The 72,089-nt window shown below is 43.4% G+C and overlaps 2 protein-coding genes and 2 non-coding genes across 4 annotated transcripts; 1 reads left to right on the top strand and 3 right to left on the bottom strand.

Annotated features, from left to right (window-relative positions):
* Window positions 1-21,204: 21,204 nt before the first annotated feature.
* LOC119950876 (nanos homolog 1-like) lies at window positions 21,205-22,706 on the top strand. The gene has a single exon (XM_038773761.1). It carries the CDS (start codon window positions 21,426-21,428, stop codon window positions 22,155-22,157), a length of 732 nt encoding a protein of 243 aa, XP_038629689.1. The 5' UTR covers window positions 21,205-21,425; the 3' UTR covers window positions 22,158-22,706.
* A 6,078-nt stretch (window positions 22,707-28,784) lies between these two features.
* On the bottom strand, window positions 28,785-71,880 carry eif3s10 (eukaryotic translation initiation factor 3, subunit 10 (theta)). Its single transcript, XM_038821409.1, has 22 exons — window positions 71,714-71,880; window positions 65,668-65,858; window positions 61,424-61,560; window positions 55,129-55,292; window positions 53,606-53,805; window positions 51,993-52,201; window positions 49,511-49,682; window positions 47,518-47,622; window positions 46,575-46,673; window positions 44,394-44,510; window positions 43,057-43,242; window positions 42,058-42,405; window positions 41,102-41,206; window positions 40,207-40,320; window positions 39,901-40,023; window positions 39,520-39,673; window positions 39,244-39,428; window positions 37,416-37,516; window positions 33,788-34,026; window positions 33,280-33,406; window positions 32,093-32,337; window positions 28,785-29,771 (listed from the first exon to the last, which is right to left on the bottom strand). The coding sequence occupies exons 1-22, from the start codon at window positions 71,760-71,762 to the stop codon at window positions 29,575-29,577; spliced, it is 3,567 nt and encodes a 1,188-aa protein (XP_038677337.1). The 5' UTR covers window positions 71,763-71,880; the 3' UTR covers window positions 28,785-29,574.
* LOC119951107 lies at window positions 46,928-47,060 on the bottom strand. The gene has a single exon (XR_005457500.1). It is a non-coding gene; the product is annotated as a small nucleolar RNA SNORA19 (small nucleolar RNA).
* LOC119951108 lies at window positions 48,845-48,980 on the bottom strand. The gene has a single exon (XR_005457501.1). It is a non-coding gene; the product is annotated as a small nucleolar RNA SNORA19 (small nucleolar RNA).
* Window positions 71,881-72,089: the final 209 nt, after the last annotated feature.

Below are 72,089 nucleotides of genomic sequence, written 5' to 3'. Positions count from 1 at the left end.
TAACAGCAGCCATACAGACGGTTAATCCGAGCTCTCTGAGGAATGCAGAATGTCCACAGGTAGGATAAAAGGTGTGGGGGGGGGGGGGGGGGGGGGGGGGGGAAGTAAAAGGTCAGACTCAGAAGTTGTGGTAAATTTGTCCCAGAAAAGATTTCTGTGCTTTAAAATGGCACCATAAACAGGTGCCCTGAAGTACAGTTGCCATTTAACTGGAGACGCATCCTCAAAAGCTTACAGATGTGTTTGTCTTTTGTGAGGAGATCAGATTTTGGATTAAGATGTTCAGGTCGATCCTAAATGCAGAGAAGTAAAAATGTTTATCCCGAGTCTCCTGTCTTTATTTTGCAAGGCTATGAAATGTGTATTCATGACAACATTTCTTGTGTTCAGCAACAGTGATAGGAAACACAACATGGCTCAGGAAACATACTGAATGGGATTTTACCTTCCCACGGGCGGAAATGGCGTCGGGGGCCATAAGAGCCAAACAATGGAGTTTCCGACGGCGAGGTTACCCGTAGCGATTGTCCCCCTAAACCCCCATCCCACCATTGACATAACACAGTTCCGACTTAGACTTGTCAAGAACCTCATTAGGATTCATTTGATTCGCATAAGTGGGAATCCTTAGCCACTCTCAGATACCAGAGGTACTTGAGGGAACAGTGTTGCGACAGGGGTGGCTCCTTAGGAACAAAATTACCCCTCAGGATGTGGTTGATGACGCCTGTGCAGAGGCTACAGAATGCAGCAGAGACCTGACGTAATGTTTTGGTGTCTGGGCCGGTCAGGTGGAACCCTCCAATACAGCCCCCAGAAGGTCTGTCTCATCGTGGTTCTGTACTGTTGCACATTTAGAAATTAGTATCAGCTCTGCCCTGTTCAGAGATACATAAAATATACAACAGTTAGCACGTCTCCAAAAGTAAACAGATCCAGATCAGGCCGGGCCCGCAGCCACCCTCACCTTCGAATTGGCAAAAGACAAAAACATATTCAAGGAGAGGATTGAGCACAACCAGGCCCATGTGAACAACCCAGGGTCTCTCATTGAAGAAGTAAAAAGAGAACAAGAGCCAAGAGTGAGAAACCGAGCCCTCACAAACCCGTTTCCAAGCCCCAAGGACAAAACAAATCATCGAACCACCAACTCTTCCCTCAAAGGGCAACAGGCAACGGTGAAGCATGCTAATGCCCACAGAATACACTCACTAAGCTGATGACGACTGCATCTGGCTCATCCACGCACACCAGATGGATGACGGTCAGATACTCTTAAAGACCATTTGTACCATGAACTGACCATCGGCTCATGACACAACCTCCTGGCATTCATGCCTCCTCTAGAAGGGCAGCTGCGAGCATGATATGAAGACAGTGGCCATTGACACTGATAGCTGTGACCTCTGTAAGCTGACTGCTCGGAAGAGCATTGGAAGAGGTAAGCAGAAAGGAAGAAGATCGGCTGACCAAAAAGAGGGCCTGGTGAATGGGCCCAGCACTATCTTCAACTGCAGCTATAATATGGCAGAAACTGCCATGCCACGGCAGGGCTCCTGAAGGCAGGAGTGCTGCACTCTGAAGGAGCTGCCACTTTTCGGATAAGGCCAAGGTCCCATCAGCTCTCTCAGGTGGACAGAAGAGATCCAGTGGCTTTAGTTAAAAGAAGAAGAAAATGGCAGCTATTTCCAGGGCCATGGCCAATAATTATTCCTCAATTCTCATCCCAAAAACAGATGACCTGGCCATTATTACCCCGCTGTGTGTGGGAGTTTGCTGAGTGAGAATTGGCTGCCACATTTCCTACGTTACAACAGTGACTAAACGTCAATACTTCACTGACTCAGAACCATTTTCGGACATCCAATTGTTCTGAAAAATGATACCCAAATGCCAATCTTTATTTCTTTCCTCACTGCCGGAATGTGCCTCTATCCCTTCAATATCACAAAGTCTCCAATTGTTTTAACTAAACACCACCTCAAATGGATCAGAGTTGAATTAATAAGATGAGTACAGGATGAGGTCAATTTAAGTTTTGTCACTCCTGAGGTGGGACAAATCAGAACCCAACATGAGTTTTTTCTTCAATTACTTTACGGGATGTGGGTGTCGCTGGCCGTGCCAGCATTTATTGCCCATCCCGAGTTGGTGGGGTGTTGCCTTTTTGAACCGCTGCAGTCCTTCAGGTGTAGGTACACCCACAGTGCTGTTCGGGAAGGAGTTCCAGGATTTTGTTTCCCCAGCGACAGTGAAGGAACGGTGATGTAGTCCCAGGTCAGGGTGGTGAGTGACTTGGAGGGGATCCTCCAGGTGGTGGGGTTCCCAGGTATCTGCTGCTCTTGTCCTTCTAGGTGGTAGCGGTCACAGGTGCTGTCTGAGGAACCTTGGTGAGTTACTGCAGTGCATCTTGTAAATGGTACACATAGCTGGCACTGTTCGTCAGTGGTTGAGGGTTTGAATATTTATGGAAGAGGGAGTAATCAAGCGCGCTGCTTTGTCCTGGTGGTGTTGAGCTTCTTGGGTTTTGTTGGAGCTGCACGCATTGAGGCATGCTAGCTGGCTTTATTTTTCTTTAAATCATCGTTTATAGCTACTTATGTGACTAAGCTGTCTTGTGGATGCTGAAGCAGTTCCTGCGCATGTCCCAAATCGCCGGCTTCATCTCGATCTTTTCTGAAAGTTTGTGGAAAGAATCTTGCAAGCACGTAAAATAACTGTAAAAAACCTGCTTACAACAATCCTGGATAGGATCAAATGGGTTAGGAAAGAGTGACATAGTAGTGTGATATGATGAATAGAATGCGTGCACATATTTTATTTTATTGCCTGTGAGTCTCTTCTGGTGTTGTTCAGTTGCTTTGTTGATTTCATCAAATTTTACAGAGCAATGTGGGACTGCTGGAGGATTTTATGACCTCAAAATCCATAATGCTGAGCATATTTAAGTGGAAACTCTAAATCGGTAACTTTGTTTGCTTTAACTATAGAGCCCAATATTCACATCAGCTGACACTCACATGCATGCAGTTCCCAGCATCACAGATTAGTGATTAGTGGAAACTTTGCCTGATTTCTTTTCCCCTTCCTTGGCCCAAGGGCTCGATGACCTATTGTAGCAACCTTACCGTCACCCCAGCTGAGAGATCTGGTAACCCAACGCAGATCACAGGTCATGTCTGAGATTTACTGGTCTGTGTGGCTCAGTAACAAACCAGACCATTTACCTATTAAGCTATTAAGAGAGCCTGCAGTAAGGTTGTGGAGAATGCTTGGCCAGTGAACCGTGAACTTCAGATCCTGCATTTTATTCGACTACAGGTGTTTGATTTACCATTTCAGTCACTTAAAACAAGTTAAAGGAAGGAAAAGGTATTAACCCTTAACCTACTCACTCGGGACAGGATCCCCCTAGGATTCCCCCCCCCCCCCCCCCCCCCCCCACCCCTTCCCCCCAACCCAATGCATATTTTCCAGCAGCTGATGCGGCTCACCAGTGGCCCCCACATTATCTTCCGATCCTGCCGATGCTTACCATGTTTTGCAGGCTCACCCATCCCACTGCCAAGGTGGAGTCGGAAAATCCGACTACCGTCAAATATGTATAATTCAATGATTGCGTTGGAGGGCACCAAAGATGTTTTGTCGATTTATCGATGCCAAATGTTTTCACTTAATATTACAAACTTCCACCCAGTTCTATAAATAGAATGACAGGTTTAACTTCTAAATGCATATAAACTATATGGTACAAAATATACTGAATGCATTTAAGAAAGTTTTGCATTCTTTATGGTAGTGCTGGGACAGAGAAGAAGATGAAAAGATTGATTTTCCACTTATCTGTCGTACTTAAGTGACAGAATGTAATTTAGCATGGATACTGGTCTCAGGAGTGAGTTTCTATCTTGCAATGCAAAGGTCAAGCCGTGGATATGATCCCCCCCCTCTCCCCACCCAACTATACACGATGAGGATGTCTACGAAACCACATCTGTGACGCAGATATTAATCTCCAACAGTTTCCTTTCAATAAACTCTTCAAACAAGAGGTTTATGACACAATTTGTACTGAAATGTAATGCATTTCAGATTAGTTTACTGGTGATTGTCAAGCCTTATATCTGTGACTGTTAGTTGGGCCTGTTCAATGAAATTTGCCTGCAAAGGCAAAAGATAATTTTAATAACTATATGTTGTAAATTTAAAATGTAACCTTTGGACATAAAATTATCTCAGCGGCGTACTGCGTGGGTGACAATTTTCAAAAGGGTCAGAGGTTCCCCAAGGACACTTCCGACCTCTATTTACCCCAGAGTTGCCTTTTCTAGTCGACCATTTTCATCTCTGAGACATTGCAGCCTTGTAAATTGGCAGGGCGTAGGCAAGAAATTTAAATGTGGGTAGTATTGTGTTTATTTTGCAATGCAGCAGAAACATTGTATTAAATTTGGTATCATTTTCTGCATTCTTCCTCTTCGGCCGCTCAATTAAAGCTGTAGCATTCTGCAAAAGGAGATTACATTATTGCAATGCCTGAGGTGCTTCATCCATTCACATTTTATTACATTTCAAGTGTGGCACCTAAAGTGACCACTGGAATTAAACATATTCCATGGAGAAGTGAACTCCGTGGCCAAAAAGAACAAATTCTCCCCCCACCCCCCCTCTCTTTTTTATTTATCTTGACTGATTAGGCTTTAAAATAAATGTAACTTATTTTTTATCGGAAACATTACAAAAATAAGAAAGGATACATCTGAGGTGAAGATTCTGGAACACTATAGGGCAAAGGTATGGCAGGCATTCTGTGCATTCAAACAAGCAACTTCACTTTGAGAATATGGAGCAATTCAAGCTACCATGAAAATAGGCGATTCAGTCGTTTTACAGTGGGCTGCCATGAGCACCTGCATACAAATAAATCCAACCCTTTCAGTTAAAATCTGAGGTTGTTTCTCTGCTTGACTGCCCTATCTTTCTTTCCATGCGCTATATTCAGAATCCTTTCTTGTTCCAATCCACAGGCTTACGTGACAATGGCATAGAACAGGTCTGACCTCCTCTGAAGAAACTTCAAAGGGAGTTGTTGTAGTGGAAATTTAAAAAAAAGACTACAAAGGATTTGGGGGATTTGAAACATTGTCTGTGTGCACCTGATTTACTGACTTCTAATGTATAATGAAATGCATCAATCTTTGTTCGAAAGACGCACTGTACACACATGAGGAGCCAAATACATGGCGTAGAGAAACACATTCAATAATAGAAGTAAATGCCCGTGCACTCTGTAGTGAAACTAATCAAACCAATATAACAACGTTAAGGGATGGGAAATTGAAATTTTAAGTGGTTTTCTCACGGAGAAATATTGCATTTTTAAAAAAGCTGCACAAACGTTGATCTTGGCCATTGTGAAAGGGGAAGCTATACTGGAATTTAAAAATCCATTAGCTCAATATTTGTTTGATGCATGTTTTTTTGAGTTGGAAATATTATTAATGAAAATTCCTTGGATATTCATCTTTGAGATCTGCAAAAAGAAAGAGCAGCGGGGATGTTGCCGGCCAGTGTGTTGCATGTCACACATGTGCAAGGGCAGAGACATTGGAAGAACAATGATTGTCATCCAATGCCTTGCGACCTTTCAAAAAATCAATATGCTGACAATATTGTGACGGCTCGTTCATTGATGAAAGGCAAAGGCAGATGAATAGGAGGCACAGAACACTATCCACAGTTTTTTTACACTTCAGCTCCCTCGTCCACACTGCCCGGGGGTCCTACCCCCAGGTCCCCGCGCAAACTCCCGATTGGCCGGGGTTCGCTCGCTCCCACTCAATTGGTCCCAAGCCGGTCAAATGGTTACTGGAGCTCGCCCCTTTGAAAGGGCCACGCTACCACATCCCTCCCCCTTACATCCCTGAATACATTTCCCTATAACCATGTACAAAAGTCACAATTGTTAACAGGGACAACCGAGGAAAGAGAGTCCATCAAAAAGTGAATCAGTTTGGAGCCCGCCGGGACCTCCCGAAGCTCCGAAGCCCACCCACAGTTCCGCTACTCCTTCGGACGATTGGATGGTCCACATTCAATGCCATCTCAGGCAGGACCACATCCACAATTGCTGAGCTAGCTTTGCCGCCCTCAGGAGACGCAGTTGGTTGAGCAGAAGTGGGGGCCCCTGGCTCCCCTTGGCTGGAACACTATACAGGAGTATTCATGGTGTTCGTCGACTCCATTCTGGGGGTCACTACCCCGTGACTCTGGTCGACGTGCTTCTTAGCGGACTTCCCGTTAACATCGACCGCATAAGACACCGGCCCCGACGTGGCCACAGCCCGTCCTTCTAACCAAGGTGAACCGGCTGCAAAACTATGGAGCAAAACCAGATCTCCCACACAGAATGACCTGTCCTCTCTCTGACCGCTGACTCTTCTGAGAGGCCTGACGTGCCTCCACCCTCCCCGCCAAATACGTAAATAAAGGGTCCAATCGTGTTCTCAGCCAATGACCCATGAGCAACTCAGCTGCTGTGGCTCCTATGTTTGAGTGAGAGGTTGAGTTGTACAACAGCAAAAATTTAGCCAACTTCTGGCGGTTTATCTGACTGCTTTTTCATGGCATTTTTGAAAGTGTGAACAGCCCATTCGCCCAGACTGTTCAACACTGGGTGATTGAGGACTTTCTCGTGTGTCATATGCCATTTGCTCTCACAAAATGCTGGAAATCTTCACCGGTGAAGGGGTGCCATTTCTGAAATGATTGCCATTCATGGGCTACTCAAGGCAAAGACATGGTGCAAAGCCTCGACTGTGGCTGCCAAGGTAGTGTCCCCAAATTCTGGACTGATAAACACTTAGAGTGGGCATTACCAGCACCAAATAATCCACATGGGCACTGGTTCAAGGGCAACCTGGCCAGTCCTGAGGGTGAAGTGTAGCGGAAGGTGGCAAAGATTGCTGCATTCGGCAAGGGTGGCACTGTTGTATGAGCTCATCAATGGCCTTGTCTGTTCCTGGCCACAAGTAACTGTGCGCCAATATCTTCATCTTTGTCTGCCTTGAGTGAGCGCTGTGTAACACTTGAAGGAGGGACCCGCTATCCTGAGGCGGGACGACTGCCCGAGATCCCCAGAGAATCACGCCGTCTTCACGTATCAATTCATCTTGATGAGTGAACTTTGGCCTCAGCTGATCAGATTTCTCGTAATGCCAGCCAGACTGTATCATCTGTTTGACCCTTGAAAGAATGGTGTCTCTTTGACGCCTGCTGCGGAAGTGCTTCATGGACACTGGCAGGATGTCCAGGAGGTTTCGGGCTAGAATGATCTCCTGGGGTACAGGTGGCAGCAGAATGCGCTTGGGTAGAGGCAAGCGACTTAACATATCCGCATTAACAATTTGTGTCCCAAGCTGGTGCTTAAAAACGTAGTTGTAGGCTGCCAACATTGCACCCTAACTGGGCTATGGGAGATATGGACCGATCTTCCCTTAAGCCCAGCAATGGCTTGTGGTCAATCATTATGTTGAACTGTTGACCATACACATACTGGTGGATTTCTGCACATCCAATATAACCGCTAAGCCCTCCTTCTCAATTTGACCATAATTTCATTCTGCTTCAGGGATTGTCCTTCGAGCAAAGGTGATCGGCGTTCCGTAATTTGGGGATAAAACAGCCCCTATACCATAAAAGGACGGGTCACACATCAGCATTCTTGGATTTCCCAGATCAGAATGCACCAAGACTGCAATTCTTGCTTCACTGCTTTGAGGCGGTGGAGCAAATGTTCACTGGATTGGCCGTTGAGGTTGCCTCATAACGAGAGGCTGAGTATATTGGGTTGGTACTCTCTAGAGTTTAGAAGAATGAAAGGTGATTAGATTGCAACAGTCACGATTCTGAAGGGGATTAACAGAATAGACAGAATGGATGGGGAATCTAGGGCAGAGTGGCACAGTTTCAAGGTAAAGAACGATCGTTTAGGGCTGAGATGAGGAGAAATGTGTTCACTCATAGGATTGTGACGCTTTAAAATTCTCAACCCCAGAGAGTTGACGATGCTCCATCATTGAACATATTTAAGGCTGGGATGGACAGATCTTTAGTCTCTTGGAAAGCAGGGAATGAGGGAGCAGGCGGCAAAGGGGCGTTGAAACTGAAGATCAGCCATAATCGCGTTGAAGGGCAAAGCAGGTTTGATTGGGCGTTTGGTCTACTCCTGCTCCTATTTCTTATATTTTAATGCCTTCAACTCCTTTCAAGCATGCAAAGTAATCAAATGGATTATCGACCAAAATACTGCCCCACAATTATGATTGATTCATTGTTGATCAGGGTCAGTTTTCTTCCTCTTATAACAGCTTAGGCATCATGACACGTCCCTCAGGAGAGGCTCCAAGATGGAATCCACAACAGTGAAGCTGTCCGATTATCTGCAACTGCTTCATCAACAATCTTACCTCTGCCTTAAGTGTTATATTACGTGATTGTAATACGTTGTTACTCTTTTGCTTACTTCCAGAATGGTCTGATGGTTGTAGATCAGTAAAACTATCAGTCTTCAAATTAAGCAAATAACATTTATTGTATAACAAATATAAATATCTATGAGTTTGTTCACTCTTCTACAACTATAACTGATGATTAAGTAAATAAGAAGTATAAATAATGTTGAGCTACACGTGACAACTAAGCTATCTCTCTAACACTCTGCTCACTAGTCACTCCTGATACGAAGAGGCGGGAATGTCCTCTAAATGCAGTTTATATACATGGATCTGGTGCTGCCATCTAGTGGTTGTCTAGCACTATACTAGATGTTAACCCTTTACAAACCAGCAGATATACAGATCACTACACTAAGGTTAGGAGTAAGAATGTGCGCTAATAATTTCACAAAGTTTGATTCCATTCACAAATCTCCTAAGGAGGCAGGCCAGGCTATCTACTTGACTATCATCCATGTTTGGGTTGACAGCTGGTAGCAGATAACATTTATAGAATTATGGAATCACTGCAGTGCAGAGGGAGGCCATTCGGCCAATCAGGTTTACACCGATCCTCTGAAAGAGCAGCCATCCTACCCCCGTAACTACACCTAACCTTTGGACACAAAGGGACAATTTAGCATGGCTAATCCACCTTACATGCACATCTTTGGAATTTTCATAGAATTTACAGTGCAGAAGGAGGCCATTCGGCCCATCGAGTCTGCACCGTCTCTTTGAAAGAGCACCCGACCCAAGCCCATACCTCCACCCTATCCCCATAACCCAGTAACACCACCTAACATTAAGGGCAATTTGGACCCTAAGAGCAATTTAGCATGCCCAATCCACCTAACCTGCACATCTTTGGACTGTGGGAGGAAACCGGAGCACCCAGAGGAAACCCACGCAGACACGGGGAGAATGTGCAGACTCCACACAGACAGTGACCCAAGCCAGGATTCGAACCTGGGACCCTGGAGCTGTGAGGCAGTAGTGCTCACCACTATGCTACCGTGCCGGGTAATGGCCATCTCCAGGAAGGAAATTCTTACCACCTCACCTTGAACTTCAGCCTTGTGACAACTGCCAAATGTTGCATTAGAAATATCTTGAGTGTCTTCTTCACATATACAAAGAACAAAGAACAACACAGCACAGGAACAGGCCCTTCGGTCCTCCAAGCCTGTACCGGTCATGATACCAACCATTGCCAAAACCCTAAAGATGGTTTAACCGTTTAACCCTGACATGTTTAAATGTACCAACCGTAACAATACCTGGGGTGCAAGGGGAAAGGCTACACACTTGTTACAAGATGATCCTGACCCCTCAAAGTCTCTCCATTATCTCAAAGCTCAAGTCAAGAGTGTGACAGAATAAATCACCACTCTCGCTAATGGATGTGGTTGGACAAACATGAAAGATGATCAATGTCATTCTGGAAAAGGCAGTTGGTGTGAATGGCTTCCCAGCCACGAAACTCAATTCACACTCCTTCTAATCATCGGCTCAATGCGACGGTCTGTGCATTATCTACAGCTTGCACTGCAATAACTCACCAAATTTATTCCAACAATGCTTCGCAGCACTGTCTCTTCTACCGCAACATTGTCATAGGAATTATCACCTTCACGGTCCCTTCGAGACACGTGCCATCCTGTCTTGGGCGACTGAATAGCGGTATTACAATTATGTCTCCATGGGGATTTTATGTTTTATTTTCTAACCGGATGTCAGTAATGCTGGCAAGATCACATATGCTTCTCGTTATTCCTTCAACTTTGCTGGGTCGAAGTCCTAGATCCATCTATCTAACGTGACCCGCAGAGCCAAACCACCACAACAGCTGCAACGGTTCTAGGAGAAGGCTCACGATCATCTCCTCAGTTCAACTAGGGAATGGAATGGTAGGCCGGAAATGCCACTTATTTCTCGAATATCCCATGATCTTTGCTTCAGTTTTAACCAGTGAACCTAGTTGCCCAGTTCCTGGGTGGGATTTTCCATAAGGGTGCAAGGAAACAGAAGTCAGGACTGTTTCGGAGTCCCAAACCCTTCATTAGAGGGACGCAGTCATTCATTGGGATTTTGTTGGGATTGATACATTAATTTGGATGGAGATTTTTTTTCCTTGTTTTGTTAAGGGCGATGGATGAGCTCCCTGTCTGACCAAGGGCTTCCAGCCTGAGAGGGGCAGCAACATGCAATGGATGGTAGGTAACTGAGGGGGTGCTTCAGCATCGAAATGCCCTTTCACCAACTTTGGGCAATTTTACAAGTAAAAAACATTAAGCTGCTCGGCTTCCACTTTGGGGAGGGGTTTGTGGTGTGGGAATCCCTCTACAGAGTGGCTGAACTCACAGTCCTTCATATGCAAACTTGAAGTTGTTTTGTATCTGAAGAATCGCTTCCTCCAATTGTCTTGGTGTTGAGCCTCTTGTGAGCCTTTGGCTTCAGCATGGAGCAGCAATGTAGGGCAGGATTCTCCGCTCCAGGGAATTCTCCGCTGTTGGGATTCTACATTGTGCCGGCAGCCCAGGGGTTTCCCGACGGTGTGGGGCTGCGCCATAATGGGAAACCCCACTGGCCAGTTGGCGAAACGGAGAATCGCAATGACATGTCGCACCAGAAATCTGGTGCGGCGGGACAGAGACTCCCGCCCTATGTTCTTCCGCCAGAGCTGAATCACTTCTGTTTCATGCTGCCGCTGGGAGCAACGCCCAGGAGCAGTTCAGTATCCCTCGCCATGCAAATTGATGCATGGCAGGGATCGCAAGGGATTCAGTCCCAAATCCCACTGTCAGGCTGTCATTTGAAACAGGTGGCCAAATAGCAAGGCTTGGCGGCTGGCCTTTCCTCCCCATGAAGCTCAAATCCTATCACCCGGATAAGTGGGGGCATCCTCCCCCCCTCCCCACCATCGGAATTGCTGAGTCATCCCCCTGCACAGAAGGGTGGCCCGACCTGACCCCCTAACAAAGATCCCCATCAGACCCTTCCCATCAGAAACCTTCATCGGAGATATCCACCAGAGATCTCCCATAACAGGGAATGCCCCAGATCAGAGAGCACCACCCCAAAGCAGAACCCCCCCCCCCCCCCAGCCTATCAGTCACCCATGTCTGGAGGTTAAAGAGCAGTCCAGACAAAAACAGTGAAAAGAATCACTGGTTTTTCACCCACCTGTGCCTTACACCTGCTGCCTCAGACAGATGTATCAAAAGCAGCAGCTGTAACTTAATAGAAAGCCAAACCACATGAATGGATCTCAAGTACCCTGCTGTGAAACATAGAACATTACAGCGTAGTACAGGCCCTTCGGCCCTCAATGTTGCGCCGACCTGTGAAACCATTCTAAAGCCCATCTACACTATTCCCTTATCGTCCATATGTCTATCCAATGACCATTTGAATGCCCTTAGTGTTGGCGAGTCCACTACTGTTGCAGGCAGGGCATTCCACGCCCTTACTACTCTCTGAGTAAAGAACCTACCTCTGACATCTGTCCTATATCTATCTCCCCTCAATTTAAAGCTATGTCCCCTCATGCTAGACATCACCATCCGAGGAAAAAGGGTCTCACTGTCCATCCTATCTAATCCTCTGATCATCTTGTATGCCTCAATTAAGTCACCTCTTAACCTTCTTCTCTCTAACGAAAACAGCCTCAAGTCCTTCAGCCTTCCCTCATAAGATCTTCTCTCCATACCAGGCAACATTCTGGTAAATCTCCTCTGCACCCTTTCCAATGCTTCCACATCCTTCCTATAATGCGGCGACCAGAATTGCACGCAATACTCCAAATGCGGCCACACCAGAGTTTTGTACAGCTGCAACATGACCTCATGGCTCCGAAACTCAATCCCTCTACCAATAAAAGCTAACACACCTTCTTAATAACCCTCTCAACCTGGGTGGCAACTTTCAGGGATCTATGTACATGGACACCGAGATCTCTCTGCTCATCCACACTACCAAGAATCTTACCATTAGCCCAGTACTCTGTCTTCCTGTTATTCCTTCCTAAATGAATCACCTCAACTAACTGCAATGTTTATGAACATCTAGGAGTTAAGTGTATTTACTCCCTCTTTTTTCCTCATCAGAGAGCACTTAGCTGCTTTTGATGTGGTCATGAGCTGTCAATCGTAGCTAGATGTTTATAAACATTGCAGTTAGCTTCACAACAGGGTACTTGATATCCATTCAAGCATGAAGGGAAATTGAATTAAACAATCCAGATATCTGGCTGCTTGGACGTTGTCAATCACAGGCTACAAAAAGCTCTTTTTCTTTGAAGAAAATAGAAGCCTTATAGATCAACTGGTCGGAGGAGGTTTAAAGCCTTGTGATGTAGTTTTATTAGGTCACTGCTGCTGCTTTCTAGACATCTATTTCTGGCAGGAGGTGTAAGGCATAGGTGAGTGAAAAAAATGTGATTTTCAACTTTCTGCATTGACTGCTTTCAGCTTCCAGGCAGGGTTGACTGATGGAGGGGGGGATTCTCTGTTTTAAGGGGTTCCCTGTTATGGGGGGACTCTGTGGGGGGTTCCCTATTATGGAGAAGTCTCAGATGGGGGTCTCTGGTTGGGGGGGGGGGGGGTTTCCTGGTGGGGGCGCAGCCAGGATGTGCATTGTATGGGGTCTCAGGTGGAAGGGGTTGGTGGTGGCAGCCAGGATGTGCATTGTATGGGGTCTCAGGTGGGAGGGGTTGGTGGGGGGGACCCTATGATAGATTTTTGTAAAATTAATTGGCAGGATATGGGCGTCAGTGGTTAGGCCAGCATTTAATGCACATCGCTCGTTGCCCTTCAGAAGTTGATGGTGAGTTGCCTTCTTGAACCACTGTAGTCTTTGAGGTGTAGGTACGCCCACTGTACAGTTTGGGAGGGAATTCCAGGATTTTGCCCCAGCGACTGAGAAGGAACAGCGATATATTTCCAAGTCAGGGTGTTGAGTGATGAGGTGGTGGTTTTCCCAGGTATCTGCTATGCTTGTCCTTCTAGGCGCTAGTAGTCGTGGGTTTGGAAGGTGCTGCCTAAGAACCTTAGTGAGTTACTGCAGTGCATCTTATAGATGGTTGTCATCGGTGGTGGAAGGTTTGAATGTTTTTGGAAGTGGGAATAATCAAGCGGGCTGCTTTGACCTGGATGGAGTAGAGCTTCCTGAGCGTTATTGGAGCTGCATTCATCCAGACAAGCGGAGAGTATTCCATTACACTCCTCACTTGTGCCTTGTAGATGGTGGACAGGTTTTGGAGGTCAGGGGGTAGGATTCCTAGTCTTTGACTTCCCTGGTCGCCACAGTATTAATATGGCGGGTCCAGTTCAGTATCTGATCAATGGTAACCCCCAGGATGTTGATTGTAGGGGATTCAGTGATGGTGATGCCATTGAATGTCGTGGGGTGGTGATTAGATCCTCTCTTGTCGGAGATGGTCATTGCCTGGCACTTGGGTGGGGCGAATGTAACTTGCCACTTGTCAGCCCCAAGCCTGGATATTGTCCAGGTCTTGCTGCATTTGGACATGGACTGCTTCATTATCTGAGGAGTCGCAAATGGTGCTGAACATTATGCAGTGATCCACAAACATCCCCACTTCTGACCTTATGATGGAAGGGATGTCATTGATGAAGCAGCTGAAGATGGTTGGGCCTAAGACACTACTTTGAGGAACTCCTGGAGTTGAGATGATTTGGGGTTACTTACCTTAAATATTTACCGTCTTGGCCCACCGTCACGTCAGGACCGCACTGGCAAATACTTGTACCAATCCATGTCTGTATGAATCCCGGCCCAGAGGGTTGGAGAATAATAGAGGTGTGGAGAATTCAGTGACCAGCCCGTTGATAGGATGCAACTGGGTCATTTTGACCTATTTGCATCCTCCCGCTGGTGTGGGGTGTGAACCTCGATGCCACCGCCAACAGGGGACCAGAACATTGGGTGCTGGTCCCGTTTTTTTCCCCCAACGCTGGATCTTTCCCCTGACGCTTGATCCTCCGACGCATCGGGAACTCTGCTACAAGCGGTGGAGAATCCAGCTGCCAGACTCTGTGCTTAATTCAAGCTCTGGATCTGTTGCTGTTTCAGCAATTTGGATGCTCTGTACTCACAACCTTCTGGACTCTGGCTGTGTGTGTGCTTACATCGTGAGAGTTACAGATGCAATCGCTTTTCTTCTTGTCCTTTACCCAAGGATTTGCAAGCCTTTCAGGTCTGCACTCTGCTTTTGGAGCTTTCCTCAGTCTTTATTCTCTGCCCGCTGTCATAGGTGCAGAGTTTGGATGGGGTTTGCCTGTTACCCTAAGAATGCTACCATTCACTGTTATCCATAAAACCCATTCTTTATTCACAGACCTATGTACAACTCAGTACTCCACACAAGGTTGTATTTCTGCTTCCCACCAGATTGCAGTCTCTTAGTCACATGACATTACATCATAGTTACATCAGTATCAGGTGCTCCCTATGATTTTTTTCGGGGGGGGTCAATTTAATGCTTTCAAAGACAGTCAAGCCTTCCTACACCACTTATAGCATGTGTGAAAATGAATGGTAAAGCTCCTCCTGCTCTACGTTAATTGTCTGTCCTATTCCCAATTTCAGAAGAGGACAGTCTAATTAAACTAGTGCTGCCATTTCCATTTTCTACACCAACTACCCTTGCGGCCTTAATGAGTCAGCCAATTTTGCAAGTTACGGGCAGCTTTGTACTGTAAAATCCTTGCCCAAAGGCATTCATTACAACCAGAGGAAAAGAGAGTATTTTGAAGTCATCAACCATGGTCCCACAGGGTGAAAAGAGAATTTTCCTACTGGAGAACTACCATAGCTATGGTGAAAATGTTATACTGTTGGTTTTCCATTTCATTTAAATAGGAAAAGAAAAAAGGTCATGATTTATATACATATATGTCGGGGTGGCACAGTGGTTAGCATTGCTGCCTCACGGCGCCGGGGACCCGTGTTCAATCCGGGCCCCGGGTCACTGTCCGCGTGGAGTTTGCATATTCTCCTCGTATCTGCGTGGATCTGACCCCCACAACCCAAAGATGTGCAGGGTAAGTGGATTGGCCACAGTAAATTGCTCCTTAATTGGAAAAAAAATGAATTGGGTACTTTAAATTAAATATATATATATATATATACACATATATGTCCAGCTAAAGTTGGAATCATATAATACATTGACATAAATAACATATATTAGGCAGTACATCCGTTTCTTAAGTTTGAAATTTATTTTAAAATTCATACATATATTCTGTAGAATCATTGTATAGCTTTTGATGTAGGAAGATAGGCTGGCATATCTGAATTGATGTAACAATGCACAGAGAGATTAAGACTCAATGAAGAAAATTACAATTCTTGAAATGTACCTTTATGTTCCTCTCCTTTAATGTATTTCTTTGAAAGAACATTAAAGGCTACCAATGAGCATTGATGCATGCATAGAATTACATAGAATACCCAGCACAGAAACAGTACATGTGGCCCAATTAGCCCATGCTGGTGTTCATTTGTTGGCAGTGACTTAACCCAAATCAGCTAGGTGAAAAGATAAGGGCTGCAGGATGGATAAAAGCAACCCGATGCAGAAACCTTTTTGGCCAGTAAAGCATCTCGCAGAATCTTCCCGAGTTATTTTCATTTCATTTTTTTTTTGAATTTTAGAGTACCCAATTCATTTTTTCCAATTAAGGGGCAATTTTAGCGTGGCCAATCCACCTAGCTTGCACATTTTTGGGTTGTGGGGGCGAAAGCCACGCAAACACGGGGAGAAATGTGCAAACTCCACACGGACAGTGACCCAGAGCCGGGATCGAACCTGGGACCTCGGCGCTGTGAGGCCGCAGAGCTAACCCACTGTGCCACCCTGCTGCTCTCCGAGTTATTTGATGCTATTAACCTTCAAAATCCAGGAGCTTGCTCGTATTTAGGTTTGGGCAGAATAACTAGGGAATGGCCCCACTGTTAGCTTGCTTTAAGCCATCAGTTATTGTGTTGAATTTATTTTGGCCTCGTTGGCATATTTTTCAAGGAGGTTTGATTTCTGCCTGCATCTTTTGACAATTTTGCCTTCTCACTGCATCTTCACACTGGAGCACAGGGGTTATTTTTGTACAGATGGAAGCAGGTGCGACATGGTCAGAAGTTAATTCCAATTTGTTTTCCTGGCACATCAGTTTTCCGTGCACTGTTGGACTTACCTTCATTCGCAGTTAGGAGTTTAATCAACATCCCTGTCCCAAACTACTATTGCTAGATTTGTGTTTCCTGGAAACAGATGGTGATAAAGATTGCATATTTCATTGCCAGTGTGAGAAGAAAAGGCGGTATCTAGAGCTGACATTCACAGTTATACTCAATGGTATTAGAAATCATGCTCCATGTCTTAAAATACCCAAATGCAAATTTGTGTTCCTAACAAAATATAAACTGGCCAAGAAATTTCTCAATATTATTTGTAAATGCAACAATAAAAAGCCAGTGTAAGGTGTGCACAGTAAGAAGTCTTACAACACCAGGTTAAAGTCCAACAGGTTTGTTTCAAACACGAGCTTTCGGAGCACGGCTCCTTCTTCAGGTGAAGCCGTGTAAGGTATGACCGTGGTTATCTAACTGCCTGCTATGTTCCCAATTAATTATTTATCTGGGTAAGTTCATTCACATGATGTCACGATTACCTTCCATTTTACAGAACAAATCAAATTAGAAATCAGAACTGAAATAAAACACTGAAAGGTCACCTATTCAAGCTTTGTCTCAATTGCGATTAAGAAAAAAAGATTAAAGTGGTCTGGAAGTTTAAAATAATCTTTATTGTCACAAGTAGGCTTACATTAACGCTGCAATGAAGTTACTGTGAAAAGCCCCTCGTCACCTCATTCCAGCGCCTGTTCGGGTACACAGAGGGAGAATTCAGAATATCCAATTCACCTAAAAACATATCTTTCGGGGCTTGTGGGAGGAAACTGACCCAGACACAGGGAGAACGTGCAGACTCCGCAGACAGTGACCCAAGTCGGGAATTGAACCTAGGTCCCTGGCGCTGAGAAGCACCAGTACTAATCACTGTGCCACCATGCAGCCCACCTCAAGTACGACGGAGAATCATACAACACAAAGGGAGGCCACTCAGTCCATCGGGCCTGTGCTAGCCCTCTAAAAGAGCTATCTAATTAGACCTGCTCCCCTGCTTTTTCCCCAAAGCCCTGTATTGTTTTTCCCTTTTCAAAATGCCTAACTAGTCCCCCTTCGAAAGTTACTGTTGAATCTGTATCCAGCACCTTTTCAAGCAATATATTTCAGAAAATATAAACTTCTTCCAAGGAAAATGGGCCTCACGGTAGCATGGTGGTTAGCATCAATGCTTCACAGCTCCAGGGTCCCAGGTTCGATTCCCGGCTGGGTCACTGTCTGTGTGGAGTCTGCACGCCCTCCCCGTGTGTGCGTGGGTTTCCTCCGGGTGCTCCGGTTTCCTCCCACAGTCCAAAGATGTGCGGGTTAGGTGGATTGGCCATGCTAAATTGCCCATGCTAAATTGCCCTTAGTGTCCTAAAAAGTAAGGTTAAGGGGTGTTGTTGGGTTACGGGTATAGGGTGGATACGTAGGTTTGAGTAGGGTGATCATTGCTTGGCACAACATCGAGGGCCGAAGGGCCTGTTCTGTGCTGTACTGTTCTAAAAAAGAAATCTCGTTGCATCATTCCCCACCCCAGTTTAAAGCATTACCAGTTTCTCATACAAATTGTCAACCCAGCCAATGAATTATATTTATTCCTGTTTCCCTGCTCCTCCCTTCCCTCTGTCACCAAGAAATTAACTGTTCTGATCAATAGACTGTGGATCCCAGCCCATCTAGCTATTCACAATCACGGAACTACTACAGTGCAAAAGGAGGCCATTTGGCCAACCTTGTCTGTACCAGCTCTCCAAATGAGCATTATGACTCAGTGCTATTTCCCTGCTTTTCCCATTACCCCTGCACATTGCTTCTATTTAAATAATCATCTAATACCCTCTTGGATGCCTCAATTAAACCTGCCTCCACCACACTTCCAGGCAGCGGATTCCAGACCCCCAACCACTCGCTGCATGAATACGTTTTTTCTCAAAATCACTTTTGCTACTTAAATCACCTTAAATCTGTGCCCTCTCATTCACGATCCTTTTCCAAGCAGGGACAGTTTCCCCCTATCTGCTCGGCCTAGCCCTCTTATGATTTTGAACATCTCGATCAAATCTCCTCTCTGAGAGGAACAGTCCCAATCTCTCCAATCTATCCTCATAACTGAAGCTTCTCATCCCTGGAATCATTCTTGTAAACCTCTTCTGCTCTCTCTCCAATAAAGGTGTGGTGTGGCACCCAGAACTGTGTATCTAAAAGTGGCAATAAAAGTGAAGATAGTGGAGTTAATCTGCAGGACATATAACATAAGGAATCAAAACAAAATCATACTGTAATGAGATTTGACCCTACGTATAGCGCAGTAGCAAATGGTTTCTGAAACTGTTGGTAACCTAGGAACTTAGGAACAGGAGTAGGCCATTCAGCCTCGCGAACGTTTCCCGCCATTCAATGAGATCATGGCTGATCTGTGACCTAACTCCATATACCTGCCTTGGACCCATATCCCTTAATCTTTGCTCAACAAAAACCTTTTTATCTCATACCAACTGTTCTAGTTTCAACTGCTGTTTGTGGGAAAGAGAGTTCCAAACCTCTACCACCTTTTGCGTGAAGAAGTGCTTCCTAACATCTCTCCTGAAGCGCTTGGCCTTAATTTTTAGACTCTGCCCCCTAGTTTTAAATTCTCCAACCAGTGGAAACAGTTTCTCTTTATCTACCCTGTCTTTCCCTATTAATTTCTTGAAAACTTTGATCAGATCACCCCTTAACCATCTAAATTTCAGCGAAAACAGGCATAATTTGTGTAATCTCTCCTTGTAACTTAACCCTTGTAGTCCAGGCATAAGTTTTGTAAACCTACGTTGCGCTCTTTCTGTAGTGGTATCATGGTTGTGTTGTAATTCACCGACTGACCACTAGTAATATAAGTGAATGTTAAAGACAGCTGACCTCAGACTGTCTGGAGGAAGCTGGAGAGAGGTTGATTGTGCTTATAATATAATAATAATCTTCATTGTCACTGTGAAAAGCCCCTTGACTCTTACTGTTATTCTCTATGTAGCTTACGCACAGTTAATGTTAATGAATTGTTATAGCTTTAGCTACAAGTGTTCTTGTAATATAAATCAGGCCACCCGACAAGAGCATTACATGGTACCAGGGTTGAATGGTATTAAACACTGAAAAGAAACTATCAGCCTGCCACAGAGATTTGAAGATTTTGCAGACTGCAGAATTAACAGCATGGAAGCGTTGAATGCACCAAAGAGTCAGAAGAAAACCTGATCGACCCAATTTGAGATTTGGGCTATTTTTACATACTATTCTTGCTGTTCTTATGTATGTATATTTGTTAAACCAGTTTATACAATTAATACTGTTAGACTCATAGGCTCATCACGTGTAAATATATTTAAATTAAATGAATGATAATGTATTAAGTTATTCTTTCAAAGGAAAGATGTAGTGATATCATAGTTGTGTTGTAATTCACTGACAGACAACTAGGAGTCTCACTCGTATATAAGTGAATGTCAAAGTGAGCTGACCTCAGACTGGCTGGAGGAGGGCAGCACGGTGGCGCAAGTGGTTAGCACCGTTGCCTCACGGTGCTGAGGTCCAAGTTCAATCACAGCTCTGGGTCACTGTCCACGTGGAGTTTGCACATTCTCCCCGTGTTTGCGTGGGTTTCACCCCCACAAACCAAAAGATGTGCAGGGTAGGTGGATTGGCCACGCTAAATTACCCTTAATTGGAAAAAAAATGAATTGGATACACTAAATTTAAAAAAAGACATGCTGGAGGAAGCTGGAGAAAGGGTGCTTGTGCTTGATCTGTTATTCATCTGTTGTTTTGTCTATAGTTTACCCGCAGTTAATGTTAGTAAATCGTGTATAGCTTTAGCTACAATGTTCTTACAATATAAATCAGGCCATCTAACAAAAACATTACACTGTCCAAAGCAAATATCATAGAATCATAGAATTTACAAAGCAGAAGGAGGCCATTTGGCCCATTAAGTCTGTACCGGCTCTAGTATACAGGATGGCACGGTAGCTAGCACTGCTACCTCCCAGCGTGTGGGACCCGGGTTTGATTATGACCTTGGGTAACTTTCTGTGTTGATTTTGTACATTCTCCCCTTGTCTGCGTGGGTTTCCTCCGGGTGCTCCGGTTTCCTCCCACAGTCCAAAGATGTGCAGGTTAGATGGCTGGACTATGCTAAATTGTCCCGTAGGGTGGAGTTGCAGGAATAGGGTGGGTTTAGGCAAGGTGGTTTTTCGAAGGGTCGGTGTAGACTTGGTGGGCCAAATGGTCTCCTTCTGCACTGTAGGGATTCTATGGTCCTTCCTAAAATGCGGTGCCCAGGCTGCTTACGGTACTCTTAAAACCTGATTTCCCTCTCTCTCCGCTTGTAGTTGTGTTATAACCTTCCAGATTGGGTATGGAAGTTAATCTGCACGTTCTTCCTGGGTATGTAACGTTTGATACACTTACTCCCCAGCCCTCGGCCAGGATTGGAGGATGAGCCGTCCAACCAGCAGCGGCGGGGGGCGGGCCCGGGAGAGGGAGAGAGAGAGAGAGAATGTTACAATTTCCAAAGAGATAAGCTGGAGTGAGAAAGACGAGGGAATGGCGCTGCAGAGACCGGCTGGGCTGGGAATGAGGAGGATTTAAAGGATTGTGACCGGGCGGCCCGGCTTCCCTCGTCTGCATTGATGTGGCCAAGGGGAACCCGGAGGATTTTTTACTCCTGAAACAAGAAGAATTGGGTGCTGTAAATAAGAAATGGAAACTTTCGGGTCACTAGACAGCCAGGTTCAATTGGAGAATCACAGCAGCTCGGTGGATTACCTGCGCCAGAGATACGCCTGTTCTTACGAGAACACTTTCAACTCGTGGAACGACTACTTGGGGTTGAGCACCCTGGTGAGCAAGGCTGTCAGCCAGGGGGGCAAGAGCGCTCTGCACCCGGGCGCCGAGCTCCAGCTGCGTCCCGGGGCGCCCTGCATCGCCCGCTCCCTGCAGCTGGGGCTCTGCTCCCAGCACGACGCCGCGCTGCTGGCCTCCGACCTGGAAGGGAGGTTCGCCCAGTTCAGCCCCTTCTCGGGTTACCCGGCGGCGGGCGGCGAGCAGCAGCGCCCGGAGAGGAAGCCCGGCCACTGGAGCCGGCTGGATGTGATCATGATGGACAACAAGAGCCACCTGCAACTTGCTCACTCTCGGCATTACCAGCAGCAGCTACACCAGCAGCAGCAGCAGCCTCCTCCTGCTCAGCAGCGAGCCACCCGGGGCAAGGCAGAGCTGCAGATCTGCGTCTTCTGCCGGAACAACAACGAGTCGGTCACCCTGTACACCACCCACGTCCTCAAGAGCCCCGATGGCAGGGTGCTGTGCCCAATCTTGAGGCGGTACACGTGCCCTTTGTGCGGTGCCAATGGGGACAACGCGCACACCATCAAATACTGCCCACTCTCCAAACTGAAGAGCAGGAACTGCGTTAGCAAGAGGGTGCGTTAATAAAGACCCCCGCCGCCAACTACCCTGCAATAAGCCAAGGGAGACATTATTGTGAGGCCAATTACCATCACCACACACACTTCACTCCCCCCCCCCCCCCCCCCCCCAACCCTGGATTGTGGACTAATAATAACAATAGGTGGACATTTATTGAGACAATATTTTGAGTCTGGGAGTAAACGTTTTATAGTGACTGAATGTATACACTTTGTCTAAATTTGTTTACAATCTATAAAGTTTTTTCTGGTGGAATATCTAGCCCAGGAATCTACCTCAGTTATATAAATATATAGTTTATGGAATTAAGAGAACGCCATAATCGCTTTTTTTTTGTTGTTTCCAAATCCACTGTGTGCATTTCGTCTTCGGAAAATTTAAGGTAACTTTAACGGTGATAAATTGTAGGAGATGTATTTTGATTTTTTTTAAATAAATGTAATGTTTGCTATTTTTTAAAAAGTGAAATGTAAAACAGATCTAAAGATTTACTAATGAGCAAACTGCGGTTAACAACAGTGCGGGGAGCCAATAAATTTTCACGTTTTAGCAGCTCCTTTTGTGGCTTTTTTTTGTTGTGTTTTTCACAAACCATGGTAGGAAAAGGGCAATTAATGCCACTCTCGGTCCTGCAGCGCCTTCCTGTGGGCAACAGTTGAGATGCAGAGCACACTTTAACCCCTTGTTAACCATAATGGAAAGAAGGCTACCCCTTCTGGAAAGTGGTTTGTGTATACTTGATGTTTCCATAAAGACATTTGTTTTTTAAAAACCAGAGATGGCTAGCTTTGAATTCAATCTTATTCAACTGGAACCTGCTATCCAGTAAAGGTATGTGCATATTGAGGGGTCTGGTTTAGCACAATGGGCTAAATAGCTGGCTTCTAATACAGAACAAGGCAGAAGCGTGGGTTCAATTCCCGTACCAGCCTAGCCAAACAGGCTACTATTGTGGCGACTAGGTGCTTTTCACAGTAACTTCGCCAAAGCCTACTTGTGACAATAAGAGATTATTCGGCAGCTGGGTTTGGCACAGGGCTAAGAGAGCTGGCTTGTAAAGCAGAACAAGACCAGCAGCGTGGGTTCAATTCCAGTTCCAGCCTCCCTGAACAGGTGCCAGAATGTGGCGACTAGGGGCTTTTCACAGTAACTTCATTTGAAGCTTACTTGTGACAATAAGTGTTTTTCATTTCATTTTTTTCATTGCGCCTTGCCCTCCAACTGTACTGGAGATTCAGATATATCCACCTTTTGTGGATTTAAACATTTTATGATTTGAATGACCACTTCCAAGTGAAATGGAGTGCATTTTCTTCAAGGTTCATAATTATAGATTGCTGGAGATTTCCGCCAAGACAGTGTCGAAGGATGTTTTACATCCCACCTTGAACACCACATCTGCAAAACAGCACCTCCAACAGTGCAGCACTCCTTTGGTCATCTGGGACTATGGCAACTTTACCTTACTCCATTGTTGCAGAGCATCAGGATTGATCGTGTGCACTGAAGTTTTGGGCTGGTACTTGAACTGGAACTTTGTGACTCTCAAGAGGCCAGGGTGCTGCCCGTTGAAGCACAGTATGAGTGTTGGGACCAGCGTCAATTCCATGTTATACCATTGAGCTGAATTCAGAAACGTGGAACTGGTCAAATTTGACCAGATCATCAAATTGCAACGGGGTTATGGAAGAGGCAATTCGGATCAAATAAATTGGACAGCATATATGGGGATGTTTAGCACTGGGTTAAATCGCTGGCTTTGAAAACAGACCAAGCAGGCCAGCAGCACGGTTCGATTCCCATAACGGCCTCCCCAAACAGGCGCGGAATGTGGCGACTAGGGGTTTTTCACAGTAACTTCATTTGAAGTCTACTCGTGACAATAAGCGATTTTCATTTCATTTCATCCATTTATTTCTCATGTAAGTGGGCAGTCAGAGAAGCTGAAATACCATGTACTCAAACATAAAATATTGCACAGAGGAAGGAGGAACGGGCGACATGCACTCTCTGTGGCTGAAGTTCGGAGGCTGGGAATACTCACTCCTATGTTTGACCTATGCAAGAAGCCAGACTGTTTGAACTCGGTTTAAAAAGTGACAAATAAATGAACGCCTGCCCGAAAGAATGGAGAAAAATGTTGGAAACATTCAACAAACCATGTGATGTTGCAATGGGAGGGTTTGAGGATATTTTTGTGTAAATTGAGATGAATGGCTTTCCTTATCCATTGCTATCTTGTGAAGAACTGAGATTTTGAAGCAGAGTGAAGAGGAAGAAGCCCGATAATCAGCAACAACTGACGTCGGGGTTGGTGCCACATCTTTCATCTCCAATTCCCAACAAATCAAATCCCATTGCACTACTGAGGTGCAAAACGGAGGGCCTTATTCCGGTGGTTGGTTGTAAACGCTCCTGTGACAATATTAGCAGTGGTACAGGATTTGTCCTGCCAAAGCCAATATTTCTTCCTTATTATTTCCTCCATTGCTGTTGTATGCAGAACAAAAAAAATAAAATAATTAGCTGTCCCCCCCCCCCCCCCCCCCCCCCCTCCTCCCCCCTCCCCTTGGAGTACTGTCACTGCTAATTAATTGCTTTTGGTATGGCCTGAGAAGATGTAGTAAATCATTGTGCCCCTTCTCCATCAAAAGCAGCTACAGCCCTGACTGTGCCTGGGTGACCCTGGGCAAGAAGGTACGTGATCTTTGCAAATCAGGTGGCACAACATGATATATCGTGCTTCAGCGCTAATAAATGCCGTTTTCTTGTTTGCAAATTAAGCTTGTTTGAAGCTATTATGTTAGCAGTGCTGCTCCTCCATCTGTGTGAATTTTTGTAGTTGGAATTGGTAGTTTAATTGCAGAATGTGAAAACTGAGATCAGGGGTGTGATTAAATGTCCCCTGCTTGACTGGATGGGTGCAGCTACAACACTGAAGCCCAGCACCATCCAGGATACAGCAGCCTGCAAGGTTGGCCCCTAAACCCCCTCCATCAGAGTGCATCATGGTTCCAGCGTGTTCGATCTAGAGATAGAACTGCCAGCAAGTCACCAAAGCTTGTTTGCCACCTCCACAACCCCAGGTAACAAGGTAGATGGGAGCACCATAACCTCCAGGATCCCTTCAACCTGCCCACCCAAGTTGAACATTATTGCTGTTGTTTAATCACCGTCAGTTTAATATCCTAGCCAAAACACTGTTGAAGTACTTTCACCATACAGTCTAAGATGGTGGTCCACTATCTTTTCAAGGATAGGTAAGGCTGGACACTAGAACATAGAACAGTACAGCACAGAACAGGCCCTTCGGCCCTCGATGTTGTGCCGAGCCATGATCACCCTACTCAAACCCACGTATCCACCCTATACCCGTAACCCAATAACCCCCCCCTTAACCTTACTTTTTAGGACACTACGGGCAATTTAGCATGGCCAATCCACCTAACCCGCACATCTTTGGATTGTGGGAGGAAACCGGAGCACCCGGAGGAAACCCACGCACACACGGGGAGGACGTACAGACTCCGCACAGACAGTGACCCAGCCAGGAATCAAACCTGGGACCCTGGAGCTGTGAAGCATTTATGCTAACCACCATGCTACCGTGTTGCCACTAAGTGCCAGTGAAACCTATACCCCAAGAATTCGTTAAACATAGTAGGCTAGTCAAGGCGTTATCTCTGCTCGCTCAAATACTATTAATCTCACCAACAAGCAAGTTACTGTGGATGCTGGAATCTGAAACAAAAACAGAAAATGCTGGACAATCTCAGCAGGTCTGACCGAATCTGTGGAGAGAAGGGAGCTAACGTTTCTAGAGTCTGGATGACTCTGTCAAACGTTAGTTCCCTTCTCTCCACAGATACTGTCAGACCTGCTATAATACGTTCATAAAGTTCAGGGGCAGAACTTGTCCTGTCGAGTCTGTTCCACCATTCAATCATGGCTGACCTCACCCTGGCCTTAACTCCTCCATAACTCTTCAACCCATTACCGATTAAAAATCTATCCAACTCTTCAAATTTACTTACTGCCCCAACAACCACTGCACTCTCGGGTAGCGAATTCCACAAATTGACAACCTTTTGGGAGTAGTTTCTCAACTCGGTTTTAAATTTTCTACCTCATCCTAAGGCTATGACCCCTTGTATTAGAATGCCCCAGAGAAAGCATCAGCTCCCCGTCTATTTTATCCATACCGTTTACCATCTTGTATCCCTCAATTTGATCTCCCCTCATTCTTCTAAACTCTATAGAGTATACGACAAACCCATTGACTCTGGAATCAACCTAGTGAACCTTCTCTGAACTGCCTCCAATGCCACTACATCTTTCCTTAAATAAGGGGACCAAAACTGCACAATACTCCAGGTGTGGTCGCGCCAATGCCTTGCATAGTTGCAACACTTCCTTACCATTATACTCTATTCCTTTCAATCCAGCGCCCTGAGTCAGGGGAGGGCTGATCTACGGGCGCAGGGGGGAGGGGGGGGGGGGCCTGGGGGCAGTGTTGGGGGGTGGTCCGGGGCTCGTGTGCCGGCCAAAAGGGGGGGGGCCCACTATTTTGCAGGCTGGGTCTGTGAGCAGCCGCCACCATCCACATGCATGGCCACAGACCCGGCAATTCTCCGGGCCGTATCGGCAGCTAGAGCTGGGTGCTGTACCCTGATAGTCCCAGCCAATCGGTGGCCGGTTTACGCCGAATGTCTGGTTGTAAAACGCCATCATTCCCACGTCAGAGTGGGGACATCAAAATTGGAGAATCCAGCCCCACATCTTTACTATTTCATGGAATGCAACACCACAAGAATTTATTACACTCCTGGCCTTTCCCCTGAAGACTGGCTTTGGGAAGTCAGGAGGGGAGTTACTCTACAGAATTCTCACCCTCTGATCTGCTCTTGTAGTCATATTTATATGGCTGGGCAGTTCAGTTCCTGGAGAATGGAACACCCTCCCCAAAAAACATTGGTAGCACTGGATTCATCTATGTTCATGCCATTGAATACCAAGTGTACATGGTTATGTTTTCTCCTATTGGAGATGACCATTGCCTGCCACTCATAGCACAGACGATACTTGCCACTTATCAGCCCAAGCTTGAATGTTGTCCAGGTCTTGCTGCATATGCACGCGGACTGCTTCAGTGTCCAAGGGGTTGCGAACGGTTGTGCAATCAACAGTGAACACGGCCACTTACGACTTGGGTCAATAGTAAGAAACAGTAGTAAGATGGTTGGGTCAAGGACACAACCCGGAGGAGTTACTGCAGTGAACCAGATGATCGGCCATCCCCAACCACCACTATATTCTGCACCATTGATGGGTTTTGTGTTGGGTTTAGTGTTTCCTCCAAATAATTTTTAACAGGCAGTTTTACTGATCATCAGCAGAGGGCAGAAAGTAATAAACAGTAAGTTTTCTTGCACATGGTCGGTTATTTCTATTTCTTTCAGCAGTTTTCTAGGCCACAACATAAGATATTTTCCCCTCAAAGACAATCCAACAGCTTCGTGATCACTTTTCCCTGGTGTCTGCTTTTTACTTAATTCTCAAACTGACATGATTTAATTTACATTCTCTAGATTATTAACCTAACATTACTGCTCTCCAAGATATTGATGACAGACAAAATCCAAAGTTAAGACAAAAGGTTTGGTTGCTGCTTCAAAAAAAGTAAACATTTTATTTATTACCTTCTGCAAATTCCTCTGCTACATTCAACACCTTTAAGCAGCCTCTGTGCTTGGTTTACCCTTTATATTTAAAACTAGGCCAAATTTCTATACTAATGCTACCATTTACACTTGCTTCACTGCTCCCTCTGCAGGCAGCATAAAAGGATATTGCAATATTGCTTTCCATCACACAGGAATTAATAATTTCTTCTAATCTATGTTCTGTTCTCAGCTTCTGTTGTATGGTCAATCTTATAATTCAAAGGCATTAAAGAAAAATGGGGGTTAATTCTCAAGCATTCCTCAATTAGTGCAACCACCTAAGACAATAAATTACCTGTCAGATTTAGCAAATTAACTGGCTCACACACAAACAGAAACGTATAGCACAATGTAGGCAAGAGTGCCGTGGCCATGCACAGCCCCAGAAACAATTATGCAAAAAAGATAAGCAATAGCCGAGGCACCTTAGTTGCAAGTGCAAATGAAATAGTGAAACTGGTACGAAAAAGGAAGCTACAATTGAAGAGTCTACTTTCTCCTACAGAAGTAACGAGCAGCAGTGCTTTAGTAACTAAATTTGAAGGGCACAGTGAGCATGCCAGTGAGCCGTGAAGAAAATGCTGAAATATCTGATGGAAATAGTTTAATTGCAACACTAAGCAGTTCTCCAGGAATTTAGTTACCTAAATTTGGACATTCTTAACTAGCTTATCCAGCACTCAAGTTTCCAAGCTTTGCTGTTTTGTGGAAGGGAGCAAAACAGACATCTGCAACAGGTAGCAGAGAAACAAACTGGAACAAGTCACTATTGGTTCCCAAATGTATCTCAGCAGTTGGGTATTCGGTGGTATCTCAGAGCCCTATCAGCCATAACATAGGAACAAACCAAATTCACATTCACCTTCAATATTTAAGCTATTTTCCAAATGAACAAAACAGACAGCCAATCATTGAAGTTTTTTTATTTGACCATTTCTTTTCTTTGAACTAGTTTACCAATATAATATGTAACAATCATTACCACAAAGACCGATTTGATGAGGAAAACCTTTATTCTAAAGATGGGAAGAAAATTAGGTCCGAATCAAGTTAATAATCCAAATGAGAAAAGGGTAGCAAACCTGACCAAAAAATACTCTGAACTGCAAAGGTTTAAATAATGAGTATGCGACTTTAAAAATACGCTCACACAATAATCCACAGTGTATTATTTGTGAAGGTAGCAGACATACTGGCAATACATGTACCGGCACCAAATAGTTGGATAATGAAAGCCTTCATCGTGTCTACATCATACAGAAAGGCTTTGTCCGAATTAGCTGATAAGATTTGAAGAGTAGGCTGGTGTACATTTCCATTTCACATCAACTGCTGCACCTAGATGCTAATTGTGTTCCGTTTACTATCAAAGTTGCCGTAACTTAAGAAAACTGGGCAATCTTAAATTCAAGGTAGGCAGCTGTCATCTTTAGACCAACAAGTGAAATGCTGAGAGAGTAAAGGCAAGGCTTTGACATGCAACAGGTGTTTCATTTAGCAGGCTTCTATTATTTTAGCTGCATGATCGACTTGTATTAAATTTGCTGTACTAAAATAGGTACATGCGTACAGTTTAACAAATGTCAATTTTACTGGTTAGTTTCAAAAAAATTTAAGAGTTTGCCATGAAATTACAGTTATTCAGATTCAAAAGAATTCGGCTAGTTGGTCTCGGTAAATTGGGCATGAAGGTAAATTTAGCGGCGAACAGTAGTCCAGCCTTCTTCATCAATTTCATTTTTGATATTACGAGATGCATCTTTATCCTCGTCAGTTCTCCAGGCTGATTTTTCTTGGTCAATGTCAAGTGGTAGACTTTTCAGGGGAGTATCCTGCACATTTGGGTTGCCCTGGCCTTCATCTTGTCGATCCTCGCCACCACGGCGCCACACACCTGCAAACCAATTCAATTATATACCGATGATTTGAAAACAAGACTTAGAAACTAAATTACTGAGTTAAACACCAGTTCTCTCCTCCATGGATTTTAATTGTGTGGTAAGAACATCTTACAATTTGCTTCCATCAATGCCGTGCACTTGCGTGCTGTGAATCTTACTCGCTAATTATTTACCCAAGTCTGAATAATGTTGACCAGATCTTGCGACATGTGGGTACAAGCTATTTCATTATCTGAGTTATGAATGGGATGAACATTGTGCAGTGAACATCTCAACTTTTGACCTTATGAGGGAACATCATTGACGATGCAGTTGAATAGGGTTGGGTTGAGGAGATTGGATTTTCACTGATAAAATGCACCACCATTCTAAGCTGTTTATAACATTTCAAAAGACTAAAAAATATGACGAGCCCTCCTCAAGTTACATTGTTGCACTCATTTCATTTTACACCAAAAAATCATAACATTTTGCAACACAGGTGGTTATTTGGCCCATCATATCTGTACTGGCTCTTACACAACTATTTAGGTGTCCAAACCTGTGCAGTTAACAAACTGAAATTAGGCATTACAGAGGCAAAACACAATCTTGGAAATCTGAAATAAAGACAGAAAACACTGCAAATACTCAGATCGGCAGTAACTGTGGAGGAAGAAACAATTTAACCTTCCAGGTCGATGATCTGTCACCAGAACAGTGTATTCTGTTGTAACGTCAACAACCTAAAACATTCATTCTTCTCTCCACAGATGCAGCTGGGCATTACAGGGTTTCCCCAAGCTATGGGCAAGAACAAGGTCAGTCATGAATGTATTTTACAGACTTGCTAAAATCCAAGTTTGCAGGGATAATTGAGAGCACAAAACTGAGATTGCAACATGGATCATGGTTCGGAATTTGGAAAATTAACAGGGTTAATAGTGAATTTGAGATGTAAACAAAATAACAGACAAGAAAGACCACCAGCAGGCATCTAGCGGAAAAAGATGCTACGATCTGCTCAGTAACAGTGGCAGGCTTCGGACATTGATGTCCGAATGGTCATTTCAGAAACATTGTTTACCAGAGATCATTGGGGCTATACAAATGGCAATTTCAAAAAGGCAAGGAATTGGGGCAGCATGGTGGTGCAGTGGGTTAGCCCTGCTGCCTCATGGCGCTGAGGTCCCAGGTTCGATCCCGGCTCTGGGTCACCTGTCCGCGTGGAGTTTGCACATTCTCCCAGTGTTTGCGTGGGTTTCGTCCCCACAACCCAAAAATGTGCAGGGTGGGTGAATTGACCACACTAAATTGCCCCTTAATTGGAAAAAAAATGAATTGGGTACTCTAAATTTACATTTAAAAAAATAAAAAATAAAAGGCAAGGAATTTAAGAGGTCTGGAAAGCCAAGTGCACAGGGTGGAATATAAGACTGAACGTTATAACTACTAGCATCCTCATTGGGGGTGGAGGCTAGTTCTCCATCCAACAGTCAGACAAGCCAGTTCCATCTTTGATCCGAGCCACGGAGGCCTGTTCCATCCAACGTTTAGAACCACGGCAGATTGCAGATATTCTCCTCTAAAAAACGCAGTTTTGTGCCTTCGCTGAACCAGGAAGCGAAGTTTTCCCAGACTTGGTCACCTACACGGTATTGTGTGGTAACTATTATCCGGATTTGACCTATACAGCTTTAATAAAATTGGATGTTGCTTGGGAAAAGGTGTGTCTCAGCGGGTTAAGGGAATGTGGGTATATTTTTGGGAACAAGAGATAAGTTCAGATAAAACGGCATGTTTACCATACTTAAGTGTCATAGTGTATATTAATCTTTTGTTTAAATTTTAATAAATATTTTTTATTAATTGGTTACATGACGACTGGTCTGGTTCCTCACGGGATTGTACATTGTTCCTCACATCATTCCAAACAAATATACACCATTAAAAAAGTGTCTCAAGTTAACTTTCAGGGTTTTAAGACACACTCGCAGGTAACATCAGCGGGGTTCTTAACAATCAGACATTTTTTTGCCCATCACTGTTGAGTGAGCAAGCATCTCCTTGCATTCTACCTTTCTCATTCTCAATTGTTGTTTGAAAGCCTCAAAACCAAATTTGTCTCACACACCATACTTCAAAAACAATAATGAGAGGTGAAATCACTTTTTATGGCTTTAACATTTACATGGTTATTGTACTGATCGATATTATGATACACATAAGCATTACCAAGAAATTCTAGTGAGAACATTCTCAAACGAATACGAAGTGGTTTCATTCTACTTGAAAAGAACAGCATTATTTGAAGCAAAGGTATCTGCTCTTTTACCATCATCTCGATCACTTCTAACAGGTGCAGGGCGGCGCTCTGGCTCATCTTTACGACCCCTGATGTCTCGACGTTCACGCAAGTCTCTACGATCTCGATCACCATCCCGGTCATCACGCCGTGTAGCTTCTCTCCAGCTACTAGTCTCTTCAGAGCCACCGCCGCCGCCACCACCACCACCACCACCACCACCACCTCCTCCTCCACCACCACCACCACGCCTCCAAGGGCCATCTTCTTTATCTCTGTATAAAGAACAAGTTCATTATTCATGTTCGTGAAATACAAACAGGTACATTTGCTACCCTAGCATCTCAAGTTCTACTTTATCTTTTCCAGTGTCAGGTGTTTGCTTCCCCCTTTTTGCTCAACCCTACAAAATAAGCAACACTGTCTCAGCATCTAGCTAGCACCTTAATCAGCCGTAGCATCTGGGTGAAGAGATTGAGAATTAAACTATCACCACCTGATTGTAAGGTCTTGTACAACAGCACTTTTTATCCACAGACGGAGGATCACTTCTGCAAATATAATTGGAATCCTGACCAAAGTAGTCATAGAAATGAATAAGCAAGTCTTGGAAACAAACAAGAACAGCTCTCTCCACAGCTCAGCAAGTCATCCACTACACAGGTTTGATCTCCAATCTATGCCAAGTTAAGTACACTGAGCTTGAACAGCAGAAATAATGTGAGAATTTAACCCCAGGCTTTGAGGTCTCAGGTTAAATGGCAGTAGAATGAAGGTCAGAGTTCCCAGTCCTGGTTGCTACCTATCTGGAAGCACTTATGTATGTGGGCTTTCTGCCAACATTCACCATCAAGGCAAATACAAAACTTATGGCTACTGGGGCATGGAACCAGAGAGCGCTCATCTGTATCCTAGCAACCATTTTAACAAATGGAGAAAATTCAAGAAAAAAAGTGGAATATTTAATTTCACTGTCTGGTTACAATATTTTAAACCAGGATTTTAAGTTCTGAGGCAGGGATGAAGAGCAACTTTGCCAAGCAGCGAGAATGAGACTATTACATAATTCCCCTTTTACGAGAAAAAAAAACCACAGTGTGAAAGCAAACCCAGTGCTCTGTATTTACATTGAAGCAATCTCCCACACTTAGTGGAATTGCCATCAACAGAATTACCTGGAAGAAAGACAGTTCGTTCATAATCCTTGAACTACCAACCTAAATGTCATACGGCGATCTTGATCTCGATCTGACTCACGATCCCTGTTCTCTTCTGAAGGCCTGGTCTCTCTGGGTGGGGCCCAGCTTTCTTCACGCGCTTTTTCCCTTTCTCTCCACCCAACACCTTAAGGAAACAAAAGGAAATAAATATAGAAGCTTTTTTAAAAAAAACATTCTTACTGTACACTTCTGCCATTATTATTGCAAAATACACAGCGTTCAGACCACTATCAGAGTTTGTATACACAAAGCTGCAAAACACTTGCTGTAAATTGGTTTTACTGAGTTCCATTTCAAAGAATACCCTAACATAATAGGTAGAAGTAGTACAATTATTCAAGAAGGTGGCCCATCCACATCTTGCTAAAACAACTCAATGGACAATCCAGGGAAAAGGTCTAAAACTAAAAGCTGTTCAAGTTTGTGCATCCAACCATATAGTTTAAATTGTGCAATAACCCAATTGCATCAGTTGAGCAAGAAACGTTTAAAGGATTCCTTGTACCAGGTTTATCAAGTGGTCTCCATGGGCTAGGTCTTGAATCATCAACACGCCGAGGTCCTCTCTCATCGTCTCGCCAAGATCCCCGATCTTCATCGCCTCTTCTGAACAACGGACCACGATCATCATCTCCTCTCTTGAACAGCGGCTCCCGATCTTCGTCCCGTCGAATTCTGTCTTCCCCACGGCGGAATGACGGCCTATCATCATCAAAGCCACGACTTTCCCCTCGCCGCCACTCTCTAAGAAAAACAAACACAAGCCACAAAACTCTTGGATATAGTTATGAAAAGATGTAAGAGTTGGATTTTGGTATAGAGGACATCATTTTCAAAGTTTGATCAGCAAGAAGGACAGCAGATGGAACATAGATGAAAGAGAGACATGGGCGGGCAAGTTTAATATGGAAAAATATGAACTGATATATTTCTGAAAGAAACAAGGGGCTAAATTATACAAAGTGATGGACTTCCCACCCCTATCGAGCTAAAACGTGGGATTAGGGACAGTCAAAAGGAACACCAGCTATCTCACACACACACCTGAAGAGAAATTTTCTGTTAAATAGACTGAAGATGATACATCTGCCCTTCTGGATCATGAGGTCTTGCCGTGGAAATCTGCCAATCAGAAGCCTGCAGCTCTCCAGCCAACAGGAATGGTAGCCACAGCTGATACTGGACTTGGGACTCGAGCTGGGCTGAATCCAGCTCAGATGAGTCAAGGGTGCCCCCCAGGTTCCAAGCTGCAGACCCCAGCAAGGTGGTGGGCAGCATGCCCTACCAAATGGGGCCACTGGATATTATGTGTCACCCTGCCTTCAAGTCCGCTGGCAGGGAATGGATAATCCAATTCAAGGAAATACAGTATATTGTGAATGATGTACTCGTTAAGGGAGTGTAAGAACAGCGAGAACTGGGGTGGTTCACAGTAATCTTAGAAATTGTCATGATAAGTTGATAAAGCTGTTAAAGCTTTTAAATTAGTTAATTTCTGTTCAGTTCAAATAAATAGGGCATGACAGGGCACTCGAGTACAGAGTAATGCACATCTTGTTCCATGACAACCACATATGCAGGAAATGTCATCAGCTGGAGGAACCCCAGCAGCAGTTGGAATTACTGTGTGCATCCAAGAAGCTGAGACCTCCATTAGGTAGTCGAGGAGAAGAAGCCAGAGCACACTTGCACATAGTAGGGAAGATATAATTTGGTACAATTCCAAGCATAAATTGCTGAAGGTGGCACAACAGATCGAAAAATTAGTCACTAAAACGTACAGGAGCTTCAAAAATAGACGTGCAGAGTTCAAAAACAAGAAAGTCACAATAAACTTTTATTCGGCCTCAACTGAAGGATTATGCCCAATTCTGAGCAGCACACTCGAGGAAGGCTTTACGGAGCATGCTGAAAAGGTTTGAGAATGGTTCCAGGGTTGAGGAACCTCAGTTACATGGACAGAAAGGAGAAGTTAGGGTAGTTCTTCTCTCTCAATTTTGTCTACAGAGAGATGAAAAGGGTCTGGATAGAGTAGAGAGAGAAGAGCTATTCCAACTGTGAGGAGTCTGCACGTTCCCCTCGTGTGTGCGTGGGTTTCCTCCCACAGTCCAAAGACGTGCAGGTTAGGTGGATTGGCCATGGTAAATTGCCCTTGGTGACCAAAAGGTTAGGAGGGGTTATGGGATAGGGTGGAAGTGAGGGCTTAAGTGGGTCGGTGCAGACTCGATGGGCCGAATGGCCTCCTTCTGCACTGTATGTTCTAAACTAGCAGAAGTGTCAAGAACAGAGGATATACATCTAAAGTGACTAGCAGAAGAACTAATGGCAACATGAGGAAAACCTTTCAGGCAAAGTGGTGATGATCTGAAATACTCTGTCTGGAGTGGCATTCAAAAAGGAAACATCTGAAAAGGGGAAGAAAATGCAGGACTACAGAACAAGAGCAGGGAGGATGGACTAGCTCAATTGTTCTGGCTTTAACAGCCAAAATGCTTCCCTGTTATATCCATTTTATGATTTTAGAAACTCAAAGTTATGTTCCGAGGATGAAGGAAATATGGTTGATGTGGTCTATATGGACTTCAGGTCCTACATGGGAGGCTGATGAAGAAGTTAAGACCCCATTGGATCCAGGGCAATTTGGCAAACTTGATCCAAAACTGGCTTAGTGATAGGAGGCAGAGGGTGATGGTTGACGGTTGTTTTTGTGACTGAAGACCTGTATCCAGCAGTGTTCCGCAGGGATTGGTGCTGGGTCCTTTGTTGTTTGTGGTACACACTAATGATCTGGATGTGACTGTAGGAGCTATAAGTTCGGAGATGACACATAAATTGGTGGTGTGGTAAATAATGAGGAGCAAGGCCTTAGATTACAGGTCGATGGGTGGCACGGTGGTGCAGTGGTTAGCACTGCTGCCTCACGGCGCCAAGGACCCGGGTTCGATCCCGGCCCCGGATCACTGTCCACATGCAGCTTACATATTTTCCCCATGTCTGCATGTGTCTCACTCCCACAACCCAAAAATGTGCAGGGTAGGTGGATTGGCCACCGTAAATTGCCCCTTAATTATAAAAAAAAGAAAATACTTTAAATTTACATTAAAAGATTACAGGATGATATAGACCGACAGGAGTGAAAAATGGAATTTAACCGTGAAAAGTGTGAGTTAATGCATTTTGGGCGGACTAACAAGGCAAGGGAATATATAATGGATGGTCAGACTCTACGAAGCATCAAAGGGGCCTTGGTGTGCAGGTTCACAGATCTCAGAAGACAACAAGACAAGTAAATAAGGTGGTTAAGAAGGCCTATAGGATCTTTGCCTTTATCAACCGAGGCATTGAATATAAGAGCAGGGAGGTTACGTTGGAGCTGTATAAAATGCTCGTTAGGCCTCAGCTGGAGTAGTGTTTACAAGTTCTGGTCAACACACTCTTGAAGCACTGGAGAAAGTACAGAAGAGATTCACTAGGATGTTGCCTGGGCTGGATCGTTTCAGCTACCTAAAGAGACTGGATAGGCTAGGGTTGTTTTCCTTGGAGCAGAGAAGGCTGAGAGATGACCAATTTGAGGTGTATAACATTAAGAGGGACATAGATAGTGTGGATAGGAAGATACATTTCCCCTTAGTGGAGGGGCCAAAAACCAGGAGTAAAGATTTACGGTAATGGGCAGGAGGTTCAGAGATGTGAGGAAAAGCTTTTTCAGCCAGAGGGTGGTGGGAATCTGGAACTCACTGCCTGAAAGGGTGGTGGTGGTTGGGGGGGGGGGGGGGGACGGGACGGACGGACGGGACCCTCACAATTGCCGTTCACACAAGGCAACGGACCAAGTGCTGGAAGATAGGTGCTTGAGGGTTGGCGTGGGCACAATGGCCGAAGGGCCTCTTTCTGTGCTGTAAAAACTCTGATGACTCCATGTTTGTAGTAGCAGATTCAATTATCAATTTTCAAAAAGGGATGGAGATATACTTAAAGGGACAACACATAGGGTTACAGGGAAAGAGGAGTGGGAATACTTGCTTGCTCTTTCAAAGCACCAGCAGACACATTAGACCACATGGCCTGAAACTGCTATTTGATTTTACAATCATTAACTTAGATTTAACCACTATTTTACTGTAACTACATACGCATCAGTTCCACCACGTCTCCATTCTGAATCCCTTTCTATAATACGGGAATCCCTCCATCCATCTCGATCAGTGTCTCTGTCATTCCAGCGCTGAGTGTCCTGCCAAGGAAACAAAATTTAAATATGTAACTGTCAATGCTGATGTAGTTCCTTTTTAATTCACATCCAAATACAATTCAACGGTAATTCTTCAATAAAATGAATCCTATTATATACAAATATTAACCCAAAGCAAGCTCAAAAGTAACTTCAATCAATTCTTCCAAGTTTTAAAAATTGCAGGTCAATCTACCCAAAACACAAACTCACCTAATGATTAATTTGGCAAAGCTTCCCCGAGCTGGGAAAAGGGAAAGTTTTCATTTTATTTTTGGCCTTACTCAGTTTGCAATGAGATTGAATTACACAAAATTAACTTTTCCAATGAGCAGACACTTCAGCAGAAAACAATTGAAAATAAGGACAAGTGGCATCATTAAATACAATAGGGGCAGCACGGTAGCACAGTTGCTTCACAGCTCCAGGGTCACAGGTTTGATTCCTGGCTTGGGTCACTGTGCGCAGGTTGCACGTTCTCCCCATGTCTACGTGGGTTTCCTCCGGGTGCTCCGGTTTCCTCCCACAGGCCAAAGATGTGCAGGTTAGGTGGGTTGGCCACACTAAATTGCCCTTGTCCAAAAAGGGAAAGAAGAAAAAAAACAGGGCTGGTTTAGCACAGGGCTAAATCGCTGGCTTTGAAAGCAGACCCGGGCAGGCCAGCAGCATGGTTCAATGCCCATACCAGCCTCCCCGAACAGGCGCTGGAATGTGGCAACTAGGGGCTTTTCACAGTAACTTCATTTGAAGCCTACTTGTGACAATAAGCGATTTTCATTTCATTTTTCATTTCAAAAAGGTGGGGTTACTGGTTTACGGGGACAGGGTGGATGTGTGGGCTTGGGTGGTATGGTGGGGTGCTCTCTCTTTTTTTTAAATTTAGAGTACCCATTTCTTTTTCAATTAAGGGGCAATTTAGCATGGCCAATCCACCTAACCTGCACATCTTTGGGTTGTGGGGGTGAAACCCACGCAAGACACGGGTCTGTGCGGAGTCTGCACGTCCTCCCCGTGTGTGCGTGGGTTTCCTCCGGGTGCTCCGGTTTCCTCCCACAGTCCAAAGATGTGCGGGTTAGGTGGATTGGCCATGCTAAAATTGCCCGTAGTGTCCTAAAAAGTAAGGTTAAAGGTGGGGGGTTGTTGGGTTACGGGTATAGGGTGGATACGTGGGTTTGAGTAGGGTGATCATTGCTCGGCACAACATCGAGGGCCGAAGGGCCTGTTCTGTGCTGTACTGTTCTATGTTCTATAATGTGCAAACTTCACACGAACAGTGACCCAGGGCCGGGATTCAAACCCAAGTCCTTAGCGCTGCAGTCCCAGTGCTAACCACTACGCCGCGTGACGCTCTAGTATGAAAGTTTAATATCCACCGCGTTCTTTACGGAAACCTGGAGGCGGTATTAGCGCTTTCGGGCATGAACAGTGAAAATAACCTAGTCAGTCCAGAGGATGACATTTATCACTTACTCAAAGCAGCATGTCCCATCAAAAATATGCACTTCCGGTAAGGTTATGTATCGCCTTCTTTCGGAATTGTACAGCAAATCATTATATAGAAGCAAGGCGTTCAATTGTGACGGTGGAAAATGGACATCGCCCATCATGACGTATCTGACTTCCACTTTTTTGCTGTGATATCAGAGTGCTGATCAGAATCATCATGAAATTTGATGGTTTGGCCATTTGAAGCATAACAATGAAGAAAAGATACCAAAAAAAGAAATTACCGATCTACGAAACTGGTCGTCAGTAGATTTCCTTTCTTCTTCTTTACGACGTTCTCGTTCTTCAATTTCCAACTCTCGTTGGCGTCGTTTCTTTTCAGTTTCTTCCAATTTCCTCAGTTTTTCCTGGTACTCATGCTCCTCAGCTTCCCGTTTTTCACGCTCAGAGCGTTCCTTCTCTTCGCGCTCTGCACCAAGAAACACCAAAAATAAGAATCCTTGCACTGCAACTGTACATGCGTCTATTTTATTCTGAAAATATAGCTACTGCAGTCAAACCTTTCTTAAGCTTCTCTTCCTCCAATCGCTGAGCTTCCTCCTCTTTCTCTATGTAGTAGACTTTGCGTCTTTCCTCCTTGCGCTGTTTCTTGCGTTCGTCTAAACGCATATTCCGTTCTTCACTGAGTCTCTCTTCGAAATTCTTCAGTTTTTCCTTTTCTCAGAACAAAACAGAAGACAACTTAATAAAAAGAACCATACCCCCTATGCCAAGCTCTGCTGCCCTGAGGCGATTTAACCAACTTGCTACCAGAGCAATATTTATATGGGCAAACTACTGATCTTATGGAAACTAAAAATACTGGGCGATTTCTGAAACAATGGTTTAAGAATATCTTCACGCTAAGATACTATTAACAAGCTATTTAATAAATTGCAGACCTCATAAACAGTACGTCGTGAAGCCATAAGCTTGGTTAGGAACTGGTCTTGATCCTCCATCATCCTAGACATTCGATTCTTGTGCTCCAGTGCCTTCTCACGCTCGACTTTCATATTCGTGATCTGCAAAAAAGAAGTTCACAATCTTCAACTTCACAGACAGATATAATTTAACCCCATTTTAAATCAAAGAACTTAATACAGGTTGCGACATCAAGGGACGCTGAGAACAATGTTCAAAATGATTGCATTAAGCAGAAAGCAAAGAACGGGTCTGAAAAGCAGTATACAAACTATATCACTCACCCTTTCCTCCTCTTGAAGCTCCCACAATTCCATGTCTTTTATTCTCTGTTCCTCAAATGCAGTTTTGAGCAAAGGTATTTCTTCCAATCGCTTGGCTCTTTCGTAAAAGTCAATCTGCACAAAGAAACAACCAGCAGTAAGGAGCATTACCAGTAGCACTCACTTTAAAACAAATCCATGTTATACAGTGTTCGAGAGAAATTGGGTAGATTTTAAATCGTGCACAGTGTCATGGCAGATTTCAATACGCTAGTTACTTCTTCTAGGTTTTAGCTTTGGCAGAAACTTACTCCTGACTGCATGCAGCATGCTGCTTTTAATCTGTTACAAGAACAGAATCTAGCAAGTTCAAATATTTTGGTTGGAGTAGAAACTAATACATAAATTAAAGCACAGGGAAACGACAAATTAATCCATGTCTTGGTACAGGCTACTTTCTCACTGATAGTCTCAAAAATATGGGCAAAATATTGTTCCGAGTTTACTCGTCCCCTGGAATGTAATTAATATTCTGCATTTTTAATGTATTATCCACCACCTGCCCAGTCTTGATCGACTAAAAACCAAAAGCTGGCAAGAGATTGGACATGGTGTATGGAACAGCCACTAGCGATTCTACTGCTCGTTCTGGCCTTCACTCCAAATTAGAAAAGCGCTTGGCTTGAAATGTGCTCTGCAATTTGGTATTTAGCCACATTAACAGAATTCTTACTAGCACTGCCATTGTTACCACAGACTCCATATTACACAGCCAATTTGTCTCAATGAATCTTTACTCATTTTAATCTAGTTATCACATCAGTACCAACACTCCTACCTGATATCTCACCAAGAAGCAGATGTCACCACTTTATTTCATTATGATCGTGGTTTATCGAATGACCCCTCTGCTCACCTTCTTTTCCTGATTTTTCAAACGTTCTTGAAGTTCCCTCTTTTCTTTCTCCAATTGCTCAACCTGCTTCGCCATGATAAAATCTGGATCCAGTTCTTCGAGGTTCTTTGAAAAATATCATAGGTTCATAATCAAATAGTGCGCACCAGAACAAAGTTTGTGCAATTTACACAAATAAAAATGCAGTATCCTCTTTCAATTTATACGGCATCAGCTTGTACAAGAATCAAGTTCTCACTTTACATGGTGGTTCAAATTCTTGCCCTCAACCCCAATGCATCAAGTCCTCTCATCTCAGCAAAGCAAGTGTAGGGAAGATAATGTTAAAAAATGTACTTAAAAGGTAGTTACAGAGCACATGCGAGCACAAAGTCATATTGCTGGCCAAACGCTTGTACAACAGCAATGCATAGGTCTGAAGAAACAGGTTTTATTAGATGTAGGATTAAAATGAGGTAGTGAGGATTCAGTACTTAAGGTTTTGGATAAAGACTTTATGAAGGTGCTAACTGCAATTCTTGTTTGATTCTTGATTTAAAGAAATGCTACTGGACAACAGGGCTATTAAAGATAACCTAAGACGTCTTCAAAATTATAAAAAGGTCTGATGGAGTAGATAACCATTTCCACTTGTGGGGAAGACCAAACTGATCTTGTACGGATGGCCTCTGGTTATCAAGAAATCAAGAAGAACTTTGACAAAACTTTACCCGAAAATTGGTGAGAACATGCAACCCCTTACTGCAGGATAAGTTTGGGAAAGAGGCTTGTGCTGATAGTTAGATGAGGAAGGATAGGAGACGGCTTGTACAGGGCATAAGCACCAGCATAGATGGTGGGCTGAATGGCCCACCTGCTGTAAATTTGATGGCAATGTCATTTGCTTATCAAAAAAAGCAAACATTTTATAGGTATGAACTTTCAGATGAAGGTGTGCAGGATTGACTGTATCTTACTTCAATATCAATATCCCGAAATGCCTTCGCTCCCAGTTCAGTTTTTTTGATCTGCTCCAGACGTTCTCGCACATGTTTCCGTTTGATGTTTTCATGCTCTTGCATAAGACGCTCTTTCTCCCTCTCCTGTGCCTCTTGACGTAAACGCTCCTCTTCAGCTTTGCGAACTTTCTGAAGCTCTGCCTCTCGCAACTCCATTTCTTCTTTCTCCCGTTGAACGTTCAGGCTTTCCAGACGTTCCTTTCTCTCCTCAATAGTCTGGCGACGGGCAAGGATTCTTTGGTGTTCCTTCCTGGCATTTTTCAAATAAGCATTGACAGCTTGCTGGTGCTGCTCTTCTTTCTCATTCTAAAGCATTAAATATAGGAAACAGGGTGGTATTCATGAATGTGAACTTCTCAAAAAAACAGAAACTCCTAACGTTTAAATTCATATATATGTAGGGCTCCGCTCGGCTCAGATAATTAAGGCTAGACACAACTGAGCCACAAGGGGCCAGGTCCTTGTTAATTTTCAGTCCATGCTGAGCAAGTACTGTCAACTGTAGAGACTGATTATCGAGACAGTTCTGCTGAGTTAACCATTCCTTTATAAAATATCAGCAAATATTCTGGTCGTGATTCAATTGATTATTGTAAATGGTTTGATCATTGCAGTCAGAAGAGAATATATGTATAACCTCCTGAGAACACTATTAGTATGAAAACTTTTTTTTTGAACCCGCCATATCAAATAATGAGAAAGCTTGATAAGGCTACATCATCTACAATTAGGAATACAACCCACTTTAACTAGCTGAGAAAACCTTGTTACAGGTTGGCAACAAGTCATGGTGTAACAACATTCTATGTTCGAGGCTGAGGTTTAACATAGTTCACCATCATACAATACTGCTAATACTCCTATTGCTTCTCCACTTGGGATCATTGTACCCATTAGGGCACTGACTTATGGTTATTTACTTCAGGTAAATATTTATATTTACAGTATAAAACTTACAAGCAAGTGTGTTGGCTTGACAACTTGGATAGCCTTAGCTAATGCAGTAGACATAGCAGTCAGCTGACTTCTGATTTGCTCTGAAGGCATTGGCTGCAAGTAAGGACCCACTGGTGAATCTTCTCGTGGAGAATAGTTAAGGTCTGAGCCAAAACTTAAAGTACGAGAAGAATGATCTATGCGAACCTAAAACAAAGTCAACAAAATCAGTAAGCGATACATTGTTCCCATTTGAAATGATTAACAACCAAATGCAAAACTATCCAAATTAATCTCTACTTGTATATGAAGTATCTTTGATCCGACAAATGTCCACATTTTACAATTTACTTGAATATATTTGACCTGTGCTTCAAAAGCTCATCTCTTGGTTGAGGCACGATTAAAGTTCCCATAAGGCTACCAGAAAACGCGGTTTAAAATTTAGTAGAAATGACTGCTTGCATTCAGTAGTATCAACATTTTTGCTTAATGGTCTCCAATATTCTATGTACAATTTTAAAGACAACACGGAATTTTTAAGGGAGCTCTTGTAATCTTGTTATTTTCAGGACAAGAATTGGTAGAATCCATGGAAAAACTGCACTGATGACGAGCAAAAGCCTTTTGACTTTCCAATTTAAAGTGAGAGAATCCGACAAAAATTCTCCTCTTCTGTGACCCATCTACAATTCAGCAGTCAAATTCAGAGTCAAGAATACATGCTGTCGATCAGAGTTTGTTGGGATAAATGCAGCTTTTTCAAATTGACAAGCTGCAACTAGTAATAGAGTGCCACAGGGATCAGTGCTGGGTCTTGAACTATTTCCAACCAATATCAATACTTGGTTAAAGGAACTCAATGTATGGCAGCCAAATTTGCCAATTACACTAATATAGGGAGGACAGTAAGTCGTTAAGAGGAAGCAGCGTCTGCAAAGGGATATACAGGTTAAGAGAGTGGCTGGTGTGCAGCATTCTCTTCCCTAGAATGTAATGGAGGCTGGGTCTTCAAAATTCAAGATAAGAGTTAAGATTGTTATTAGGCAAGGGAGCCAAGAGTTCTGATCGGAAGACAGGAAAGTGGAATTGAGACCACAACCAATTCTGAATGATCTTACTGAATGGTGGAGCAGGCTCAGAGTCAAATGGCCTACTCTTACGTTCCTACCAAGTCTTGGAGGGGTAATTTCAGCTGATATGCATTTGATGTAAGAAAACTATATCTGTTCCCAACACAAACTCATGATTTAAGACTGATTTATTAAACTTTAACCCAATAATTAAGTTCAGTATTTGAAATCTAATAGAACTTTGACATCACCACATGGATCAATAGCTGTGATTATTGGCATTACCTGCAAATCACAGTGCCTGGCAGCATCAACTATGGCACGCTCCAGTTGAAAGGGATCAACAAAGGGAACCAAGGAAGCCAAGCGGGTAAACTCTATACTTTGATAAATCTGGGCCACCTGTGCAAATAAAAGTGGTATAAAATAAATTATGGATTAAGTCAAGCGCTTTATTTTGCATGCTTTTCAGAGACCTGGGGCGGGATTCTCCCCTACCCGGCGGGGGGTCCCAGCGTATCGGAGTGGCGGCAACTACTCCGGCGGCGGGCCTCCCCAAAGGTGCGGAATTCTCCGCACATTTGGGGGCCAAGCCCTCACATTGAGGGGCTAGGCCCGCCCCGGAGCGGTTGGCACCGCACCGACTGGCGGCAAAACCGGCACCAGCGGCCTTTGACGCCCGCCGGCGGGGCTGGCCGAAAGGCCTTCGCCGGTTCGCGCATGCGCCGGTGACGTCACCATCGGCGCATGTGCGCTGGGGGATTCTCTTCTGCATCTGCCATGGTGGAGGCCGTGGCGGCGGCGGAGGAGAAAGAGTGCCCCCACAGCACTGGCCCGCCCACCATGGGGGCACCCCCCGGAGCCCGCTCGCGCCGCCGATCCTGCCGCCACCAGAGGTGGTTCAAACCTCGGCGGCTGGAGAGGCCTCCCAGCGCCGGGGCTTCGGCCCATCGCGGGCCGGATAATCGCCGCAGGGGGCTCGCCGCTGGAGGGTCGGAGAATTTCGCCCCTGATTTATATTTATGCCTCAAATTGTAACTGGTTGTGGTTATTGACATTGTGCTTCAGAGTAAACTAAACTGATAATTGATGCCTATATCATTTGCTAACATGCATTCAAGCATATAGTTCCATTATAGTTTTCTTCCAGAGGCTGAAAGCTAAAACATCAGAACAAATTTGAACTGATGCTGGAATAATTTTAGGATGCAAGTTCAGATCAGTCATGGAATTGGCCAGCACCACTGTCCCTGTGAAAATATCAAACTCAGACCCAAAATTTGTAACAATCTTGTAGCAAAAAAAGTCAAATGAGAATACATTTTATTCAATCCCTCCATCACACTATGGTTACAGTGTGCACCATTTACAAGATGCACAATAAACTCAGGCCTCTGTTGCCTGGAAAGACAACGGAAGCAAGTGCAGGGGAGAATCAGTGGTACAGTATCGAAAATGGAAATACAGCTATGCTTCTTAATTGCCACTGGGTCAAAATCCTGACGCTCCCTAAATAATTTCACCATCGGAGCATCTATATCACACAGATTGCAGCAGTTAATGAAGGTGGTTCACCACCATCTCTGCAAGGGTAATTAAGGGAGGGCAGTAAATGTTGATCTTGCCAACTATACCCTCATCCTGTGAATCCATACAAAAATTGAATTTTAACATTTATAATTTAGTAGTTTTTCTGGTGTTCTTTCTTTGGATATGATCATTGTTTACACCTAGCCTAATTAGTGTCTACTAATAATGGGTACTCCAAAACGTAAAGACATGCAGATAGTAAATGCAGATAATAATGCAAGATAAACTTAAATTCAAAACTGGCAGAGATTTATGAATTTTAAAACCCAATGTGGCAAGTTTTCCTATAAATGCTTCGTGTCACAATAAAATTGGAGACACTAGTTTGAAATAATGTAGCCTGGTGCAATTCATACATTTCTGTAGAAGACTGGCAATAATAGCTACTTGTGCTGTCATTTTGCTAACTAGCCTTCAGTTTTGCCTAGCACAATAATACTAATCTTTATTGTCACAGGTAGGCTTACATTAACACTGCCATGAAGTTACTGTGAAAAGCCCCTAGTCGCCACATTCCAGCACTTGTTCAGGTTCTTAAAAAGTGCATCTAAAGAAAAGTGCTGATAATACTTGACCAAAGGCTATAAATATGCTCATTACCTTCAGTTTACAACGGTTTACGTTGGCCATAAAACAAAAAAAAACGGATGACTATCAAATTCAATTGTGAATATAAATGACAAGATTTTAGCCTATAGATCTTGTAAATTGCAATCATCAATGAGCAGCAGCAACATTCTGCTGTCCAAGATGGCAGGAATGACCATTTTTAAAATGACAGCGTCACACCAGTTAAGTTTGAAGCTCAGGTCTTTGCATTAGACTATTCAAAAATGAACTGAAGTTCTACTATTGATTCTTCAAACATGTACTCACCTGTTGTAGGAGTCGAAGGATAGTGTTATTCTGCAAATGAGGCACGTAATGCAGAAGGTCAGATTCCTTTTCGGATTGATCTCGGATCCAATTGAGAACCTTAAAGAGAATTGAGAAAGGCAAATTTATGGCTTACACAATGTCAACTCAGTAAGCATTTGAAAGAGTTTATCCATGTATAATTTGGCTGTTATACATAATACAATGATTGATAATTAATGCAAAATCCAGCAATAATGGGCTGACTGATTGTTGGTAGGTACTGAACAAGAAAATTTGTACATGACCTAAGCATGCATCAGGATATCGCCTCATTGCAATATGGGAAATAAAACTGGAGACTGTACGAATCAAAATGTGTGGAGGGGACTGGCAGCTGTGGTTACTTGGTTAGACCATCTGCTAATTAACCTCCAGTTTTACTCTAGCACATTAGAAATATCACTGATCTCAGAACAACAGAGAACAAGACAATGAAAGGTGCCGACAGCAACATTACAGAAAATTACAGGGCTAAAAACAGGAAGATAGGAGAGAGCAGGCCACTACTCTCGTGCCTCCTCCCCCCATATCTGTTCCGCCATTTTATCAAATCATACCTGAATTCCATTTTCCTGTCATTGTTCCATATCCTTTGATACTCTTTCCAATAAAAATCTTGACCTCCACCTTGAAAAGTTCAATCACCCAAGTACAAAAATGCTTCCAGATCTCAATCCAAAAATTGAAGCCTAGGCCTTGTTCTGAATTCACCTGCCAAAGGCAGCTGTTTTATTTGCTTCTCCCCTGTAGCATTTGTTTATCTGTATTTCCTGGATTAGATCGCCCCCAACTTCCTAAACCCTGGCAAAGCTTGTAATACAAATAGTACATCTTAGACATTCGATTTATCCCTGTAAAACTGTTGAAATACAGAATATGGAAGCCAAATGTAATTTGTTACCTTAGTAACACGCCCACAAAGCTTGAGTGGGTGGAATTCCATTTCTAACCAATTATACACACCCTTCACTTCAGGCACAGCGTACTGCATCACATTGAATCGGACCTGTTTTTTTTTTAAAAAAAGGAAATAATGGCTCAGAAAGGAGACTGGAATTATAATCATTCTCAAAGGTATCATTTAACAGTCTCTGAATTTATCTCCAAGGTTGATTAACAAAAAAGCAAAAATTGGCTCAAAGTTCAGCTTTAATTGACAACATTTTTCATATTCCTACTTTAATGTGAATGTACCACACCTTGTAGACATTGAAGGACCTCATTATACCAAGAATCCAGAAGATATCTCATTTAACTGGGATAATTGAAGCTTAATCTGATTTTGTTCAAGTCACATCAAATGTTATTAGTCATATGAAATCCTAAGATTTTCAACAGATCTCTGCAAAATATAGAGCTACCAGCACTGCCGGAATATTTGTCACATTTTTTTTTTAAATTCATGGGATGGGCCAGTATTTATTGCCCATCCCCGAGGGCATTTAAGAGTCAACCATATTGTTGTGGATCTGGAGTCACATGTAGGCCCAACCAGGCAAAGACAACAGATTTCCTTCCCTAAAGGGCATTTGTGAAGCAGATGGGTTTTTATGACAATCAACACAGGTTTCATGGTCACCTTTGGACTTTTAATTCCACATTTTATTGAATTCAAATTTCACCATCTGCCATGGCGGGATTAGATTCGAACCCTGGTCCCCAGAGCATTACTCTGGACCTTTGGATTGCTAGCCCTACAACAATACCACTGCCTTCTCATCTTGAAAGTATAACTGATTTCTCTGAAGCTGATGGTGAAGATTCTGGTCAGCAGATGATGAAATTAATTCTTAGGAGACCATCGTACATATCTGCGGTTGATTTACTACACAGGTTTTTCTGCAAGGTATACATAAACACCTTGCCAATGCTAAGTCAGAAAACAATTAGAATAAAATGCATCCTAAAGATGTAATTTAATTCATGGAAATAGGAAATGAAATTAAAATCGCTTATTGTCACGAGTAGGCTTCAATTAAGTTACTGTGAAAAGCCCCTAGTCGCCACATTCCGGCGCCTGTCCGGGGAGGCTGGTAGGGGAATCGAACCGTGCTGCTGGCCTGTTTTAAAAGCCAGCGATTTAGCTGAGTGAGCTAAACCAGCCCCTGGTATATAACTTACTGTGAGACCATTTATTAATTATTACACAATCCATCAATCTCATTTTGAATGTTAATAAAGCTGGCCTGCTGTATTTTACAAACAGCTAGGATTCCCTATATAATCCATCTTGTCTGAAGGTGACTGGCAGCAATGATATGTCTGAATTGATCATGTTGCTAATTAACCTTCAACTTTTACTCTGGCACGTAAGAAATATCACAAATCTCACGAAGATTGAGAGTGAGATAATGAAACATGCCTTATTACAACTCCTTCCACTCTGCCATAAATGATAAATCTGCACATTAACAACTTTCAGTTGGAGTGAAAATGCTTTGGAAAATAAAAAGTATTCTGAACAATGAATGCATTTCTACCATTACATGAAGAAAGGACCAAGTCTCTCCAATTCGCCAGCCCTCTACTTATCAATTTTTTTACACTTGAATGGGGCACCCCAGTACAATGGTTATTTTTGTAGAATGCAAGTTCAAATCCCACCATGGTACTCAGAACTGAACTTCAATTAAAAAGATCGGGAAATAAAGGATGGTTGAAAAATAAAATCAGAAAGTGGTTGTATTTTCCCAACATCCTAGATGCTTCACTGGCATCCTTTACGGAGGGAAACCTAGTGTTTATCTCATCTGGTCTGGTCTATATATGCAACACCAGTGGGGCAATAGATCCTGGCCCTTTGCTCGTGTCATATCTAGAGAACGAATTACAAAACTTGTGAAAATTAAGGTTTGCTCATTGAAATGACAATTTGGGTACTCTACAAATCATACCATGTCATTAATTAGGCTTTGTCTTGTTGGAGGTGCCTGTAATCCTAACAGCGTAGCCAGTCGTCGGTGCTTCTCGACAATAATGCCATCCATGTCAAGCAATCGGGCAATGTCTGTCCTTTCAGGAGTAATAGGAATTGATAAAGTAGCCAAAAGCACTCTGGTAGACATCCTGTGAATATAATAAAACAAATGGTTACATGAAACCAGAGAGCCCTTGCTATAATAAAAATAAACACATTTAATGTGACTGTTGTCAAAACACATTATTAATGGCAGGCAGTGCAGTTATTCAAACAAAAACGATTTTAACTACAAATTCAATGCACTGGGTTACTACATGTTGTAACTACAAAATATTTCAGTATAAATGGTTTTACACACATGCAATAGTTGCATTCGGCATACTCTGGTTTTGTTGCACAAATAACAGCTCGTCTTCATTTCTGAAGAAATAGCAAACTGATAAAACATTGCTAATGTAACTGTTATTTTTTAAAATAAAAGAATAAAATTGGAAACTCTGGATACTATTAGACCTGCTAGCTTACAATCTAAATAGGCAAGAATTGCCTACTTATCAATTGATACCATTAAATGCATTCTAGAATGCATCTACTCTGCCCATCATGATTGTTTATTTAACTTATCATTTAAAATTCGAAGTTAAACAGTGTTTTAAAAATTCCCTTTCCTCTCACCAGAGGATTAAATAGCCTTTAATATCAATTGTCCACTCACTCCTCGGCCTCCTATATCGTTCCAATGAAGCTCAATTTAAGCATAAAGGCCAGCATCTCAAACGTAGGATGAAGTACTATTACTGCCTTTCAGACTCAATATTTATTGAGTTCAATTTCAGATCATAACCTTTGACCCCATGTTTTCCCTTTTTGATGCAGTTTATCTCCCCCAAGGCCATCTTTATTTCCTGTCCATGTCTCATTACTAGATCCTTTTGTCATCCAATGTCTCCTGCCTCCCACCATATAACAGACCTTCTCTTTTGTTCTCCACCTTCTCCCATTTGCTTAAAACCTGTTATACCTTTAACCCTGTCCAGTTCCACCTGAAACAGTGGATTGTAACTTCCTCGGAATGACAATCAGTTTTGGATTCCTACTCCGTACCCACTTAGCTGCAACAGATTTCTTCTGCGCCTGTTTGCCTGACCTTCCTGACTCAGGCAGCTTTCACCGGGGCTCAGCATCCAAATCTAACAGAGTTGGGGGTGCAGGACAGGCCTCTTTTTTACTGCTCTAGCTGCCTTATAGCAGTTAAGTTTAAAGGTCCCATTAAAACTGACAGGCCAGGGAGATAGTAGGCTTCTGCGGTGGGTGAATAGGATTGGGGGTGGGGAGCTGGTAAGTTGGGCTCAAATTTGGGCGAGTGTGGGGGGTGGCAGGAAATCCAATGAGAGAGAATCACATGTGGGGATCAGTCTGTGCCTTAAAGTAATTACACAGAAGTTAGAAGCAATTTTATTTCTTCTAACTTTTTCGTGAGTAACCATCAGCATGTCCCTGGTGAAACAATAAAGTTAGCAATTTAAATAAATTTTTCGGATGGTTCCCAGCACCAGAGAAAGCTTGCATGCCTCGACAATTGTTTTTCAAATGCTTACCTGGGAACATAGAACATACAGTGCAGAAGGAGGCCATTCGGCCCATTGAGTCTGCACTGACCCACTTAAGCCCTCACTTCCACCCTATCCCCGTAACCCAATAACCCCTCCTAACCTTTTTTTGATCACTAAGGGCAATTTATCATGGCCAATCCACCTAACCTGCACGTCTTTGGACCGTGGGAGGAAACCCACACAGACACTGGGAGAACGTGCAGACTCCGCACAGACAGTGACCCAACGGGGAATCGAACCTAGGACCCTGGTGCTGTGAAGCCACAGTGCTATCCACTTGTGCTACCGTGCTGCCCTTAAAACCTCAGAACACGGAACCTCAGAAGGATTCCCCAGCGTATCTTTGGAATACCATCCCAAATCCGATGCTATGGAGCCCGGACGTTACGGCCCATAAACTCTAATGCCTGACCTACTAAGTGTGTCCAGCATCTCCTATTCTTCAATTTCCAGCATCCGTAGAACGTTGTTTTTGTCATTAAGGTCATCTTTCTCTTGTAGTCTTTCTCCAATTATTTCCACATAACTCCGCCTTCAAAAACCTGAACACGTAGCCTTATCTGCAACTACCAGGTGTGACCACCAGGTTATTTGTCTCGCTTCAACACTAGGAAGCAAGTTGAGATCAGGACCTCGTGATCAAGTATTCACACCCTAAAGGGGAAACTGGAACCTACTACTTGCCATTCTATGGCGCAGAGTATTAGTGTGCCAAATACACCTCACCATATCACTTTAATGCTGCGCTCCACCTAATCAGTATGCGTCTTCTCCCTAGTGTTTTAGTATAATCTAAAACACTTCAGTGTTCATCACTAGTTATGCAGTTAAATATTTTTGCACCTCTGCATCTCCTCTTGAGAAAGATTCTTTCTCATCTCCCTGGACAAATGGTACAGCCGGTGAAGAGTGGATGCATGAAACAGAGCGTTTCCTGATTTCCAGAAGACTGTGGATACTTTATTGTAGTAGTTAGCCATCAGCTGGGGTTTGGGAGGCTTCTTCGACAAAGAGAACAGCCCATGAATGTCTTCTACTGCCTTGAAAGCTTCCTATAAAATAAACATGCTTTATAAACAAACAGCAGAATCCTCATTAATCCAAAAATGTATGTAAAATTTTAATTCCCACAGTTAAATATTTTTAAGAGCAGGTTAAAAGGAGAATGGATTAAATTAGGAGATATTATTCTAGTCCACATTTCAACTAAGTGTTCCTTACTAGGCAAGTTTGACAATCTCTTTATGGATCAATCCATGTTGTTGGAACTGGCAATTAGGTCTAAAGTTAGTTCCATTTATTATATGTGCCCACACGGCAGACAATTCCTGAAAACTAAGGTCAGTAGCAAATAAACTGTTCTAAATAGATACTGAAATTAGTTTCAACATAGCTGATTAATAAAACTAATAGGTGTCAGCTGCTTTTGGTATCAAATCAACCTTTTAGATCTCTTGGGTGCTGCACGTTGAAAAACTCTAATCTAGGCATTTTATCTTTACACCCTTGAAACAGCCAGTGCCTCCAAGTTTAAATGCACTTTGCATTGGTTAGCAGAGGACATACTACGGTTCATGTATCAACATGAACTCTGTTCAAATGATGAACACTTTATTCAAACTCCAATTTTCAAATGATGAACACTTTATTCAAACTCCAATTGTAAGTGTTGGAAAGCTGACCGCTATGCTACGACTGCAAGATTGATTGACTAACCTCATCAGGAGTTTTACATAAACTGAAACGTAAAGGTTCTGAAATTATTTCAAAAAGAATAAAGTAAATTTCTAACCTCTGACCTGAAGCAGACAGAACACCTAGTTCTACAGACAAATGTTAGCAAAATGCGTTTTTTTAAATGAGGTTTTTAAAGAACTAGGACACTTTCTCTCTTTAAATCCACATAGTAAAGCAATTACAGTATTAGTTTCCTAATGGTTCCCCTAAAATAACCAGTCTGTAACCCATTCTGTGCATTTGGCCCAGTGATATGGATAGAGTCAGGAAAGAAACATATTAACACAGCCAGTAAAAAGTGGTTCAGTCACTCAAAAACCCAAGAATACTCTTCTCTTCCAGGTTTGCGTTCAGCAGCACATGGCCAATGGGCAAGGATCTGACACCAACAAGACAGAACATAAAATACACCCCAATCCAAAAATCAGTCCAGAGTATCAGCTGTAAAATAGGATTTATAAGGACTTATCAAGTGGTCATCTAGAATGTCCTTTGTGGAGTGGTATGTTCATTCCGTAGTACTTCATGCAAGAGATAGAGGTTAAGTGGGGAATGAGCCTGTTGCAACCTGACTCCTTTTATTATTATGAGTCCCAACAGAGTAACAGCAATTTGAATAATGGTACTGTTTAACTCCAAGCAGCAAGTTTATAAGCTATGCCTTAGGCAACAATGCATTATGGACAAGTCAATTGTACTTAATAAAGTTCACGTATTACCTGCCAAAGTTCCATACTAATTGCACTGTCTAATTGTACAAGGCGAGTCTCCAGGTGCATGGATTGGCTCTCAGGATTATTAAGGTTAATCGCAGTGCTTTGGTTATGGTGACGCTGGATCTGTCCCAAGTGCATACGCAGGTTGTCACATAATTTGCGGAATTCTGCCTTACGGGTATACTGCAGGCAGAACTTAAAAGCTGTAAAAAAGACAAGTTGATAATATAGATTTAATTTTCCAACACCAAAAAGGAACAGATTATACTTCATCAATGGCTGAACAAAAATAGCAATAAATAGCATTAGGGGTTGTCCACAAATGAGAATGGGGCAGTTAGAATCATAGAATCCCTACAGTGTAGGAGGAGGTCATTCATCCCATCAAATCTGCACCGTAAGCACGCTACCCAGGCCCCATCCCCGTAACCCCACCTAACCTGCACATCCTTGGGCACTAAGGAGCAATTTAGCATGGCCAATCCACCTAACCTGCACATCTTTGGACTGTGGGAGGAAACCGGAGCACCCGGAGGAAACCCACGCAGATTCAGGGAGAAAATGCAAACTCCACACAGTCACCCAAGTCCAGAATTGAAACCCGGTTCCCTGGTGCTGTGAGGCACTGTGCCATTGTGCCTAGAGTGTTCGCGAGGATCCATCCAACTGTGGAATCCTTCAAAGAAAAACAACTAAAAAATGCCAGGTGTTCCAGGGTGGTAGCCGGAAAACTGCTAAAGTAAAATTACAAAAAAATTGATCACAGTTCACAAATACTATTTACTTAACAAGGTGGCTATACATTTATTCATAGCACCCTTTCCCAACCTCTTAGGTTGAAAGGGAGGAAACAGTGGCATTAAGGGTAGTTTCTCGGCGATTGGACGGGGATAGTAATGTCCCTCAGACCGTAGTGGGACTGCTTCCGTTCATAACAATCAACAAGTACGTCAACAATTTGTATATTCCAACAGGAAATATCAAAATTCAGACAATACTAAAACAGGAAGCATAATAAATTGTTCTGAAAATTCAAAGAAAGTTGCAATGAGACATTGATAAAATGCTGGAATGGGGAAAAGGGGGGAATTGGATAGCATATTTTGGATGCCATGGTTATCAAAACTACCTCAAACTGATGGGCATAAAATAAGCTAATAGTAGATGCAAAATATCAAACCCCAAATGCAATGGTAACCTGAATATACAACTTTATTCAGATCACAGTTCGAATACTATGCACTTTTGGGTTTTACACTACAAGTGGGACCAGGCAAGGTAGATTTAAAAATTCAGTTGATGGATTTAGAATGAGGGGATATAGGCGTAACATTAAGTTCAGAAGACTTCGGACAAAAATCAAGAGATACTTCAATGACGGGGTTGAATCAGTGGAAAGCACCATGCAATTCACAATTGAAACCAAGATCATGTCACCATTTAAGAAGATAGTCAAAGAAAAGGGAAACAGGAAGGGGCGGGGGAACAGATTAGATAGGAAATCAAGTTCACCAAAGAAACTCTACCTTGCTGAGCAATGTCATGATAAAGGCGCTCCACTTTAGAGTTGTTACGCAATAGATCCAAACATTGTCTGTACGACTCCCAAAGAAATTTAACCCATGGAGTTAGCAGCAGACGATCTGTACGATCTTGGGTATCCTCACCACTAACAGCACTAAGCAGCACACTGCAAATATTCAACATAAAAAGCTTAAATACATTTTTTTCTGCCTCAAGTTTATCCAATCCAACAACATTTAATGGTGCAGAGGATGGTGGCACTGCATCACCTTCTAAAAAGTCTGAAATGAGTGGTTTAATATAGGAAACCTGAACAAACTTTTATTATGGAAGCTACTAACATTCTGAATTCTTCAGCAGTGTACCCGAACATGCGTCGGAATATGGCGACTAGGGGCTTTTCACAGTAACTTCATTGTAGTGTTAATGTAAGCCTACTTGTGACAATAAAGATTATTACTATAAAGCCTAATTCCACATCACATTTAGATGAACCCCCTTCCACACCGACCGACAGAATTAATAAAACACCACAGCAAAACGCTGTGGAGAACACAAAACATACCACACCTCATCAGTGCAATTTATGCCATGTCTGTGATTCAGTGCTGGAGTGCTGTACAAGCTCAATACAAAGTTCAGTCATGGGCAGCATAGTGGCTAGCACTGCTGCCTCACGGCACCAAGTTCCCAGGTTTGATCCTGGCTGTGGGTCACTGTCGGTGTGGAGTTTCACATTCTCCCCGTGTCTGCATGGGTTTCACCCCCACAACCCAAAAGATGTCCAGGGTAGGGAATTGGCCACGCTAAATTGCCCCTTCATTGGGAAAAAAAAATTGGATACTCTTAAATATACATATCTAATCCCATTTTCCAGCACTTGGCCTTGGCATTGCAAAAATGAAAATCACTTATTGTCACAAGTAGGCTTCAAATGAAGTTACTGTGAAAAGCCCCTAGCCACCACATTCTGGCACCTGTTCGGGGAGGCTTGGATGGGAATTGAACCGTGCTGCTGGCCTGCCTTCAAAGCCAGTGATTTAGCCCTGTGCTAAACCAGCCCCGGTTTTTTTTGGGGAAAATGGCCATTTAGCGTGGCAACTGCACATCTAAATATTTCTAAATGTTACAAGGCCTCTGCCTTCACTACCCTTTCAGGCAGCGAGGTCCAAATTCCCACCATCCACTGGGTGAAAACGTTTTTCCATATATCTGCTCTAAACCTCCTGCCCCTTATCTTAAATCTATGTCTCCTGGTCATTGATCCCTCCACCAAGGGGAAAGGTTCCTTCCTGTTTACTCTATTAATGCCCCTCAGAATTTTATACATCTCAATCATGTTCCCCGAGTTGTCTCTGCTCCAAGGAAAACAACTCCAGTCTATCCAATCTCTCTTCATAATTAAAACTCTCCAGCCCAGGCAACATTCTGGTAAATCTCCTCTGCGTCCTTCCCAGTGCTATCACATCCCTCCTACAATGTGGATTCCAGAACTGCACACAATACATAGTTGTGGCCTAACCAACGCTTTATACAGTTCCAGCATAACCTCCCTGCTCTTAAACTCTATGCCTCAGCTAATAAAGGCAGGAATACCATATGCCTTCTTAACCACTGTATCCATCTGCTCTGTTACCTCAAAGGACTGGTGCACATGCACACCAAGATCCATCTGGTCTGTGGTACTTCCACGATCCTGCCGTTTATCATGTCTTTCCTTGCCTTGTTTGTCCTGCCCAAATGCATCACTTCACACTTACCCGGATTGAATTCAATTTGCCACTGATCAGTCTATCTGTATCCTTCTGTAATCGAAGGCTGTCTGCCTCACTATTTACCACCCCACTAATTTCATATCATCCATGAACTTATTGATCAACTCTCCTACATTCATGTCTCCTACATTCATGTCTAAATCATTTATGTAAACCACAACCAACAAAGCCTCGACACTGATCCCTGTGGGACCCCACTGTTCACAGGCTTCCAGGCGGAAAAATACCCTCAACCATCGCCCTCTACTTCCTGTCATTCAGCCAATTCTGGATCCAATTTGCCAAATTTCCTTGGATCCCATGGGCTCTTGGGAGTCTCAGTCTCACATGTGTCAAAAGTCTTGCTAAAGTCCAAGTCGACTACATTAAATGCATTGCCCTCATCGACACACCTGGTCACCTCTTTGAAAAATTCAATCAAGTTAGTCAGACATGACCTCCCCTGAACAAAATCATGCTGACTGTTCTCAATTAATCCCCATCTCTCCAAATGCAGATGAATTCTGTCAGAATGGCTTCTAATAGTTTTCCCACCACTGAGGTTAAACTGACTGGCTTGTTGTTTCCTGGTTTATCCTTTCCTCCCTTCTTGAATAATGGTACAATGGTTATCCTCCAGCACCTCTCCTGAGGGGAATTTAAAATTACCAGCACCCCCATTTCCTCCCTTGCCTCACTCAACAACCTGGGATACATTTCATCTGGTCCTGGAGATGTGTCGACCTTTAAGCTTGCTAAACCACTCAGAACCTCCTCTCTGTCTATGTTAATCTCTTTAATTATTCATTCAGAACCCTGCCTTGGTCCTCCGGCTTCACACACAAATTACCAGAGTGGTCCTTAAATGGGCCCTACTCTTTCCCTAGTTATCCTTTTACCCTTAATGTACTTGTAAAATAACTTCCTTTATTTTACCTGCCAATATTCTTTCACACCCCCTTCTTGCTCTCCTAATTTCCTTTATAAGTTCCATTTTGCATATTTTATACACCTCTAGGGCTTCTGCTGTTTTTAGCCCTCAATATCTGTCAAAGCCTCCCATGTTCTCCTTATCCAATGCTGTATATCCCTCGTTGGATATGTTGGTCTCGCCTTTTTTCTTGATTCTAACGTGTTGGCCCTGTACTTTCCCGTTTGCCTTCTTGAAAGCATCCCACTTTTCTGTCTCAGATTTTCTCAAACATTTACTCCTAGTCCACTCTGGCCAAATTATATCTGCTCTTTTTTTTAAATCAGCCTTGTCCTAGTTTTGAACTTTGATCTCAGGCCCACCCTTGTCCTTTTGCAGAACAATCTGGAATTTAACGGAGTTATGACCACTGTCTGCAAAATTCTCCCCCACTAATAATTTTACAGGCAAGTGGTTGAAAGTTAAGTCCAGGACCCCTCTCTTATCGGATATTCTACGCACAGGCTTAAAAGATCTCCTGAATTCATTTTAAGAACTGCGCTCCCTCTAAACCTTTTACACTATGGCTACCCCAGTTAATGTTGGGAAAGTTGAATACCCCATTATCACTATCCTATTACTTTTACACTTTGCGGAAATTTGCGTACATGTCTGCTCTTCTATTTCTCTCGGACTGTTAGAGGGCCTATAGAGCACTTCCAGCAATGTGATTCCTCCTTTTTGGTTTTTAAGATCGCTTCAGTTGAAGAACCCAAGATGTCATCCCTCCTTACTGCTGTAGTCGATTCTCTGATCAAAACTGCGACACTCGCTCTTCCCCTACCTGCCTGAAGATCCAGGAATATTGAGCTGCCACTCTGCCCCTCTCTCAACCATGTCTCAGTGACAGCAATGACATGTTTTAATTTGTGTCCTCAAATTAAATGACTCCCACAGCATCAGCAAACTTGCATATCTGGACTTCCTTCTCACTGACTTGGATTCAAACTACATGAGCTTTCTCTTGCTGCCAGTAATCATGTCCTCAAAAATGTTCACTGCTCCAGAATTTGCCACCCACCCCCCAATTTCCAAACATTCATTCTTAGAACATAGAACGATACAGCGCACTACAGGCCCTTCGGCCCTCGATGTTGCACCGACATGGAAAAAATCTAAAGGCCATCTAACCTACACTATGCCCTTATCATCCATATGCTTATCCAATAAATTTTTAAATGCCCTCAATGTTGGCATGTTCACTACTGTTGCAGGTAGGGCATTCCACGGCCTCACCACTCTTTGCGTAAAAAACCCACCTCTGACCTCTGTCCTATATCTATTACCCCTCAATTTAAGGCTATGTCCCCTCGTGCTAGCCACCTCCATCCGCGGGAGAAGGCTCTCGCTGTCCACCCTATCTAACCCTCTGATCATTTTGTATGCCTCTATTAAGTCACCTCTTAACCTTCTTCTCTCTAACGAAAACAACCTCAAGTCCATCAGCCTTTCCTCATAAGATTTTCCCTCCATACCAGGCAACATCCTGGTAAATCTCCTCTGCACCCGTTCCAAAGCTTCCACGTCCTTCCTATAATGAGGCGACCAGAACTGTACGCAATACTCCAAATGCGGCCGTACTAGAGTTTTGTACAACTGCAACATGACCTCATGGCTCCGGAACTCAATCCCTCTACCAATAAAGGCCAACACACCATAGGCCTTCTTCACAACCCTATCAACCTGGGTGGCAACTTTCAGGGATCTATGTACATGGACACCGAGATCCCTCTGCTCATCCACACTACCAAGAATTTTACCATTAGCCAAATATTCCGCATTTCTGTTATTCTTTCCAAAGTGAATCACCTCACACTTCTCCACATTAAACTCCATTTGCCACCTCTCAGCCCAGCTCTGCAGCTTATCTATGTCCCTCTGTAACCTGCAACATCCTTCCGCACTGTCTACAACTCCACCGACTTTAGTGTCGTCTGCAAATTTACTCACCCATCCTTCTGCGCCCTCCTCTAGGTCATTTATAAAAATGACAAACAGCAACGGCCCCAGAACAGATCCTTGTGGTACGCCACTCGTAACTGAACTCCATTCTGAACATTTCCCATCAACTACCACTCTCTGTCTTCTTTCAACTAGCCAATTTCTGATCCACATCTCTAAATCACCCTCATGGAATTTGGATATGTGGAGAGAAATTATGGGGTAAGGCACAGAGTGGGACTAGCTAGATTGTTCTTACAGACAGCCAGCACTGATTTGGCAGGCTGGATAGCTCTGTGCTGTAACCATTCTTTTTTTTCCCAAGGGGCAATTTAGTGTGACCAATCCACCCCTCATAAAATGATTAAGCCAACTTCTACAACAAAATTTGAGAGTTTCATCAGCACAAAATATATATTCAGGCTCAAAATAAGAAAATGTATTGCATCATGTAATTTATCACATTATATCATGTGACATGATCTGGAATGCACTGGTGGAAAGGATGGCAAACTCCTGTGACTGTCAAAAGGGAATTTGGATATGTGGAGAGAAATTATGGGGTAAGGCACAGAGTGGGACTAGCTAGATTGTTCTTACAGACAGCCAGCACTGATTTGGCAGGCTGGATAGCTCTGTGCTGTAACCATTCTTTTTTTTCCCAAGGGGCAATTTAGTGTGACCAATCCACCTAACCTGCACATTTTTGGGTTGTGGGGACGAAACCCAAGCAAACACGGGGAGAATGTGCAAACTCCACATGGACAGTGACCCAGAGCCGGGACCGAACCTGGGACCTCGGCGCCGGGAGGCTGCAGTGCTAACCCACTGCGCCACCATGCTGCCCGGTGCTGTAACCATTCTACCATAATGCATTATTCTGGCACAATAGAGCCATGTCCCCGAAAAGTTACAAAGTCTAATTGCAAAAGAAACGAGTGGTTAATAGGTCAGACTAGTGAGATTATGTCACACCTGTAACAAAAATGTGGCACTAAAGTACGATACAATTGATATGATGGATGTCTGGTATGTGCGCAATGTACTATTTTAATTTTTTTATAAAACAGAATTGGCAAAACCACCATGTATTGAAACAGTACAGCTGCGCAAACCAATTTTTTAATATAAAGAACCACTTGTGATCTGGCATGCCAATCAATACACAACATATAATTTTGTTGGGACAGTGAAGGTCACTTAAGGCCACAAAACTAAGTCACCAGAGCCTCAGATCATTCACTTTTATTTGATAAAAGAAATTTATAATTTAGAGTATGGTTCAGAAATTACACAAATATGAAATAATCTTAAATACATTCACTTCCAACCTAGAGCATACAACTGACCAGCACATTCAAATTTCCACATTTCTTGATCAAATATAAACTCAATGACCTCAGGTTAGTTGTCCTTATTTACCGCAATACTATTTTCTGGCCTTAACCAAACACCACCATGGCAGATTAATAATATGTATACATGATTAATAATAGATACATTACATGGTAAACTACATTTGCTCACAGTACACCACCCAATTTACCTACATGTAGAAAAGTGTGAAATTTAAATTCTTTCAGGCTCCAAATACACAAGATATTGGAACCAAAGCCCTCAATGACAGCTTACCTTTCTGGAGTTTGAATATTGTCCAAGTCTTCAATATCAAGCACCATTTGCTGAGACTCTCCTTTAGCAGCCTCAGTCTTTTCCTCAGCTAACTTAAGGTAAGTCCTAACCACATCCTCCAAGGATTTGATATTTACCTGTTTAAAAAAAAAAGGCAACATAAAGATATTCTTGCAGCGACAAAGCCAAACTCTAATCTACTACAATACAGGCCAATCAGAAAATACATCAATGTCACATTTAAGAATCTTTTCATCCATCAAAGTATGTAAATTAGGATTTGGAAATGATTAGTTTGAGCTTGGCATAGGAAGGTGGGGAAAAAAATAATGGAATCTAAATTGGAATGTGAGGACTATTGTCTTTGTTTAATGAGTCCATGTGCTTCTTTGTTACAGTAAGAAGTCTTACAACACCAGGTTAAAGTCCAACAGGTTTGTTTCAAACACTAGCTTTCGGAGCACTGCTCCTTCCTCAGGTCTAGCACCTGAGGAAGGAGCAGTGCTCCAAAAGCTAGTGTTTGAAACAAACCTGTTGGACTTTAACCTGGTGTTGTAAGACTTCTTACTGTGCTCACCCCAGTCCAACACCGGCATCTCCACTTCTTTGTTACAGGCAGTCTTGATGTATCTATTTGTAAACTTTGATCTTTTTTTTCGTATCATATGAATTGTACTGATTAACAATACAGCGTACAGTTTTTAATTGTACACGGGCATGTGCTGCACTTCTCCACACTGCATGTGCCTTACTTGATTTAAACAGAAATTTTGACTATTCTCTCCTGCACTCCAACCGTTGACTGCCTCATTGCATACTTTTTATATTTTCCAGTCTTTTTCATGTGCTCTGTTGACCTAGCTGGGTTTTGTTTTATATCTTGTAGTTGAAGAGGGTGGAGCTGCTACACTCCCTGCCAAGCAACAATCAATAATTTGTCAACAGAATGGATGTAGTCATTTATTGATAGAAATAAGCTAACAAGCCTTTCAGTACCCACAATTCATGGGAAAACAGTCACAGCACGCACATTTTTTCTTGAGAATACGCTTGGTTTAAAATCAACATTTAAAGATAACTCCTGTATTTGCGTCTATTCCAGGGGTGGGCAAACTTTTCCGTGCAAGGGCCACATTCAGAAATTCGCAATTTTAACGGGCCGCATAGTATATTAAGTAAAATAATTACTTCACCCGGTTATGATTCTGGGCGCCTCATATAGAACATAGAACAGTACAGCACAGAACAGGCCCTTCGGCCCTCGACGTTGTGCCGAGCAATGATCACCCTACTCAAGTCAACGTATCCACCCTATACCAGTAAGTAACCCAACAGCCCCCCCCCATTAACCTTAAAAAAAAATTAAAAAGTAAAAAAAAATTTTTTTTTAATGACTTGGTGGGCCGCATAAAGATCTTTGGCGGGCCGCATGCGGCCCGCAGGCCGTAGTTTGCCCATCCCTGGTCTATTCTATAGATAAATCACAGAATTTACAGTGCAGAGGCCATTCGGCCCATTGAGTCTGAGCCGAATGGCCTCCTTGGAAAGAGTACCTACTTAAGCCCACGCCTCCACCTCATCCTTGTAACCCAGTAATCCCACCTAACCTTTTAGACACCAAGGGGTAATTTTAACATGACCAATCCACCTAACCTGCACTTCTTCGGACTGTGGGAGGAAACCGGAGCACCCGGAAGAAACCCACGCAGACACAAGAAGTGTAAACTCCACACAGGCAGTCACCCAAAGGCGGAATTGAACCCAGGTCCCTGGAGCTGTGAGGCAGCAATGTTAACCACTGTGCCACCGTGCAGCTCACAAAAGGAAATTTGTGACCCGTCCCTTTTGGCAATATGTTGTGATAGAGCAATCTTGGAATTCTTGAAGCTGCTAGACCTGGTGGCGGTGACTAGTGATTCATCTGTATTTAAAACAAAAGCACAAAGATACATTTGGCCTGGAGTCAAATGAGTTAATTTGGTTCAGATGTATCGAGTCAATTTAAAAGAAAATTAAAATCCATAGTCTTCGCGACATGAAAATTTCTAATCAGTAAATTTAATGTGTAGTGAGTTCAGAGAATATAATAAAATCTCTACCCCAATCTCAATTTGGGGAAAAAAAATACAGTACAATTCAAATGATTAAAAAAAGTCTAACAATTTGTACCAGGTCTGGTTTTCCCAAGTTCTGGCTTGATTCATTTTTGGAGCAACATGGCAGCACAGTGGTTAGCACTGCTGCCTCACAGTTCCAGGGACCCGGGTTCAATTCTGGCCTCGGGTGACTGTGTGGAGTTTGTACTTTTGCCCCTCGTATGCCTGGGTTTCGTCCGGCTGGTCCGATTTCCTCCCACCGTCCAAGGATGAGCAGGTTAGGTAGATTGGCCATGATAAATTGCCCCTTCATGACCAAAAGGTTAGATGGGGTTACTGGGTGGGGGCTTGGGCTTATGTAGGGTGCTCTTTCTGAGGGCCGGTGCAGACTGGATGGGCTGAATGGCCTCCTGTTGCACTATAAATTTTATGATTCTATGTGATGAACATATATACATGGAAAAAATATGGATATAAAGCTCAAAACAAAGTATTATCATTACACAAAAATGTCACGTGGGCCTTGGACAGTTGGGAACCAATCACTTGCTTCTTACAGGAGCCACTGAAGATTAATTTGCAATAATCAAACAATTTTGAATTTGAGTAAACCAAGTTGATAGGTAACATAGGTTGACATTATCTGCAAAGAATGAACCTATTCTGATATTTTTGATTAAGATTCCTCACAAAAAGCACCAAACACTTAAAGCAGCCAATTGCAGTTGCTTTCAGTGCTTAGTGGCAGATCATGTAGCCAATGATCAGCTGTGAAATTCCATGGAGTCCACGTAATCCAATGACAGATGGAATTAAATCAAGAATTTCCTTGTTAAAAACAAAAAAAAAACAAATGGGTGTACTTTTGGGTGTGGAGAGGAGAGTAAACTTCACATCTAGTTCTTGCCTGCATGCCCCTTTCCTCGTCAACTATTAGGGCTGAGCCAAACACCACATAAACATTGATGTGCAGCATTACCCTGAGCTCAGTTTAAACTTCATAAACTTTATACCCCAAGCTACCAAGTAATCCACCTTTTTAAAAATATAATCTTTATTATTGTCACAAGTAGGCTTACATACATTAACACCGCAATGAAGTTACTGTGAAAATCCCCTAGGTGTCACAATCCGGCACCTGTTTGGGTACATGGAGGGAGAATTCAGATTGTCCAATTCACCTAACAACACGTCTTGTGGGAGGAAACCGGAGCACCAGGAGGAAACCCACGCAGACACGGGAAGACCGTGCAGCCTCTGCACAGACAGTGGCCCAAGCCGGGAATCGAACCTGGGACCCTGGCGCTGTGAAGCAACCATGCTAACCACTGTGTCACCCTTTTGTCTTCGGACATCTCACCGTACCGCCATTGAAACTTGCATCTCCTCTTGCCTCTAGACTTATCTTTGCCCATCACGTTCTGTTCCATCACAGCCTAAAAGGCCCTAACCCCCATCTCTCATTCCATCTTTCCTTAGAAACCATTTCTTCAATTTACTCTCTTAACTCCCACTCGTGTCCAATTTTCCAACCCTTAATTAAAGCACTGGGGGCAGCACGGTGGCGCAGTGGTTAGCATCGCTGCTTCACGGCGCCGAGGTCCCAGGTTCAATCCCAGCTCTGGGTCACTGACAGTGTAGAGTTTGCACATTCTCCCCATGTTTGAGAGAGTTTCACCCCAAAAACCCAAAGGTGTACATGGTAGGTGGATTGGCCACGCTAAATTGCCCCTTAATTGGGTAATCTAAAAATAAAGCACTGTGGTATTTTTCTGAGCATGAAATAGATATTAGCTGAGGCAGTGAGTTATATTGCTCTTTCCATGCAGAAAGACCACCTTCCTACCACCATTTTGTTTTTTTACTGAAAGGTGCATGAGAAAGAAGGGCAAGCCAGGCACAGAAAAATATGCATATTTAAAGATAAAAATTACAAAAGATTTTTGATTAAAGTTTTGATTACAAACCATATTGTTCAACAACAATGAAAATAACAGCGACTTATTGAATTCCAATCTGCCAACTTCAGAAACATGACAAATAAAACTTGGTAGTGACTGGATTAACAATTCCCATTACATCAGCATGTCCGTCACCACAAGATAGTAACTCAATGTGTGTACACGGCATTCTCAAAGTTCAACATACCTGCTGGCAGATGTTCTTGTACTGATACAATCCTTCCTTTGCTAGGTGGCTTTTACGAAGATCCACACACAGCTCTAGGTATTTGAGCATAATAGGCTCGTGTATTTTCTGCCATGTTCGATGCTTTTTGCTTTTAATAACATCGTACAACACATCAAGAGCAGGTTGCTTCTTGCCAACCTCCAAGAACTCTGCAATCAAACAGGCACATTGTTAATTCAAAGGATGCTCAAACTGCACATTTGACATAAAAACACCATAAATTTTAAACAGTTCAGTGTAACCAAGCAATAATGCAAGACGACGGAATCCTCCCATTCTGACTTACTCAACACACCAATTGTGGATGACTTCAACTATCAGTTTTTATTCTAACAAAAAGATCAGCATTTTCCCCAAATATCATAATCGTCTAAACTACTTGTAGCAAAATCAAACTCTTTCTCCACTGAAATAACTTGGCCTCATTTCCAATATGTCGCTACTCTGTGCCCCTTAAAATAAACCCATGATATTACTGGCTCCTTGCAATCAGAAATCGTGACAGCCACATTCTCCTCTAAAGGTTGCTGCCCATCGTATCCACTGTGGCAAACTTCACCACTCTCCCCATCCTGTTCATTCCACCTACACCTTTTGATTCTGCCAGATATGCCACCACTGTTGTCAGCATCTCTCTAGATTAAGACCCGTGATTAAGACCCTGCTATCACAACTTTATTCTGCATCACTGCACTGGCATCCAGGCTTTGACTGGACCTCGACTTAATGGCGGCGGCAACCGGTACCTTATCGAATCTCCCTTTGGGTAGATGTTCCATCATCCGTTGCCCCCAAATCATCACATCATTGTGTTCCACATTACTAAGTCACATCTTGGGTTGCACCCATTACTTTTCTGGTAGATTCCCACGTTTTAAGCACCTTAATCTCCAGCCCCATCCTATCTCATTTAAAATCCACACCACCGAATGTCCCAAGCTGCAACTCCTGTTTCTCATCCAGACATTTCCCCTTACCCTCTGCACTGAATGATTCGCAAACCCATCTCAGGTTGTCCCTCAAAGACCACCAGTTTTTACTCTGACTCAACCCATTTACAGCAGAAATCTTCATCCATGCATTTGTTATCTCCAGACTCTAATGCTACAATGTTCTCTTGGCTAACTTTCCATATTCCCAGACTCTTTCAGTTGCTTCAACACCGACTTAGTGGTACCCCATCTGCGCATCATTAGTGGCCATTCCTTCAGGCAATATGCTCAAATTCTCTTTAAATCCCTCATTTCCCCTTCAAGACTCTTCTTAAAACCCACCTCTCAAGCTTTTTGTCATAAATCAATATTCCCTTCGTTTCTTTAATGTTACTATCAATTGTAAACTTCTAAAGCCAACAGAAGATTTTCTCTTCAAAGTTGTTTCAACATATTAAAAAATCCATTTAGCCATTTGTGGCTGCAGTACTGTGGTAATTGTAAAGGTAAGCCTATCAGTTCATCAGGCCTCATAGGTGGGTGCCAAAATACAAACTAGGAATGGAACATATGCACAAGAGATGTTTTCCTCCCAAAAATGACACTTCCAGGTGATACATATGTATCAACTTGCATACACTAAATCAATAATCAACTCAAGGGCTTGGTGTTTTAATGTGATACAAATATTATTGTAGGTAGGTCCATTATAATATAAATGAACTTGTTGTAAAGTTGACAAGGTCATCAGCTGAGCACTGGATTTTTTGGACTATATCCAATCAGTGTGTTGGTACATAATGATGTCCTCCTTGGCAAGAAACAGAAAAGGACTGCCATTGGTGACCCTTGCTCATAACTGGTCACCATGCTAATTGTGGACTGGTGGGGGGTGAGGGGGAAAGAGGGGAAGGGAAAGCAAGTGAGAAAATTAATGTGGAATGTTCAGTGTAATGAATGAAAAGAACATTGTCAAAAGTAGCGTAGGTTAAACAATGTCACATTTCTGTTGTGGAAGCCAAATCATTGTCTATATCATGTCATGCATTACCAGCACTTCCAACTAGTGTATTTAGCACATTTCAAATATATTTTAGCTTTATCAAAAATATTTAGTGATTTGCTTCTAACAACAGCACGGTAGCATAGGGCAGCACGGTAGCATGGTGGTTAGCATAAATGCTTCACAGCTCCAGGGTCCCAGGTTCGATTCCCGGCTGGGTCACTGTCTGTGTGGAGTCTCCACGTCCTCCCCGTGTGTGCGTGGGTTTCCTCCGGGTGCTCCGGTTTCCTCCCACCGTCCAAAGATGTGCGGGTTAGGTGGATTGGCCATGCTAAATTGCCCGTAGTGTCCTAATAGTAACGTTAAGGGGGGGGGGGGGGGGGGGGGGGGGGGGGGGGGGGGGGGGGGGGGGGTTGTTTGGGTTACGGGTATAGGGTGGATACGTGGGTTTGAGTTGGGTGATCATTGCTCGGCACAACATCGAGGGCCGAAGGGCCTGTTCTGTGCTGTACTGTTCTAAAAAAAAACACTTGAATGGACATTGGTGCACAAGTCGGTCATTCAGCACCCCAAGACTGTTCTGCTAATCGTCTTCTTAGCCATTCCCCAGGATAGAGGACTCGCTTCCACTCCAATTCAGTGTTCTGAAATGGCTGAGAAGACCAATGCATGGATGCTCTGCCACATGTGGGGCAAGTGGTGTTTGAAGAGTTGGTGGATGGGTTGTTTATAGGTTTGTGCGCTCCCGCCAAAGCCTTGCCTTTGCACATTGCTGACTAAGTATCTCGATGTGCTCGGTGCCATCCCAAATGAACCGTCTCCATTTTGGCTGGTCACAAGCCAGGGACTCCCAAGAATTGGCTGAGGTTGACCTCCTCAGCGATACTTTATGATGACATCCCTGAAGCATTCCCACTGTCCTCTAGTGTCCTGCCGTGACTAGGTTCCATGTAGAGCATTTTTTCGATAATCTGGTGCCATGCATATAAACAACATGCCCTGTCCATTGAAGCTGGTTTTGACTGATTAGTGCCTGGATGCTGGGCAAGGAGAGGACACTGCTGCTGGACGACCATTGTTGCCATTGGATTTGGAGGATTTTGTTATGCCACTGCTGGTGCTACTTGTCCAGTGCTTGGAGATGCCTGCTATAGATTGTGCAAGTCTACAACACATAGGAGTGTAGAGATCACTGCTGCCCAGTAAACAGGAAATTCAAGAAAAAATGCAAGGAACAATACCAACCAACATAAATCACCTCTTTGAGCCTCTAAAAAAAGCCTTGGATTCTGTCAACGGTGATGGCTAACGGACTGCCCTCTTCAAATTTGGTTGCGTTTAAATTTCTCACACATCCTCTGCCCACTGAACATGACTTGCAGACCATGAATCTGACCAACATAATCACCATAGACCCTATGTCAGTGAAAAATGGGGTCAAAGAAGGATGTGTTATTTTAACCACAATCTTCCTCATTGCAATGCTGCACACTACCTCCATTAAATTACCCAGAGATGTAGAGATAATCTAGACGTGGAAAACTGTTCGACCTACGCCACCTTCAATCAAAACCACTGCAACCTCAGTCATACAGCCTCAGTACACAGAAGACTGTACTCACTCAAACAGCTCTGGGTCACGGACGACTCCTCCAAAGCACATGGGAAAATGGGCCTATCATTAAACACTAAGAAAACCAAGGTCCTTTTCCAACTAGCTCCAATAACAGAACATCTTTCCCCTCCGGTGAGACACTGAAAACTGTGAACCTTTTTCTGTATCTTGGGACCTCCTGTTGTCATCCTATATCCACCTACGTCAAAATTCATCAGTTCCTCCGATGTGTCAAATCAGCCTTCAGCCGACTGAGGAAGAGTATTTGAGATCCAGCATCTAAAAACCCCAAGACTACAATCATGGATTACTGGACAGCAATTATTGATCCCTGCAGTCCTATAGGGTTCTGCCACACATATTGGTCTACCAATCTCAGTTTTGAAAATATTAACAGTGAGAACTGTGCTTTCCGATTTCATTCCTTCATAGTCTTGCTCTAATTTGAAGACTGTGCCCTTGTTTTAGATTCATTCCAGCAGCGGAGATAATTCCCTTGTAGCTACCCTACCATTTCTTTTATTTTAAACACCTCAGTTAAATCAAACCCGCAGCCATCTAAACTCAAGCCAGTTTATGCAACCTTTAAGCTCCAGTATCATTCTGAAAGTTTGTCACCAGTCTCTTCCCAAAGTGTGGTGCTCAAAACTGAAAGCAGCATGCCCGAGAGTCTGACCAAGATTCTGTACAATGAAGCAGAACTTCCTTCCCTTGGTATACCAGTGCCAAGAGTCCAATAACCGTTTTGATTTCCTTTAAGATTGTTTTGTATACACCAACACTCAAATCACTTTCCTCTGCCACTCTTCAGGTTTCAGCATTAGGCAAATTTTCAGATTTGTCAATCATGGATCCAGAGTGGATGACCTCACCACTTTTCCATATTGAAGAGCATCTGCTACAATTACAACCATGAAATCTGTCTATGACCCTTTGCATACGGTTCTTACCTAAACAACCTATTGTGCCTTCCAAGCTCAAGATACTCAACTCCATATTCTCTCTTTCACTGACATGGTTAAGAGCTGAAGCCCAAGTACAGATTACAAACCAACATTACATAGCCTGTAGCACTAGAGTTCTACTCAGTCTCGAACCTCCTTAAAACTTTATATTGAGTAATATTGAATATACATGAGTAGGCCACTCGGTCCAATTAGTCTGTGCTGCTGTTTACACACCATGTCTCCTCTTGCTATACCTACATCACAACAGCCTTTCAATCCACATTTTAATTTATTTTTCTCCCATGTACTTGTATAGTTTCCCCATAGAAAACATCCAAGCTATTCGCTGCAATCCAGTTCCTGTCATACCAGGCTCCACGATCTAGGTAAAAGAAAATCTGTCCCAAATGGATTTATTCAGAACTATCTTGTATCTATTAAAAGGTTAACTCCAATCCCATGCACTCCATTTAGCTAATAATCTCGGCAGAATCTCAGCAAATGCTCTCTTAAAGTAGAGACCTGCTTAAAAATCTCAACTGGATAAGTAAGACAGATTGACAGATTCATGCTGATTCACATTGACAATTTACACAGATCATTGTGCTTATTCACATTGGCCTCAGTATAGACATCAGAACTTTACCAGGATTGTTGATAAACTGAAACTGTGTCCCCTGCCACCCCGATAACGTTTATGCAATCAATTCACCTCTTCCCCCCCCCCCCTTTTACATTATTGCCACAAAGAATCCCCCCCCCCCCACCTTTTACTGGTTACAAGCCCTCATCGCAGTCCCAGTTATCCTTAATGAACATTTGGTTTTACTTATTTTAATAATCCTTCAAATTTTCAACTTTATTAACAAGACCTGCTTAAAATACATATCTCAAACTCAAGGTACATTACACACAGACGATGTACACTATTACTTATCATTGAAAAAACATCTCCCAGCAAAATTTCGACAGAATAGATGGGTGAGACTAAGTAGAGCAATAAAAATAGAACAAAATACAATCTGTGCATCGAAGGAAACTACATTTCGGGTCGGAGGACCAAGAATAAGCGGTAAAGATTCAAGCTCCAAGAATCAGCTATTCAATTTCGAAGTAAATCGCAAAAGTAAATTACAAACAAGGCAGTATCAAATATTTTATAATTGCCCACATATGTTCCACCTAATTTGCTGATGCCTGAATCTAGATTTAAATTTAAAAATATAATTTAAGCTCCCGATTAAGGCAGGACAGAATTCCCCCTCCAGGGCAACGTACAAGCCAGATATGTTCAGCAGAGTTTATTTGGCGACTGAGTTCATTTGCCAAGTTATATTTGCATGACAAAAATTAGGAGCCGCCATTAAGTTAAGAGATCTGACAACATGTGCAGACCATAGGCCTGGTGAGAGGCCGCAGCCTCGCCCTTTGCCAGGCCACCTCAGCCATATGGCCCAGGGGGCCCCGTGGCTCAGGCCGGATCTTTCCCTTTAACCCACTCACTCACCGTTAGCCCTTTTAAGGGCGTTCTCCGGTCTCTGGAAATACGCCGGCATGGTTTCAGGCTCCGGACTCCCGCCGCAAGCTGGCCTCCCCCGGCGGAGCTACTCGGCGCTCGACAGACCCCCTTCAAAATGGAGACCGGTGCCACGTGACCCGCCCCGGCGCCCTCTGGATCCCGCGCACGCGCACTCCGACAGCGCTGCCCGGCGTCCTGCCCCGCCGGATCTGACGCACACGAGTTCCGACCTGGCTCCAGCGCAGGAGCACTCTGACCACGCTGTAGCTGGGCGCATGCTCAGCTCAGCTGCTCCTGAGCACCCTGTGTCATGAGCCAGTGAGTGAAAAAAAACCTGCATTTCTGTAGCGTCTTTCACGACCTC

This window comes from Scyliorhinus canicula, chromosome 16, assembly GCF_902713615.1.
Source record: "Scyliorhinus canicula chromosome 16, sScyCan1.1, whole genome shotgun sequence".
In the NCBI taxonomy this organism is placed as follows: Eukaryota; Metazoa; Chordata; class Chondrichthyes; order Carcharhiniformes; family Scyliorhinidae; genus Scyliorhinus; species Scyliorhinus canicula.
The sequence above is the reverse complement of the archived record's forward strand: the minus strand, read 5'-3'. Positions and strand labels throughout refer to the sequence as shown.

Bases quoted from the DNA above. Each gene is read 5' to 3' on its own strand.
- eif3s10 (XM_038821409.1), bottom strand. From the start codon at position 71,762: ATGCCGGCGTATTTCCAGAGACCGGAGAACGCCCTTAAAAGGGCTAAC. The intron at 40,024-40,206 runs GTGAGTGATATA...TCTTTTTTGCAG, and splicing joins AGCTTCAAGAGGAGGAAAGG to ATCACGAATATGAAAGTCGA. The intron at 29,772-32,092 runs GTAAAAGAGCAG...ATTGGTTTGCAG, and splicing joins TAGAAGTGATCGAGATGATG to GTGTGTGGCGCCGTGGTGGC.
- LOC119950876 (XM_038773761.1), top strand. From the start codon at position 21,426: ATGGAAACTTTCGGGTCACTAGACAGCCAGGTTCAATTGGAGAATCAC.